The sequence below is a fragment of the Vicugna pacos genome, chromosome 17 (genome assembly GCF_048564905.1).
Source record: "Vicugna pacos chromosome 17, VicPac4, whole genome shotgun sequence".
Classification (NCBI taxonomy): Eukaryota; Metazoa; Chordata; class Mammalia; order Artiodactyla; family Camelidae; genus Vicugna; species Vicugna pacos.
Genome location: NC_133003.1, coordinates 7358376 through 7430464, shown reverse-complemented (window position 1 = coordinate 7430464; position 72089 = coordinate 7358376). Strand labels below are relative to the sequence as shown.

The 72089-nt window shown below is 42.7% G+C and overlaps 3 long non-coding RNA genes across 4 annotated transcripts; 1 reads left to right on the top strand and 2 right to left on the bottom strand.

Moving 5' to 3' along the window:
* Positions 1–16751: 16751 nt before the first annotated feature.
* On the bottom strand, positions 16752–26563 carry LOC140686547 (uncharacterized). 2 transcript variants are annotated; one of them, XR_012060372.1, is made up of 4 exons: positions 26451–26563; positions 24415–24711; positions 17790–17934; positions 16752–17250 (listed from the first exon to the last, which is right to left on the bottom strand). It is a non-coding gene; the product is annotated as an uncharacterized lncRNA (long non-coding RNA). The 2 variants fall into 2 exon arrangements; XR_012060373.1 differs by lacking the exon at positions 26451–26563 and adding an exon at positions 25423–25498.
* Positions 26564–31826: 5263 nt separating this feature from the next.
* Positions 31827–36357, top strand: LOC140686546 (uncharacterized). Its single transcript, XR_012060371.1, has 2 exons — positions 31827–32062; positions 33682–36357. It is a non-coding gene; the product is annotated as an uncharacterized lncRNA (long non-coding RNA).
* Positions 36358–41411: 5054 nt separating this feature from the next.
* LOC140686545 (uncharacterized) lies at positions 41412–42779 on the bottom strand. Its single transcript, XR_012060370.1, has 3 exons — positions 42518–42779; positions 42015–42156; positions 41412–41662 (listed from the first exon to the last, which is right to left on the bottom strand). It is a non-coding gene; the product is annotated as an uncharacterized lncRNA (long non-coding RNA).
* Between the last annotated feature and the right edge of the window lie 29310 nt (positions 42780–72089).

The following is a 72089-nucleotide window of genomic DNA, read 5'->3' as shown; positions in this document are numbered from 1 at the left end:
GCTGCAAATGGCATTATTTGATTCTTTTTTACGGCTGAGTAGTATTCCATTGTATAAATATACCACAGCTTCTTTATCCAGTCATCTGTCAATGGACATTTCGGTTGCTTCTGTGTCTTGGCTATTGTAAATAGTGCTGCTATGAACATTGGGGTGCATGTGAATTTCTGATAAACAATGAATACTTTTTCCATAAAAGTCTATTCCAAACACTGCCTAAGACACACTCACACTAACATATTATTCTTTTTTACGTGAAGTTCAAACAACTGAGTATCTTGTGTGTTTATTTTTCCGACATCTGGCAACTCTCATTCTTGTTCAAGTGAGTTATTGAAGGAGTGCTTTTGGGAAAAAGGGAATGAGAGAAGCAAAATGAGACAGGAGAGAAGCTGAGTGAGAATGTGGTCTCAGTTGGAAACAGGCTTCAACCAGATCCCATGAGGCGCTCTGGACAGTTCCACAAGCTGAGTGCTACCTTAAGATCAGCCTTTGGACTCCATGTCAGTCAGTCATGAGAGGTGGGTGAGGTGAGTCCCATTGCTGGTTCAGCTCAGAGAAATATTCCAGATAAGGAGGCAGCCTTGAACCCTTAAGGGTCAACACTCACAGTAGATGAGGGACAGAGGTACCAGCCCAGTAAAGGGGACCTGGGTGGGGCAAACAGCATCCATCTCAGATCTCTGACAGGTTAGCGTCTGCTTTGAGAGTTCCACCTACTAGTGTGCAATATCACCTCTACCCCTGTGCTCGAGCCAAAACTTCCAATTTAACGTTCTGTTACATCTATTTCACACACTGGGTAGTAAACTTCCTAATAAATAGGATTTTATGGCTGGAAAGATTAGAAAGTGCACTGGTCTGGGTAGAAGGTGCCCCAGGTGCAGATTTTTGCCTATGCCTATTGCACTAGCAATAATCTTAGACAAATATTTTAACTCTTCAAGTTCAGTTTACTCATCTATAAATTGGAATTTTCCAAAACCTCTCCCACACGGTTATTGTGTTTTATTTGGGGCTCCCGTTCACAGCATCAAAATCTGGTTTTCCCTCCTCCCCTGTCTGTGGGTGGACGAGGCAAGTTTCAGATGGCTGGGGGAGAGGGCAGGTGCCGGATCTCAAGTCCACCTGGGGACCAGCCCCTCAGTGTGATGCAACTGATCTCACCTGGTGCCAGGGGTGACAGAGCTGGTTTTCTTGCCATTGCTCGTATTAGTCAAGTCAAATGGGACAGGATCTCTGACCACGCTTTTGAAGAAAGTTGCACTTTCCTTCCAGTGAACTCTTGGAGAAGATCTTAAAATAGTTTTTAATCTGGAGAACTACCCCCATATTCCATGTATGTTAAGGATTCTGCAACAGTAACTACATTGTTAGCTCTCAGAGAGCTCCTACCTGAGATTCTAATCCAGCTTTCCCCCCACCTCCCTCCCCACCTCTACCCTCAGACTTTGAGTGAGTCATTTTACTTCTCCGAGCTTACTTTCCTCCTCTCTTAAATTATGGTGCTTAGACTAGATGGGTCCTCTCCACTGAAAATTCTCTGATGCTTGATATGGAATATCTGCAGAGGACCACGGCTTTATTTAATATTGTTTTCCACAATATTTCTTTTTTAACCTTTTTCTGATTACAAAAGTAATACATGTTTATTGGATGTAATCTGGATAAGACAGAAAGGCAGAAAGAAGCAGGTAAAACTTTGCCCTGCATCCACTATCTCAAGAGAGCAACTTCTGCCTTGTGGTGGGTTTTTCTCCATCTTCTTTCCCAGCCTTTGTGTGTATGTGTATGTTTATGAGTGTGTTTTCCAGAATTTAGTTCCTACTGTGTATACAGCATGAGACCCTCCTCTTCATATCACATGGGATTTGAAAACACTCCCAAATTGTTATCTGATGTTGAATTGTTTTATTTTATTTTATTTTATTTTATTTTATTTTATTTTATTTTACTGAGTTACAGTCAGTTTACAATGTTGTGTCAATTTCCAGTGTAGAGCACAATTTTTCAGTTATACACCAACATACGTATATTCATTGTTGAACTGTTTTAATATCTCCCCTTTCTTCCTGGCACGTGAACTTCTGCCGTGGTTTTATAAAGAACCAGATTAAGTCTTGGGAAATGCCATGCGTGCTGTGACAGCTTTGGTGTCAAAATAGGAACCCAGCTGAATAGGTAGGTGCTTCAGAAATCTTGGTGGCCCAGAGATAAGCATAGCTTCCTGTTTCTTTTCAAGCATCAAGATGGTGGTTTCCTGTAGGCTGTTGATGCATGATGGTTAGAATTTCTTTGACAGTGCATTGAGAAAGTATTTTAATTTGATCAAAGTATCACATGTTAGACAGATAGGGAGACAAAGGAGTCTGAGTTGGTAGGTGTTATCTTGCCTGGAAGAGGAAGAAAAAGGAAAAAAGTTTAAAACAAATCATGAACTTAAATTTTCATGCATCAGATAAGACTTAAATGGATGGAATGGGAAATACTTGTATTTGAACGTCCAAGTTCTCTAACAAAGCATCAGAAATTTATCCTGAAGAACTGAATTCTGAGCAAATCAGTATTCACCGTGTGATTGTAGGTTTTCAAACAGACAGCTATATGTATTGCCTAGCTATAAATTTTTTTCTACCCTGGACATGATTCCCTTGATATTGGTTTTCTTCAGAAAATGTCCCTGTTACAGACAAGGAAAAAAAGACAAAGAAGTCAAGCGAGTCATGATGGTTTTTGGCAAAGCAGGCACCTTTATATCTGTTGTTCCTCATGCTCTATTACACCATATCCAGGGGGCTATATTCTCTGTCCTAATTTCTATAACACGGCTCCATGATTTGGATTTCCCCACCTCATCCCATTTCTATAACTGAACACAGCCGGATTTGCTTTTTGAATACACTTAGTTTTGAGTCAAAGTACACAAGCGAGGAGTTGGCCGCTTCAGAACTAGGCAAGGGAGCGGCACCAATCGAGATGTAGGCCATTCATAGTATAAGATCGAACCCTTGGTTATCTGGGAAGCATCAACCTGAAATACTAACTCTAAAAACCAAGTCATATAGTAAATAATTGCTGAATTCTATGAAGCCTAACAACTTGATATGTTAAGCCCCAGGAACATATCCAAGTCTGTGACTTTTTATTGAATATACCAGTACCATGTTCTGTGCTACACAATGTGGATACTATGGACAAACACAGTTCTTCCCCTGCCCAATTCACTAATTCATTTATTTGTCAGCCAGGTATTTATATCATCTCTGCATCACCTCAGGCACCGTGAGAGGAACAAAAACAGACATGGTTCTCCTCACAGAACTTGAAGTCCAGTGGGGGAAAAAAAAACAGGTCAAAATGATCAGGTGTAATGTGGATTCAATTCTTACTTTTCTTGTTTCTGATTTCAGGCACCAAGATTCTCCATCACCTTGTCTAAGAACCCAGGAGACTCTTGATAAAGTGGATGTCTGGCTTCTGTGTTACGAAAACGTAATCTTAGTTATTGCCATGAACTTCGGTATTTACGGTAAAAGTGTTTCAAACTGTGGGGAGAGACAAAATTCTCAAAACCTATTAGAGGTGGGAAATCTAAATAGCGTATGTTTTAAAAAAAAATCCATGAAGCATACACTCATAGGACCAAAGAGCTGGCAAAAGAGGCAGAGTTAATGAGCACAAGCATTTCTCTGCCACCAGCATTGTCTCCTGCAAGTCAGCAAAAAATACTCCCATTTCCATGACTTTGATCATGTCTGTAGGTTCCTAGCCCTGGCAGAATCCCAAAAAGAATGTTAGGAAATTTAAAAATTAAACAGAAGTCCTAATAAATCAGCAAATTCTCCCAGGCAGAGAGAAAGTAAGTCAGGTGGGCTGCACTCGCCAGTTCTCCTGTTCTCTGCTCCACAGGCGGCCATGAGGAGCACAGTGTGCACACAGTAGGGTCTTTCTTGCCTCTCTCCCCTCGATACCCACCCAACAATTGCGATTTTTTTCCTAGAGAAACCAAAGAGCAGTTTTTAAACTCAGGAGGCATTGAATTTTAGATACACGTGTACAACTACAGCTGTCTTTTCTTATCTCTGCAAGTTTCTGAGGTTTGAATTTTTTTTTTTTGATCTATATTACAGCTTTCAGGACTTCATAATTGCCCTGTTCCAAGCCTATCCAGTAAATACTCAGCAAACGTGCTCAGGGGATCGTGAGATCAGATCAGTTCAGGCACGAACGTGACCCCGGGACAGGACACAAAGGCTCGCTTGCCCACCCAGCCTTGTCCCCTCATATTCCTCTAATGTGAATCAGGGATGAGCTGGATGGTAGTTCAGTACTTTGTTGCAATTAAGATTCTAATATATGCCATGGCCTGGAGCCCCTGCAAAGCTTCTGAGTTTTCATCAGTGTTCATTTTTAAGTGGTTTAATTCTGCCTCTGATTACCAGGTGCTAAAATATGAGCCTTCACACTTGTGAGTCACCCGATTTAACCAAGCTGTGGCTTTGCCCTCAGAGAGTTTCCTAGGTGTGAACCTAACTGTGCCCCGGACCCACAAAAACATTTTAGTCAAGATTTCCAGGGTAAATTCTAGCCCACCCTTGTCAAAACCACAAAGACCCCCACCTTCACCTCCCCATAGAGAGTGACTCCTACAACCCTGGGCTTAACAAAAAGACCCTTTCAGCAAACAGTGGGGGAGTTAAAAGGCATGATTTGCCCTTCAAGAAGCTCTCTACTTTCTTTCTTTCTTTTTTTTTTCTGTTCCTAGCAGCTCCAGCCTATTTAAGGCATCCCAAACAGGTTGAACCAAAATGAAGGAAAGAAAGTTGAGATCAAAGTTGTTCCCATGCCAACCAGATTGCTCTAAAAAAGGACATGAGCTATAAATCATTCATTCTATTGGCAAGAATTTATCGAGCACCTTCTATGTGAATGATAAATGATTTAAAAAATGATAAATGATATTTACGGATGATTAAAAAAAAAAAAACCTTATGGGGAAACCCAAAATCGATACTAAGGTCTTATCTGTGACTCTGAGACAGCAGGTGCAGGCTGGCCCAGTTAGAAGAGACAGGATCCTGGGGTCAGGCGGTCTGAGCTTAGGTCCTTACTCTATTACCTAGTTGGCTATAGGACCCTCAGCCAGTAACCTCACCTCCTCAAGCCTCAGTCTTGTAAAATGGGACTAACCCATCACACAGGAGCATTGAAAGAATTCAGAATAAAATAGTGCATATAAAGTGGCTGGCACCGCTAGCGACCCGCTTTCCCTTCAGGAATTTACAATTCTAATTAGAAAAGACAAAATATGGACGTGAGAAACAACTGAAAACATGGTTGAAATCCACACGAGACAGCAGAGGAGGTACGGCTTTGTTACAGGGGGCTCGATCACCATATTTTATTTATCTAAGGTGCCATTTTTGGTAAAGGGAGCTTCAAAAATATGGAGAAAATATGGATATTAGAAAAAATGAAATTAATGTAACTGGTAAGCTGCAGGAAAGAATAGGAAGCTATCTACCAGCTTCCGGGCCGAGAAAGAAGTGTTTCCGGTTCATTCAATAAGATGTAGGTCCTGGGACTCACAAAACTCTTTTTATTTTTCCATCGCTTGCTTTGTTCACCTGCTTTTCTTTTTTCATCTTGGCACAATCCGTGTGTTCTTTGTAAGAGCTCTTAAAACCATCTCAGAACAAAATGAGAAACAGATTTCTAGATGGAAAGATGGTCTAACTCATTGAACCCATTCCAGCCTTGCTCTTGCAATAGGAACCCATCAGACTGGCTTCCTAAGCCCCCAGTGAGCTATGATCTGTGGTTTTCCAAATTCTCAGGCAAAAGAAAAAAATATATAAATGAATTGCCAAAATCAATTTCCACCTAATAAACTTGTTGCTGAAAGGAAGCATAAAGCTTACAGAAATCTTTTAGATCCAGCTCTTTTCCCATTCGTTCGTTTGGGTTATTAGCATAGTCACACCACCTGACCTTTCATTTCCCCCTCAGCAACCACACGTCGCCTGCACTGGGTACAGCCCCCGCTGTGGCTTAAGGCAGTGCATCCACGTGCTTCATTAAATAGCTTTCTAGCATCCCAGGACCTCCATCTTACTGAATGAGCCAGAAACGCTTCTTTATCAGGCCTGAGGCTATCAATGTCTTTGGGCATTTTGGATAAGGGTCTTTACTAGAAATAAGGAGGCGGGGCCTGAATGAGAGATTAGACTCCAGGAGAAGGACCGGGGCCTCGTCGGGTGCCCAGCCAGTAGGTTAATTGAGGGCCGAGGCTGAGGACAGCCGGTGAAAGAGAAAAAGCTTGTAAGCCGTGGTTTGGGGGAGAGATGGATTTCAAGTAATCCTATCAGGGAAACTTTGGGCAGAGCAGGACAAGACTAACTGTAAAGAAATTTGTGAAGCGGATTTTCATGAATTTTTGCCTTCTGATGAGTCCTCTCAAATCCTGTGTCAGGCTTGTTATCTGTCTTACAGGACTTACCAAGCTCTGCCTTCGGGGAAAATCTGCTAAACTTATTCACACTGAGGAGCTGAAGACTGAGGGGGGCTTTAAACCTGCCCTCAGATATTTGCAACTTCAGATGATCTCACCAGAGTTTGGTCTTCCCAAATGAATGGAATTTTGAATGTGGATTCCCCCTTGAGATGGCTGAGGGGGGCAGTAATGAGGTGGAGAGGTGATGGATAGATGGATGGTTGTTTGGAAGCTGGGTCTCTGAGTATGGTTGTAAAGCTATACACTGTCCTTCTCTAGAGGTTACCATCCGCGTAGTCTAGGATATGAATCCCACCGCCCAGAGCTGTGCGCAACACAACCATGGCCGCCACAGCATAGACAATGATTACGAAGTCTTATACCGCTCCAGTTACCAGACACAAGCGTAGCCAGCAGCCTAGCTGGGGCCCAGGGGAGGCACATTTCTGGACAGCCCAGGAAGAGAAGGCCAGCCTGAACTAAAGATAAAAGAAGACTGGATACTGACTAATCTATATATAATAGATAAACAAGTTTATATTGTCTAGCACAGGGAACTATATTCAATATCTTGTAGTCACCTATAATGAAAAAGAATATGAAAATGAATATATGGATGTTCATGTATGACTGAAGCATTTTGCTGTGCACCAGAAATTGACACAACATTGTAGACTGACTATTATCAATTAAAAAAAAAGCAGACTGAAACTTTGAAAGACAACAGACATCTCTAGAAGAAAGAAGGGACCTGGGCCAGAAATAATTGAGGTAGGCGGTGGCAGTAGCACACTCGCTAAGTCCTCAGCACAGCCGCTGTTCCAGCTTGGGTATTTACAAATCAGACGGGCAGGTGTGATGCTCAATTTTATGTGCCAACTTGGTTAGACTATGCTACCCAGTTATTTAATGAAATGCTACCTCGGGTGTCGCTGTGAAGGTATTTTTGTAGACGTGGTTAACATCTATAATCAGTTGACTTCAAGTGGAGAAGTCAACCATCAATAATGTAGGTGGGCTTCATCCAATCAGTTGAAGGCCTTCAGAGCAAAAACTGAGGTTTCCTGGAGAAGAAGAAATTTGGACTTGAGACTATGGTTTCAGGTCCTGCTTAAGGGTTTCCAGCCTGCCAACCAGTCCTACAGATTTCAAGCCTCGCCAGGTACCACAATCAGGTGAGCCTGTTCCTTAAAATCTCTCTGTCTCTGTCTCTCTCTGTCTCTGTCTCTCTCTATTCCCCTCCCTCGCTCTCGCGCCAGATTTTGCTTCTTTTTAAAATTTAGAATCTTGTTAGCAATTCATTAGCATCATTAATGGAACAAAACCACCATTTACACAGTAATTCAAATCAGCGATTTAAGACAATACGCCCAGGAGCCTGGAGCCTCCCAAGGAGCCGCTGCTGAGCACCCAGCCCCAGGGCCACGCTGGTCCCCAGCGCAGGGTCTGCCAGTCTTCTCCCTGGCCTTCCAGTTCAGTGCGTCCTGGACTTCTTCAGCCTCATGGTGGAGGAGGTAAAGCAGGAGCAGAGGCTCGGGGCCAGGGTGGTAGAGGCCTGGAGGGAGGCGGAGGCGCAGAGAGAGACGCTGAGTCCACGTCCCAGCGGCTGTGATCCACGAGGGGCCTGGGCCGAGAGGAGGTCGGTGCTGAGAGATTTTCCAGGGGTCTTGCAGAGCATTTTGAGCTACTGGCCTCGGGAGAGCAGAAGTTATCACAGGAGGAGGAGGAGCTGGCCTTCAGTGAGCACGGGCTGGTACATTTCCATCCCTGGTAGATTTCCACTTAGACCCAAAGAACAGCCTTCCTCAGCAGTCCGCACGTCTGTGTTGCTAGCCTGGACGCTGTGGATGCCGCAGAGTGAGTGATGCCACTGTGGAGAAGGCGTCACTATGAGATGGTTTATGGACGATGAGGAGGTGGAGTGGGCCCTGCTCTGGAAGGAGTAACAGGACTGAGACAGGCAGCTGATGCCGAGTTATCAGAAACTTAACTTGTAGGTGGAGCGAATCTACACCAAGGTCTGCTGAATCACAACCAAGACATGGTACCTTGTGCAAACTCACTTCCTTTTCATCTGTTCACCCATTGTGTTAAGCATACATGTTAAGAAAAATAATGTCTTTCAGGTTTGCCGAAATCTGGAGTTCGATTGGGTTTATTTCAGCACATTACTAACCACTTTCTTTTCTGATTCCGATTACTGAAGCAGCTGAGAATCGCTGGTTTCCTTTGATGCTTGCAAGAGAGAAGCTACTTGAGATGCTTGGGAGCCCATGAAGGTTGACTCAAGAATCGGAATCAAAGATTGCGTCCTATGACAAATTCTGCAGCCTTAGGGCAGGTGTCTTTTTTCTCACCCTGGCTTCCTACTCACTGTCAGATATGGATAAAATGCTAAAATGACAACGGTTAGGGTTTATATCCTGCAGAATCTCAATCACTATCACCAGTCCCAAATATTTCCTGACGTGAGGAGAAGGCCGCGGGAAAGGGATATATAGGGAAAAGCATGAGATTAATCATCTTGCATCTGCATCCTGGTAGGGTCTTTGCTTTGGGGTCATTTGGGTAATTTAGGCTTTTCATGAAAAGCAGAACTGATTATTGAGATTGGAAATAAAGGCAGGAGAGTGCTGAACTTTGCTTTCTTTCCTCCTCCCACCCCCCAGCTTTACTGAGATCTAATTGACCTACCACTAAGGTGTACAATGTGTTGATGAGATGCACGTATATATTGCAAAACGATTACCACCATGGCATTAGCTAATGCCTCCATCAGAAGAGTTATAATTGTTTTCCAGAGGCTGCATGGTATTCGGTGGGTCTCCAGAGGAATGAGTGTTTTCACAGTGGGGGACCTGCAGTTGTTGAAAATGAGGGTCACCTCCATGTGTTCATCTGGGGAGATTTCCAGGGCCTATCTTCCAGGGCCTATCTTAACTGAGACAACAAAGTGAAGATTCGTTCTTACGACATGATTGATTTTACTGGGGAAAAAGATAGGTTTAAGAGTATGTACGAAACTCTTAGTTTCATTGATCTTTTCTAGTGTTTTTCAGTCTCTGTTTCATTTATTTCTGCTCTAATCTTCGTGATTTCTTTCCCTCTACTAGCTTTGGGTTTTGTTCTCCTTTTTCTAGTTCCTTTAGGTGTAAGGTTAGGTTGTTTAGTAGATATTTTTCTTACTTCCTGAGATAAGCTTATATCACTATACACTTCCCTCTTAGAACAGACTTTACTGCATCCTATAGATTTGGGATTTTCATTTGTCTCCAGCTATTTTTAATTTCCTCTTTGATTTTTCATTGTTTTTTATACTCTATTTCACTTATCTCCAACCTTATGTTTAATTTAATTTCCTTCTTTCTGCCAACTTCAGATTTAGTTTGTTCTTTTTTCCTACTTCATACAGTATAAAGTTAGGTTATCAACTTGAAATCTTGGTTCTTATTTAAGGGAGGCATTCATAGCTATGAATTTCCCTCTGAGCATTGCTTAGACTACATCTCATAAGTTTGGTATGTTGTGTTTTTATTTTCATTTATCTCAGAATATTTTTGAATTTCCCGGTGATTTCTTCCTTGAGCTGTTGGTTCCTTAAGCAGGTGATGTTTAATTTCCACATATATGTGAATTTTTCAGTTTTCTTTCTGTTATTGATTTCTGGCATCATTTCTTCATGATCAGAGAAAGGACTTTGATGACTTCAATCTTTTTTAATTTATTGAGATTTGCTTTGTGGCTCTCCTGAATGTAAGGGATCCTATTCAGAGATCGTTACACATGCACTTGAGAAGAATGTATATTCTGCTGTTGGGTGGAGAATTCTGTATATGTTTATTAGATTTAATTGTTAATAGCATTGTTCAAGTCCTCTATTTTCATAATAACCTTTTGTTTACCTGTTCTATCCTTTATTGAAAATAAGGTATTACCATGTACAACTATTATTATAAACTGTCTTTTTCTCCTTTCATTTCTGTTCATTTTTGCTTCATATATTTCAGGGCCCTCTTATTGGATATATAGAATGACCCTTGAACAACATGGATTTGAACTGCATGGGTCCACTTATATGTGGAATTTTTTTTTTCAGTAGTAAATTCTGCAGTATTGTATAGTCTGCAGTTGGTTGATTCTCTGGATGTGGAACTGCAGGAATGGTGGAACCGTGGATACTAAGGAACCACAGATACAATGGGTCAACCATAAGTTACACACAGGTTTTCAACTGTGCAGAGGGTCAGTAACCCTAACTGCCACATAATTCAGTAGTCTGCTGCGTATGTTTTACATTGTTACATCATCTTGGTGGATTGACACTTTTATCAATATATAATGTCCATCTTTTTCTCTTGTAACAACTTTCCTTTAAAGTCTATTTTGTCATATCGTATAGCTACCCTTTTGGTTGCTATTTCCATGTGATACCTTTTTTTTATCTTTTACTTTCAAACATTGTGTGTCTTTGACTCTAAAGTGGAGCTCTTTTAGACAACAAATAGATGTATCCTGCTTTTTTTTTTTTAATCCATTCTACCAATCTCTGCTGTTAAACTAGAGGGTTTAATCCATTTACATTTAAAGTAATTTTCTGACAAGGAAGGGCTTCTACTATTTTTCTCTTTGTCTTCAATAAGTCTTACATCTTTTTTTCCACTCAATTCCTCAATTGCTGTCTTCTGTAACTGATTTTTTTTTGGTAGTGTACCATTTTGATTCCTTTATCATTAACTTTTCCATATATTTTAAAATTATACTCTTAGTGGTTATCTTGGGGATTACAATGAACAGAATCTAGATTCACTTTATACAACTTTGCCTCAATGGTGTACAAAATTCTTCTCCTATACATCTCCATCCATCCCCTTAATGCTGTTGTTGTCACGTATGATGTCTTACAAAATACACCTGCACAATTCCTCAGGATCAAGATCTTCTTTGCTCCTTCTGAGACCTGGTTCCCACATGGGGAATGTGGGCTGCTGTTTTGAAGACCACTGCCCCAATGGGGAGAATGGTGGGGCTGGGCAAAAGGAAATGCCACCAAAATGTCCCACCATGTTTCAGTAGCCTTTTCTTGGATAAGCATTTGAATGATTGCTATAAACCTTTGGTTATCTCCCAGAGTTCAGTAAGGTTAATTCTGATAGTTTTTTTTTTTTTAACCAGATTTTTGTGTTTCTGGTGAGGGACAAATAGCAAGAGCTTCCTACTCCACAGTTTTCACTGATTTCCCGTAGCCTTTTGAGTCATGTGACTGTGTTACTTACCGAGAAGAGTAATTTATTTTTAAATTTGTTAGATGAATGTTTTTATAGTTAGGGATTTATCATCTGATCTCCTAGCATGCTGGAACTGTGTTCCCAACAAATAAATTTTGCCACGGGACTACCTCATTTTCTTTAGACAAGAAGAATACTCCAGTGAAAACCCAGCTGCATTTGTTAGTCAAGGGCTTAAACTCATCAAATCTTTGAAATCCATCTCCTGTAGACATCCTCTTTCCTGTCCCTCTCCATCTTTGTTCTTTTTTATTCTCAAACCTAAGCTGATATTTCATCCTCTCTCCTCCCACCCACCATGATAAAACAGTACTTACTGGTTCAAGCCTGTTAACCCTTTAAGCAGATGAGCAAATTTATGTTCCATAATTTGTCTTAAAATTCTGATATTATGAGATGAAGTAGTGCACAAAACTGTCTATTTATTCATAAATGTGAATGAAGGATGCTAATTTTTTTTTTCTTTCCAAGAAGCTGTTTCTGAGGCTTGGAGAAGATAAGGGGAACTAAAGGAGGAGTTGAGATGCCTTGGGAGAGGGAAGAGGAGAGCGAACTATGTTGCTGCTGGTTAAGCATCATGTGTCATCACTTTGTCTAAGGCAGTGCTGTGTAACGTGTAGTCTCCCCATGCACAGACTCAAGAGCTGGGTCAGGGATCACGTTTACCAGCTCTCCAGATGATTCTGATATATGCCCAAGTTTGAGAACTGTTGGTCAAAGTTATACTTGCTGGATTTTTCTTGCTTGTATAATAAAAATAATATTCCCTTGCATTTCTATAACACTTTACAACTTAGGAAGTTTCGTTTTCACAGCCAACAATATTGTTACCCCAAAAGCTGTGGGATCATTTTCCCATTTTGACAAATAATAAAACTGAGTTCCAGAGAGCTTATCTGCCTTTTCCACAGTGGATATTCAAACACAATTCTCTTGACTTCAAATCCATGGGTCTTCTCAATTTGCCCAAATGCAAACATTAAAAATAAATAAAAACAAAAAGGATGCACCTTTCCTGATGTAGTTGCTGAGCTGTGTCATTCTTTTGTTTCTTCAGTGATTCAGCCACCATTCAATCCCTTTACATATCCATAAACATGAGTTTCCCACTATAATAAATGCCGTGTGCATATCCAGGGCCATCTAAAGTCATCCTTAAAAATGATGAAAATTTCTCTTTGTTGCTTTGGCTAGAGTGATGCACTTTCGATCACATATAATTCTTTTGGGGGGTGAGTTGGACTATCATTGTATTTTATTTTTATTTTTATTGAAGTATAGTCAATGTACAGTGTTGTGGTAGCTTCTGGTGTACAGCATAGTGGTTCAGTTATACATATATGTATATATATTTTTAATTGAACTATAGTCAGTTACAATGTGTCAATTTCTGGTGTACAGCATCATGTTTCAGTCACACATATACATACATATATTCATTTTCATATTCTTTTTCATATATTCTTTTTTTAATTTTGAGGGGAGGATTGTATTACATTATGCCTGTGATAATACTGTATTTTTCATATATTCTTGATCATGTATAATTCTATTGCATGCATTTTCTTTAACTTAGTCACTAGTCTCTTTATGGGCAGTTAAGCCTATGAGTTCTCTAACACTGCTGCCTGCTAAACTCCTCAAGATCTTCCAAAGATCTCCAAGCCCAAGCCTCCCTACAGACCAGTTACATCTGAACCTCCAGGGGTAGCCTCTGAATGTCTGTGTGAGGAAGTGACTTCAGGGCCACGAAAAACCAGGTTTGAAAACTGGCTTTCTCAATTCCTGGCAGAGGGCCCCCGAGCTTGTGACTGCGTCTCTCTGAGCCTCAGTTTCCGGTCTCTAAACCAAGGGTAGTAACACTTTGCAAGGCTGCTGTGAGCATCAGAAGCAAAATGTGTAAACCACCCAATGCCTGGCACGTTGACCTTCAACAAATGGAGTTATGATGATGATGCATCTTCTGTCCCACTGGTCTTAAGCTCCTTTATCGGGTTTCAAAGCATCTTTGCCTTCACTATCATGGAATCTTCCCCACCAGGGAGATAGGCTAGAAGTTATCTCTGGGTCACAGAGGAGCAAACTGAAGTGCCAGACAGTTAATGGGATGGATTCAAGAGACAATTAAGCATTCTCTCATAAAACATGCTTATAAAGGGAAAACTTCTAAGCAGCAATCTAATTGGGGAAAACAAAACGAGACAAAAACACACAGGGCTGAATGTCATCATCTGCTTTGGTGGATCTGAAATATGCATGTATGGCCGGGGTCAGGACGGTGATAGTAAAGGCAGTGAGAAATAAATGTATTCTGGGTATGTTTGAAAAATAAAGAAAATGGGGCTTGTCCAAAGTCTGGCTTTAGGTTATGCAAAGATCTTCCATAAAATCTATTCAACCTTTGATGCGTTTTAAAGAATATGTACTGGGTAGTGTGATTTGTGCCCTCACACACTGGCCCCTATGGAAAGCCCTGGGGGCATCTTGCTAAATTCGAGAGATGCTTCCAGCCCTGATGGTGTTCCCATTCTAGTGACACCAGGACAGCTGGTGCCTAACTCTCCAGGTTGTTTGTAACACAAACCTGACACTCAGCAGGGTTCAGTACATGGTAAGTATTATTATTATGCAGGATACTTAGCAAGACAGTAATACATATTTTTAAAATTTTATTTTTTATTGAAGTGTAGTTGATTTACAATGTTAGTTTCAGGAGTACAGCAAAGCAATTCAGTTATACATATACATACTGAAATATTCAGTAAGTACTTATTCAGTCTGAAAATAAATACATACACATATATTTTCAGATTCTTTTCCATTATACCTTATTACAAGAAATTGAATATAGTTCCCTGTGCTTTGTTGTTTATCTATTTTATATTCAGTAGAGTGTATCTGTTAATCCTAAACTCCTAATTTATCCCTCCCCATCTTTTCCCTTTGGTAAGCACACTTTGTTTTTCTATGTCTGTGAGTCTATTTCTAAAACAGTAATATATTGAAGTACAGAGAACACAGGTTGGTGCTAATAACTATAGAGTGCAGTAATCAAGATGGAGGAGAAGGAAGAATTAAATTGATTCATATTCCTGTGATTTCTCCAATCATCCAGCATTCCTGGGTTTTGACTTTCATTTCAATGTGGTAGATGGTCCAGTAGACTAGTACCAAGACGATCAGGAAGCCAAAACCGTAGGAAGTGGGCTCAGCTCTGGGAAAGGCATCGGGTGCCTTTTGGGGTTAGAATAGAACAGCCTTCTGGTGACATGCCCTGCTAGGACTAGATCTCAGCCGGGGCATTTGGAAATGGCTGGAGACATTCCCAGTGGTCATGAATGGGGAGAGCGAGGGAGAAGTTGCTGCTGGCAACTGATTGTGGGGAAAGTGAGAGGAAGTCAGGGATGCTGCTTAACAGCCAGCAATACCCAGGACAGCCTCCCCGCCCAGCACCAAAGAATTATCTGGTCCAAATGTAGACAGTGCCCAAGACTGAGAAAGCACGACTTGAATAAAGAAACGTAAAATTAATCATCCAAAACTGTAGCAATGCAGTCATGAACAAGACTGGTGGTTTGAGAGGAAGAGTGTTCACACCAATAACTTAGATGGACTCTGGAAGGACGTCGTGACGTCACCGGTAAGAGGGGACATTCAGAAGAACAAGTGTGTCCTGCCTGAGTTTCATTTCCTCCTCTTTGGAGGCAAGGATCAGTTCTTGCTGCTGCCTTCAGCAGAGGGTGTGGGAGGGCCTTTCCTTCCGTTTAGAGGTCCTGTTTGCCTAGCCTGGGGTTTGGCATCCTAGAAGCAGGGAAAGTTTGTTTGAAGATGCTTTATTCTGGGGAAATGAATGGGCCAGACAATGCAAAAAGAAAAGAGACAAATTGTTCTTTTGGTTCCAAATAAATGCTTGTTTTCTGACACTGCCTGAATTTAAATGGTCCTCAGTTTGACTGTGAAATTAACACCTCTTTGAGGTTAATGGTGGGGGTCGAGTGGGTGCCATTCACACCACTTCCAGAGCTTTTGTCTGTCTGGAATGCGGAGGGCGGGGCGCAGCTCTGGCACGAGGTGTACTTAGCCAGCACTTGTCTCTGCATCTCTTCGCTTTCATCCAAATATCCCAGCTCAGAGTCTGCGCAAGTCACGGGGCTGCCCCAGTTCCCACACTCTCACCCAGGAAGCAGTTAAGGCAAGTCCACTGGCCATTGACCTTGCACCGGTCACTTGATATTTCTGCACCTCCATTTCTTCCTCTTTAGAAAGCAGAAAGGTGAAGGAGAGCCCTGACGTCCTCTCAGCATGACTCTGCCTGGACCAACAGCTCATTTTCATGGGGAGTCTCCTGATTACAGAGAGCTCTGGCTTTGCTTGAAAGATGTGTAACTAACTCGTAATTACAGAACCATCAGCCGCAAAACGTCTTCTATAGTCGTCACTTGGGGGACCATCAGACAACCATTTAAACTCTTTTTTTTTTTTTGTGGGAATGGGTAACTAGGTTTGTTTTATTTATTTATTTATTTATTTATTTATTTATTTATTTATTTATTTATGGAGGGACTGGGGATGAAACACAAGGGCCTGGTGCATGGTTAAGCACACACTCCACCACTGAGCTATACCCTGCCCCTACAATCTTCTAAACTCTTTAAGGCCATCTACTTACACTTTTAAGTTTCCTTCCATCTCTACAATGCTGTCATTTTATGGATCCTAGAGTTGGTGACTCAAAGTCGGAATTCTGACACCAGTGCGTCTGAGTTACATCATGAATGGCTTGTAAACAAATGGCCTTTTGTACATTGTTTTGTACAAATCATTTTTTCCTTGGGGAGTGAAAACTCTTTTTGATCGTTCTGGCATTTTGTTAGGCTTCCTTCCATGAAAACTGACCCCCCTGTTTTTAAGTGCCATCAGCAGTAGTAGGTACATACATTGGTCTTTCTATATATCCCATGAACCAAACAGCATTCGATTTTGACATTTTAATAGTTTTGGTTGGTTTACTACAATAGAAGCTTTAGAATATTTACATTTGAGTATCCTTAGTCATTAAGGAGCCTGTCTTCAGGCCACCAGATCCGCTGCATGTACACTGTGACTTGAACATTTGAAAGCTGATGGCTTGCTTTGACTAAGTATTTTTTTTCCCCAGCAGTGAAGATTTAAGGAAGGAATATTGAAGCTACAAAGAGAATGTTGTTCTAAAGGAGATTTCAGTCTCCCCCAAACTAAATTAAGAAGAAGGGGAAAAAAAGAAACTAAAGGAAGCATTAGATCCTTTTCTTAAATGTATTATCGAGGAAGGCTATCAAATCCACTCGGCAGGTCTTTACTGGGAGTAGACATTCTCCACCAAAAGTGAAGGAGTGAGTGCAGAAGTCTTTTAAAAACAGAAGAAAAACTGGATTATCCACTGCAAGACACCAGTCATCTCTGGATATTTGTGCTTAGAGTCCTTTTAAAAGTCTGGAGAATAAGGGTAAAGAAAAGGCATAAGAAAAAATTCAAAATTGTCCCCAGATAACGTGTTTTATTAAACATATTTACTCAGCACATCTTGCTCCTAAGTTCCTTACCAACCCACCCATCTCCCAATGTTTATTCTCAACGTAAAATTGTGACCCAGGCAAACAAAATCCCAGCGCATTTCGTTCAGTTGTTTTGGTTACAAAAAAGGAAATATATGTTCATTGTATAAAAGTTAGAAAGACAGGTGACAAAAAGAAGATAAGAGAATGTCCATAATCCCATATCCCAGAGGCAGCCCCTATTATGCCTTGGCTGCACCCTCCCAGATATTTCTCCGAGAACATATTCTTTAAAAGCAGTCACACTCTTCACATTAGCTTTTACCCCATTTTCTTCATTTTAACACCATATTATGTGCACTTTCTGAGGCAATTTTTTTTTCATAGAAACCCACCCTGGTTTATTTATAAATCAGAAGGTTACTTCCATTGTAGAAACTTAACAGGGTTTCTTACGTCCCACTGTTATAAACTTACCTGTAGGTCAAACTTTGTTTTTGTGTTCTTCTGTAATTACTTTCTTATAGTAAATTTCTAGATGTGGCACTGAGGGACCGAATGAAATTGCCCACTGCTGTGTCTTTGAAATTCACACTCCAGCTCCAGATGACTGATCTATGACCTTTAAAAACAGAAGAAAACCTGGATTATCCACTGCAACACACCAGTCATCTCTGGATATTTGGTGGTCCCTCAAGCACAGAAACTCTTTGGAAACCCAGTGATGATTTAAGAAGTGTGGGTGGTTCGGTGGACCAATGGCCCACAAACCATCACAGAAGAAGTTTCAAAGGTGACATTTATGAAGAGTGACTTTCTCACTGCAGTATTATGATTTCTGGTAATGAAGCAGATGAAAGGCAGAACAGAAAGGGCTTACCTTTGAGAAGAGAAAAACCAAAGTGCACATAATAACAAATCCAGATTTCACTCAGAAGGCTAGAAACACCCCTAAATGCAGGCTTGATAAAATTAAAGATACACCAAAAATTGAAAATGTACATATTACACAATCTGGAATTGCCACTCCTAAATGTGGATTATTAAATTCTAAATATTAGAGATTTCTCTTATGATGATATGAAACCGGAAAAGTGAATTGGAAACAACCTAGATGTCTATCGATAAGAGAATGGATAAATTAATTACAGGGTATTCATACAACAGAAAATGACATAGGAGATAGAATAAATATCTCTATAAAAATCAGTATGGATCAATTTTAAAATATAATTGTAAGTAAAAAAAGAAAAGATCAATGCCTGCAAAATAATAACACAGTGAACAATACATGTTAAGAAAATTTATGTAATTATAGCCTGAAAGACACACACTAAATTTATAATAACTCTTTGCCTCTTGAGAGTGAAGGAAGATGAGATTGGCAGGGGTGAGGTTGAGGAGTAGGAGAGAAAAAAGTCTTTCATTTTATCAGTAATTTCACATTATTTTAATAGTAAAAAACATGCTGTTATACAAAAATCTAAGATGACCTTGATTATAAAACCCACTACTGTTTTGTATATCACTCAGGAGAAAAGTTGCCACAACATACCATTAATTTTATTTTAATTTTTAATTGAAGTACAGTCAGTTACAATGTGTCAGTTTCTGGTGTCCAGCACAATGTCCCAGTCATGCATATACATACATATATTTGTTTTCATATTCTTTTTCATTATAGGTTATTACAAGATATTGAATATAGTTCCCTGTGCTCTACAGAAGAAATTTGCTTTTTTTTCTATTTTATATTATGCCAGTAATTTTAAAATGCACCCAATTTTAAAGATGCTAAGATGTGGGAGAAATAGTGTGTTTAAAATTATATAAGACAAAAATGACAAAGATTAAGATCAGCTAATTCATGAAGTTATTGGGGTACAAGGTTATTGGTTATGTAAATCTGTGTACTTTAAAAAACTTTTCCAAATGAAAAGAAATACATCAAGTATTATTGGGGGTGGGGTATAGCTTTGTGGTAGAGTGTGTGCTTAGCATGCACGAGGGCCTGGGTTCAATCCCCAGTGTCCCCATTAAGTACATAAACCTAATTACCCCCAAAAAATAAAAATAACAACACATTTAAAAAAATACAGGGAATGGAATCCCTTCATAATAAATAGCATTTTAAATGGATGCTGCTCACACAGCAAATATACTGTCTAAAGCTTAGCTACCTTTTCACACATGTTCCCTAAATGAATTAGAATGTGGTAAAAGTGGGAGATGGATCTTTGAAGCTTTGTAACTGGAGAAGGATCTGGCTCGTGACTTAATATACCTAACATTTACTCAAGAAAGACTTCCTCTTTGAATTGAAGTTCTCCCAGTTTAAAAGAAGAGCTCAAAACAAAACAAAAAAATAGAATGAATTCTCTGTCCGTTCCATAACCCATGGGCTAGGAATTTGATGTTGCAGAATTAGGTATCCTGCTTGACACATCTGTTGAGAAAGCTATGAATGTTCATAATAAGGTTATTCCCTGGGAGGAGCAAACAGGAAACTCTATTCACCCTACCAACAGCCGGCAAACTGAAACCAGCCCAGCTCCTCAATTCAATATGAAATCATCATAGCAGGTCGAAGCCAGGTAACTAACAAGCTTGTAAGCCCTTATTTCTCCCCGTGGATTAAAGAAAGGCTTTCCCTAGAAAGTGTTCAGGAGAGGAGAGGAAAGATCTAGAGTTAGCACTGCCAGAGGAAACACAGACCCAGTTAAATCCGAATTTCAGATAAATGAATAATTTCAGTATGAATCTGCTCCGTTCGATTTCAGATAACTAACAAGTAACTGTTTGCTCTGCGCGTGGGCAAATATCACACTGGACAAATTAGTGCTAAAATTGTTTTCATTGTTTACCGGAAATTCAAATTTACCTGTGTTTTAGTTTCCAAATATGGCAAACGCATCAGTGGAACTAACCTGACCCAAAGAAAAGGAGAAAAAATAACTGGAAGCCAAGTTGGGAAACAAAAAATAGAAAACTGGATAGAAGTGCCTTCCAGGGGAAAGACCAGGCACGCGGGAGCTGCCCTGAAGGGCGTGCACTGCATTTGGAAACCAGGTGTGTTTTTCTATTTGCTATTTGCATAGCAGGTTTCAGTCTAAATGTGTTCATTTCAGGAGGGCTGGGCGATGACCGTGGTCCCAGCAGCCTGGTCATCACTGTCTTGCCTGGGCTCCCGGGAGACACAGCCTCATTTCAGACCTGAGCTCTGCCGCCTCCGCCCCTTTCACTGATAAGTAAATAAGAGAGTCTTGGAGTGTTTTGTACCTTCGGGTTTGAATACCACATGCAGTGTGAACTGGGGCCCCCCGTGCAGCTGGACGGGAGCTGGCAACCGTCCCCCCCACCCTGCGAGTCGGCCGGCTGTAGGGCTAAAGCCCGATCTGGGGGACCTGGGGGCCGGAACCCTTCTCTGCAGCAAACTCACCACCTTCTCAATCTTCTAGAACACAGGCGGACCCCAAGTGCTGAGAAACACTTAAAAACTATACCCTTTCCTGTTCCTCTCTAAGACATCAAAATAGAAGGAAGCAGGCTGGGGCTGGGGTGGGGGGGTTGCAGAGCGCGAGGTGTCACGCGGGCGCTCCCTGGTCTGAGGAAGCAGGGAGTCTGGCACCTTCCCTGGGTCTGGGCAGAAGCCCTGCTGCCTGCCCGGCTGGAGAGGCTCGATCGTCTCTCCTCGTTGGTTTTTACTTACAACGGTTGTCGAGGTGAGAATTTAGTTACTGGATTTTTTTCACCTGATGTTTTGATCAGCAGGGCTCTAAAGTTACTTTCACTTTTGCAAACACTCTAGCCCTGCTGGGAAAACCTGCAAACCCTCAACGCAGGGCCTTCGGGTAAAGAGGCCTTGGGAGAAGGTGTCCCCACCGCCAGCGCAGGTGTCAGAGTTGTCGCAGGTGGGGATGATCTCCAAGGGGCAGCTCTGACGGTTGGCTGGTCTCCTCTAACTTCCGGTCACAGTGGTGCATGGGGGAGGCAGTGTTAGCCCCATTTTACAGAGGAGGAGACTGAGGCTGGAAAAAAGAGACTGGGTCGTCTGGCCATCGACATTTAAAAGCAACTAAAATCTCAGGAAATGTCACGAGATAGAGAAAATGCTATTTTCTGAAATTGCTTTGAGGGAAAGACCTGGAGGTGGATGAGAAGGCGACTTTGATCAGCTGCTTAGGGAAGGAAAGGTTCGGGGAGCTGGGAACCACCACCACCCACCCCAGGGGCTTGCAGTGGGTGGGGCTCAAGTCTGAGAGAAACGGGAGGTTTGAGCACAGGGCTCGGCTGAGTGGGGCTTGTAAGTTTGGAAGCAGAAGGGAATTGTTCCGGACAGGGGAGCAAGAATATTTTCCTGCCCTGTGCTACCAAACTGCTGCCTGGGCTCTGCTCCAAAGATCGTCTATCAACAGGGGAGGGAGAATGAAAATCACTTCTCTTCCCATTAACGTAATTCTCTTTTTTGAAGAATCTCTCCCTTTTGGGGTGGTGGTTATTATTGGGTTTATTTATTTTTGTTTGTTTGTTTGATGGAGGTGCTGGGGATTGAACCCAGGACCTCGTGCATGCTAAGCATGTGCTCTACCCTCTCTCCTTTTTTGACAGTGATACAGTTTTGGAAGCTGGAGATCAGTATTGTATTGACAGTCTTAATAAATCCAAGCAAGCTAAATTCTTCAATATGAGCACCATATTTGGTGACCCAAGGACCATCAGACACCAGAGGAACACCACAGCCTGAAAGTCAGTCCAAGCAAGGAGATGACAATGGCATAAAACTATGAACATTCTCTAAGAGAAAAGATACCACGTATATGAAATAAAAACAGGATTTATTGTTTAGAAAAAAGCATGCAGATAGTAAGAGCGAGTTTTGGAAAATAAAAATCTGAAAGCGGAAATAAGCATCCCAGTAGAAGGGCTGGAAGATAATTTAGGGGAAATTTCTGAGAAAGTCGAGCAAAAAGACTAGAAGACGGAAAAATAAAATAAATAAAAGAGAAAAGATTTGCAAATTAGAGCTCAGAGAGTGTCCAGCAAGCTAAACATCCAAATGAAAGGAATTCTGGAAAGATGGAAAATCATCAGTGAAATAGCTAAAGAAAAAGTTCCAGAACTGAAGGTCTCCCCACGTTTCACCATAAGAAATTAGAATAGATCCTTACCCCAGCTGTACAATCATAGAATACTGGAGTCAAAGAGAAAATAGCAAAAGCGTCCAGAAAAGAAAAAAAAAAGTTTACTTTCAGAGGACCAAGACTCGGAATGGCTTCAGATTGCTTAGTGAAACAGAGGAAATAAAAGACAATTTAGAGAAATTAGAAAAAAAGACAATTTGGAGAAATGTTGAGGGAGAAAGGATTCCACTTTAGAATTCTATGCCCATTACAGTTAGGTTTCAGTTGTAGATTACAGTGTAGATTAGAGACATTTTTGAGATATACGATTTCTTACAACTCTTTCATCTCCTGTGTACTTCTTTCAAGGAAGAGATTATAAGGGCACCCAGCTCACAGGGAGGACAGGCAGAACACTGGGCACGCAGCTAAGCCAGGTCAGAATCCACAAGCGTTGGCTCAGACTCCGGATTCCTCCGATTTTATTTTACTTTTATCACATCAACGATTCAGCAGGATTTATTCTGAAACTTCTCAGCGACCTCAACCATTTTGTTTTCTCACCACTTCCTACTCCTCAGAAACAACCCCCCTCATCTCTCGTTTGCTGTCCCCTTGGCATTTGCCTTCAGATGATTAAATAACGTACTTACAGTCCTAGGATTTTCCATGTTAGTCATTTCCTATTTATTCTCTGCTCTGGAAGCTAAAGCTGCATTCCCTTTTCATCCTTGTCACCCCAAGCAGCACATACCCCACGCTTTTCGGGTGGGTCTGTGTATTCTGAAAGTTGTTTCTTGTCTTTATTTCCACAGCTTTGGCTTTTGTTTCCTGTCACTCGGGATAGTCTTTGTTGTGATGTGGGCACATGTATGTGTCTGGGGCACCCGATGATTGAATCAATGGGTTTGAAGTAAAGAGAGGATCAGGAAGCAGTAACAAATAAAAAGTCCTATAATCAAGACAAGCGCACAAACGTGTGAATAAGATTTTTAACAGAAACATAACAGACACCAGGCAGGATAGAGGGCAAAACTGAGAAAGTGGTAATAAGTCGATTTATCCAGGCAGCACACGTGAGAGATAAAAGTTTAAGATCAGAAAAAACACTCCGCCTTCCTCCTTGACATACAACTTGGCAATGAGCCTAGATCACCTTTCACAGTGACCACAGAGGGCTCCAGGACCCAAACAGGAAGAACCAGCCTCAGAAATCTTAAAAGCCCTGATTTGAGCTTCTACTCTTTGCTCTGTCCAGTGCCCGTCTCTCCTGGGGACGGACCCGCATCTTCTGGAGAACCAGGCTGACTGCACAGATCTTGCAGGAACTGTTCGTCTTAAATGTTTTATCCCCTGTCACGTCTCTCGAGCCAGAGGTAGGCACATGATCCAAGGCCAAAAGAATTCAAGCCCTTCCTGTGATGTTTTTAACGTCTTACAGAGAAAAGAAGGTCTTTCCTCACGGTGCCAGGTGCCACCCAAAAATCAGAACTGAAATATGTAAGAAAAGGAAAATGGATATTGGGGGCCAGTTAGTAGCTTCTGCCACAATTGCCAACTAAGACAGTATAGCTGGATGTTATAATTAGACCCTTCCCTGACTCCCTTTTTTTCTTTTTTGTAATTGAAGTATAGTCAGTTACAGTGTGTCAATTTCTGGTGTCCAACATCATGTTTCAATCACGCATATGCATACATATATTCATTTTTATATTCTTCTTCATTAAAGGTTATGACACAATATTGAATATAGTTCCCTGTGCTGTACAGACGAAACTTGTTTTTTAAACCTATTTATATATATAATACTTAGTATTTGCAAATATTGAACTCCCAAATTTACCGTAAGGTTGTTTACTATGCCTGAGAGTCTGTTTTCTGTTTTGTAAATGAGATCATTAGTGTCCTATTTTTTTCTTTTTTTTTTAGATTCTACATATGAGTGCTATCATATGGTATTTTTCTTTCTCTTTCTGGCTTACCTCACTTAGACGACGATCTCAGGGTCGGAGACTTTGATGGCGTCCCTGGGCCATCAGAGGTGCCCCAAGACCATCCTCATCCCTAACATTCACCTTCCTCTCTTCACTTCTCGCTGTCATCGATGCTTAGCCATCCTATGTCTTCCAGCCACCCCTGCCACTCCCGCTGCTCCGTCTCCGAGCGTGTGGTTGGGTCCTGACCACCGTGTCCAGTGGAGCGAGTGGCTTTTCTCCTCCATCACTTTCTGTTGGTCTGCAGCGTGTAGGGATGCCCTCCGACCACAGTGTCTGAAGGCCCTAGAGGGTGGGGTGGGAAAACAGAGTAAGGAGAGAGGGGGAAGGAGGCGTAAGAGATAATATTCCTGAAACTGAACCTCACTGTGAGAACTGTCCTTCTGACGCACATGTAAGTGCACACATGCTCCGGGGTACCTAGGAGCCACGTGCTCTTCCTGGCAGCAACCCCAATTCATAACCTCAATTTTGCCAGTTGCATGCTCCCTGGAGGTACTGTGTCCGGGGTCAGCCCACCCCCTCCTGAGCCAGCCAATCAGAAGCTCCCTCCTGAATCTGACACCTCGGGAGCAGACCGCAGACATCCCAGTTGCGGAGAGAGGGCATCGCAGTGGCACCTGTCCCCAGCCCCACAGCTCCTCCTCCCCGTGCCTTCCCAGGCCCAGCTCTCCAGCATCCTTGTTGCCTCTGGGAACTCCCAAGAGCCTGACAACTTCCTCTTTTGTTGTCCTTTTTTGGGTGTGGATTGGCTGATTGAGAGTCTTTCATTTGTTTGTTCTTGGTTGCTGTGTTTTTCAAAAGTTTTATTCTATTTTATTTTGCTTTTGCCTGAATTAGCCAGAGGATGTTTCTCCAGTTTGTAGGCAAAGAATCCTATCTTAAATCAATTCTCCCTTTAATGTACATGAGAAGCCCAAATTTCCTTTTATAAGCCAACACTCTGGTCTTACAAGGCTAAAAAACAAAATCTATCCCTGCATGTCAACCACTCACTTCTCATCCTACGTGTATTTCCAAGTTCTCTGATATTAGTTGATGATGAAGAGTATTCATGACCAGACTCTTTCCCTGATGTTGAAAGACAGGTTCGGGGGAAGCAGACACTAAGTCAGCCTTGCTCTCATATACAGCACACTGGGTACCAAAAATGAGGTTCAAGCCGGTATTTCTTTCCACCTCCCACGTCTTCTTGAAGTGCATTTCCATGACCATAAAGATTCTGTGCTCGTTGATCTCAGGACCCTGAGCAGCCCCAACCGTCTGGTGTGGTGTCCTGGGTTCTAGTCCTGCTGAGGTCACTATCTCGTGACCTTGAGCAAATCGCTTCACATTTCAGACCTCGGGTTTCTTTATCTATAAAATGAGAGCCCTGGAGAACATGATGGCCATGTGTAACATTTAAGAGTCACAGGAAATAGATATCATAAAATCTTGGATTGCAATTGTGCAGAACCTGGGATTCCAGAGGGTGAGAGACTGGGAGACCAGTTAGTCCTCTCCAACATCGCTTCTGTCTGTCTGCTTCTCTCTGTCTCTGCCACCCCTTGACTCTCTTCTGCTCTCAGAACTACTGCAGTATCTCCCCTGAATGTCAGCTCTGGCCTCATCCAAACCCTTCTCTGCATAACAGAGCTCTTTCTGAAGGTGACTCTGAAGCTGTCAATCAGTTTCTTTCAGGATAAAGAACCAAACCGTTCATCTGACCTGACCCCTTCCCACTTCTGCTAGCTAGCTTTCAATTCCTCCAAAGACCGAAGATTGTCCTCTCCCCAGGATCTTTGCACAAGCTCTTTCTGCTAATACTCAGCACCCTCCCCACCCCTGCTGCTCTTCCTCCCACGGAAAGTAGCATAGCAGGATGTGTCCAAGCATCTCACCTCCTTTCCTGCTCTGTGAACTCTGGGTAGGACCAGTATCACCACCAAGTCAATGTCACCTACCTTGGTCAAGTTCTCCCTTACCCTTACGAAACATGCTTTTGGGGAAAGCAATAAAAATAAATAAATAAAAATGAAACTCACCATCAATAACTCCTGGGTATTATATATCTCCTGGCATTTTATTTAATAATGAATAGCACCAAGATTTAGCTTGAGTCTGAGGAATATAACTATGTTAGCAGAATTTCAGAGGATCAAAGGTCAGCCCCTCACTGTGGCATCTGTTTTTGCCTAGTCCCTTCCCCCCCCACCCCCCGCCTTTTCCAAGAGGGTCTCCTTCTCTGCTGGACCCATCATAAGAGAGTTCTACCTGGTCCTCCCATCCCATCCTGATGTGGAATTCCTCCCAGAAGCACTGGGGCCACTTTCCTGTACGGCTTGAGTGCTGTCTCCCCAGTAGTTTCTGCCAGCTCAGTCTAAATAATGACATGCCTTCCTTCCTTTCTCTGGGTGGCTCTGATTAGAATCACCAAACCACATGCTATTTGAGCTTGAGGCTTCTGCAAGCCTGTCCCACGGGGCAGCAGACAATTTCCCTGACCACCATGTGTGATCAGAGGCATCTGAAGACAGACCAATCCTGGGTTCCGTGGGAGGTGAGGTAACAAATATGATGATTATTCGTGAAGTTCCATGGAATCTGTTGTCTTCTAGCTGCGGGATGTGGACACCATAGAGATGGAAAAACTCAGGCTGGGGAGCCAGGCGGACCTGGGTCAATTCCTCGCTCTGTCCTTGTGAACTTGGGCAAGTGACATCTCTGCGTGCCTCAGGCTCCTCATTCCTAAAATGAGAGCCATCTAAGACAGAGCGGAAACTCGAGACCTCTACCCGTTTTCAAGCCAAACGGGTAGAGGTCTCGAGTTTCCTGGCTCTGAGGACATGGAACCCCACGATCAAGAAGGAAACCATTGCCCTCAGTCTGCCAACTCCCTACAGCAACCCACCACCTGCTATGAGAGAGACAAATTTTGGTTTAGGCTGCACCGTTAATTTCCTGGGCATTGCTACACAGCTTGCTTTACTCTATGCTTTGGTTGGTGCCTCCATCTGACTTTTTCTGTCCTAAATGTGTATAATACTGATAAGTAAGACTTTAAATTTTTTAAATTTAATTTATTTACTTATTTATTTATTATTGAAGTGTAGTCAATTACAATGTGTCCATTTCCGGTGTCCAGTATCATGTCCCAGTCATGCATGTATATACATATATTTGTTTTCATAGTCTTTTTCATTAAAGGTTGTTACAAAATACTGAATATAGTTCCCTGTGCTATACAGGAGAAATTTGGCTTTTTTAAATCTATTTTTATACATAGTGGCTAAGATTTGTAAATCTCAAACTCTCAAATTTATCCCTTCCCACCCCGTTTCCCACCATAATCATAAGATTTTTGCTATGCCTGCGAGTCTGTCTCTGTTTTGTAGATGAGTTCATTAGTGTCCTCTTTTTTCTTTTTTCTTTTTTTTTTTAGGTTCCACGTAAGACTTTAAAAAAAATTAATTCCCCCCATTATTTCATCTAATTGTTATTAGGATAATTTTTCAAGATAAGTTCATCTGTCATCCTTTTATTTTTCCTTTCAGTCCGAGCTTAAAAGCCCTATAATCATCTCAGTCTCATTTATGCATTTAGAGCAGTGGTTCTGTAATGGGGCGATTTGACCTCCAGGGGACATTCGGCAATATCTGTAGACATTTTTTTACCCTCACCACTGGGCATCTGATGGGTGGAGACCAGAATGCTAGGTGTCCCTCCACACACAGGACAGCCCCCAGGACATGGCCGTCCAGCCTTCGCATCGGCAGCGCCAGGTGAGAAGCCCTTGCTTGGAGTGAGTCCATTTAGCCCATCGGAGTCAGAGAAGCTGCACTTGAGTCTGCTGGTTGAGTGACTTCAATTCTGCGAGAAGCCCCTCCCATGAACCCTCTTCTGTTCCCTGCCTCTCTCCAGCCCTGACAAACAGCTGCTTCAAAATAGTACCAGGCAGAGTCGATCTTCAACACACGGAGTCAAGAGATGCAGAGCTAAGGTTGCCAAATTTGAGGCTAGCACTCTGCTGTTAAAATAGACAGAAAGCCTGAAGGTGCCAGCTTGTGAACTGGAGGCAACGTGTCGAGCCAAGGTTGCGACTCCCACCCCGCTGCTTCTGGCTTTTGTGGGCTTAGGTCAGACTCTCTCTGCTCTCCTGGGGGGGTTGCTCTGTGGTTTCCTCCTGACTTCTACAGAACTCGAAGACACAAACATTGGCAATATTCAACGCGAGCCTCAAGACACAGAAGCATGAGCTATTTAAGGTTTGGAATCTAAATCTGTAAACCGTATCTCTGATAACATCACTAAGATGTGGCACTTCATCTTCCAGTGTCTTCGCACTTAAAACACACTATTGTTCTCGTCACTCGCCTGCTCAGTAAAGCCACTGCTTATTAATTTTGTGACATGCGGAAGATAAGACGGCAGAGCCCAAAAGCAGGGTATCTAGAGGCAGAGCAAAGCGGATTTCAGCCCCACCTCTACTGTTTCCATTTTGAACAAGTGCATGACCTCTAGTTTCTCCTTCTCCATCTATAAAATGGGGACAATGATCTCTACCTCATGGATGGGCACTGTAGATAAAATGCCAGTCAGTTCTGGACACAGCGATCCTTCATACACATGAGCCCCTTATCAAAAGGCAAGGTCCATCTCTCCAGTTATGAAGTCAGACTACATGCATGTGAAAAGGTAAACTGACTATATATAAAAATAGATGAAAAACAAATTTCTTCTGTAAAGCACAGGGAACTATATTCACTAGTTTGTAATAACCTTTAATGAAATATATGCATGTACATGCATGACTGGGACATTGTGCTGTACACAGACATTGACACATTGTAATTGACTATACGTCAATTAAAAAAAAAAAAGAAAGAAAAGGTAAACTAAAAAATTCTGTGGTAGTCTGCCTTGAGATTCCAGAGGATTATAGAGATCATCCATGATTGTTTAACCCAGTGCCAATAAATACTAGATATATTAATATTAGTTTGAATACCAAAATAAAGACCAGGCTATCAAAGGCTGAAAAGCCGAGGGCATCTTCATGACAACCGAGTTGTCACGATCAGCTAGACGGCAGCACATTCACAAGACTGCAGTCAAAGGTGCAGCTGGAAAAGCAGTCGGTCTGTACCCTTAGCTGTCAGCACAAGAATGAAATGAACCACCCAGTACTCCCCGTGCTTCACATCAGCAAGCGTCTGTCTGCCGCATCGTGGCTGGTCTCACCTGGGCTTGGCTGGGGAGCTCTGATTCCACTCTGATTCCACATGTTCTTCTCACGACAGATCTAGAGCCTAAGAGTCACACCAAACCGTGAGAAATACAGTTACGACCTTTGCTCCTGCAACACCTATTCACAGCCCATTGCCAAAGCAAGTCACGTGGGTGGGGAAGTACGCCCCCCCCCCAGCAGCCAGAGGATGCAGCAAAGTTACAGGGCACATGTCTGGATGGAGAGTCCGAATACGGTGGGACGGAGAATTGAGACCAATAATCAAATCTATCACAAGGTCACATGAGGGCAGATCTTAAAAAGGGAAGTAATGAGCTGTTAAAAAAAAAAAATGGTCACCATAGGAGGTCTTTGGAAGGAGGGAAGTATTCACAGCTGTGGCTGCCAACCACGTAGCGAGCAGATTGGGGAAAGGAGGACAGATCGCAGAGGCAGGTAGAGGACAGGTCTGTGGCCCAGGAGGAAGGGCCTGGTGAGTTTCGGGGAAGGCCCTGGGGGAGGAAGTGAAGGATGATGGCAGGGACTGGAACACGGCTTTTAGACGGTGTCATTACTGATTGGCCGTTGGGTTGGGTGGTAGCTTTTGCTTTGAGTATGAAAAGGAGTCATCAGAGAGAAATTTGGAATTTGAAGGTTTGAGCCTTCCAGTCTAGGAGAATGGTAAAGCTACTCCTTATAATAAGAGCATATGTATTTTACTGAGCATGCATTTTTACCAGATACTGTGCTAAAAATTTTATTGACATTATTTTCTTTAATCTTCACAATAGCCCAATGAGATAGGTACAGTTCTTAGCTCCATTCAAAGAAATTTTTTTTCAGTCTTTAAAAATTTTCAGGGGGACAAGATAATTAGGAATTTATTTACTTGTAATGGAGGTGCTGGGGATTGAACCCAGGACCTCGTGCACTAAGCATGTGCTCTATCACTGAGCTACACCCTCCCCACTTACCCCCACTTTAAAGATGAGCTAACTGAAGTAACCTGCCTAAGATTACATACTGAGAAAGTGATGGAATCAGGGCTAAGAGTCCAGTAGTCACCTCCGGAATCTACACTGTTAGCGCTCATTCATTTCCTCATTTCTTACCCCACTGCATTGCTGAAAGTTTCGTATTTTATATCATACTTAATTACACACCAAACTATTTGTCAGTGAGCAATAAGACAGTCTGAGTGGCAAGTGGAATTCTTTGACATGCTGTGGATTTTAGGATTAAAACATGAAGGGTGATGGGTCATGACTGACCTCCGAGTCACATCTCCAATTATTTTATGAAACAGACTTTTATTTAATCATTCTGGTTTAGTAGTCCGATTTCTTCCTCTCTGCAGACTAACCACTTTCCGAATACAAATTAAAAGAAGAGTTTGCCAGTAGAAATAAATTCCACCTAACTTTTTATTTTCCTTATTTTTTTTAATTGAAGTACAGTTATAATGTGTCAATTTCTGGCATCCAGCATCGTGTCCCAGTCATGCATGTACATACATATATTTGTTTTCAGATTCTTTTTCATTAAAGGTTATTACAGGATATTGAATATAGTTCCCTGTGCTATACAGAAGAAATTTGGGTTTTTTTTAAATCTATTTTTATATATAGTGGCTAACATTTGCAAATCTCAAACTCCCAAATTTATCCCTTCCCACTCTCTTTCTCCTGGTAACCATAAGCTTGTTTTCTATGTCTGCCAGCCTGCCTCTGTTTTGTAGATGAGTTCATTAGTGCTCTCTTTTTTCTTTTCTTTTTTTTAAGATTCCACCTAACTTTAAAATGTGCTTCCAGGCAGTGTCAACAATGAAAAGCCTTTCCTTGATTGGACAGACGCTCTGTACCCTAAGGCTCTCCTCCCTGACACCAGCCCACCTTGGTTATCACCTCCAGGCTCCTGCTGTCCTCACCGGTTTCTCACTGCACAGTGGGGGTTTACGCCTCCAGGTTGAAAGGCTTTCTGAGTCTATGGCCAAGGCGTCAGCACCACGGTGCTGTCAGCTCCTCCATTTCTTCCCAAATTTTCAGCTAATCTTTGAATCGCGTTGGCTTTCTGCAGGGAGCAGTGAACATAGAAAGGTGGGAAAACTTTTAAAAATAGCCTCTTTATTTACTCTACATAATGCTTCTCTTCAATCTGTAGTTTGATGTTTAATTTTTCCCTTTTAGAAAAGCCTCTCTCAGTGACTGAGATCCAAGGAGAGCATTCTGGTTTTTGATACTGAAGGAGGAGGAACATAGGGTCCTGGGCTTGTGAGCTTCAGAAATGGTGCTGGATATGGCTTCTACCAGCTGGGTTGAAAAAAATTTAAACGGCAGATCTTCCTGACTGCTACTGGAAGGAGGAAGAGAATGCCATTTTTCTTCTTCTAAGAACCTGTAAACTTCTCACTCCGTGTTCTCTGATGACCGGGTAAGCCCAGTGCTGTCTTGACAAGCCCAGTAGAGAGCAGAGCCACTACCAACACCAGCCACGTGGGTTAACACCGCCAGTGACACCTCTGACATCCCACCTCAACGATTTTCAAAGCAAGTTTTTGTTTTTGTTTCTCTGAGACGCTGCCAATTTAAAAGGTGCCAATTTTGACAAGCCTTTTGCTCTTTCTAAAGGAAGGCTGGGATTGGAAGAGGGGCAAAGATGCAGATTTATCTGCGGTTTGTAGAGATGATCTCATTGCAGTTTCACGAAACTCATTGAACTCTTCAGTTATAGGTGGAAGCATCTTTGGTTCAAGGTTCATCATAAATATCTTAGAAAGAGAACTCAGGACAGAAAAGGTGCAGCATGTGAAGGAAGAACAAGGATGAGTTCGATTTTAAAATGTGACCGGGAATGTGTAAGTGTGGCCGTAACTGTACGGACAAGGATCACTTACGTGGTGATGCAGAGTTTCGGGAAGCAGTCTCCCCCAGTGATGAGTGTGCAGGGAGTCAGAAGATTCAGATGCCATTTAATTTCCTTGTCCTTCAGTTTCCTTCTTTGTCAATTACAGGCAGTGTCACTTCCCTGCTTATTGCTTTAGGTCATTTAAAATTTGAAAATCGTGTTAGAGCATTACTACAAAGTGTCATTGTTCATATTATAAAAATCACAGAAATTGGCTTAGTCTAGTGTTATACTTTACCTAAACTTATTACAGTTAATCCCACCTATTCTATTACAAAAGATGGTTCTATTGAGCCTGATTTGGTAGAAAGAGTAGTGATTTTGGAGTTAGAAGACCGGGGTTTAAGTATTACTCCCCTCAATTTTTAGCTGTGTCACCCTTGCAAATACTTTCTTTTCCTCTGAGGTTCAGCTTGCTCCTATCAAGCTGGAAATAACGCATGTTCTGTCCAGCTCACCTGAAGGTTGTGTGTGAGAGTGTGTATGCAGAAGCCTTTGGAAAGTCTAGAGTTCCACAGGAGGGTAAGAAAGACTTGAATGAAAAAGAATATGAAAGCAAAAATCTTATGATTATGGTGGGAAACGGGGTGGGAAGGAATAAATTTGAGAGTTTGAGATTTACAAATGTTAGCCACTATATATAAAAATAGATTTAAAAAAGCCAAATTTCTTCTGTATAGCACAGGGAACTATATTCAGTATTTTGTAACAACCTTTAATGAAAAAGAATATGAAAACAAATATATGTATGTATGTGTATGACTGGGACATGATGCTGTGCACCAGAAATTGACACACTGTAACTGACTGCGCTTCAATTGGGAAAAAAAAAAAAGAAAGATAACCAGAAGGACCAAAATCTCTAAACACTCGTGTGTAAACTTCCCCCTTACATTTTCACTAGCAGAGAGGGGATAGTAAATATATCTTATCTCATAAGATGTTATTTTCAGAAGATATGGTAACAAATGTTTGCTGGTTCTTTCTCTGCATTCCTCTCTAATAGCTCCTGCTGACACACATCAGGAGTCCCCATAAAACCCCTTCCCTGTGTTACTGCCAACCCAAGGGTATTCCCACACGAGCCCTGTTTCTACATGACGTCTACAGTTTGCTTTTCCCCCGACCCCTCTCCTTCTGTTTAGCATCATCAGAGCCTCCAGGTGCCACTGCCTCTTCTGTTGGGTGCCACAGCTCCCACTGGCCACAGTCCCGGGCAGCACTGCCCCGTCCAGCTAGCTTCTGTCTGCAAAGGATGAGATCTCCACTCCTGGTCCCCAAGCACTGGAAGGTGTGGGATGCTCTGTGTGAACTGGACATAGGAGAGGTGAGATTCAGTCTCCCACTCTCAACTGTAAACAAAGAGTACAGCTTGGAGAAATCTCAGTCCTAGGAAGTTTTGTCAACAGGGATGAGAGCAGGTTCACACTAAGAGGCAGCTGAATTAAAAGCGCTACCCAGACTCTGCGTGATCTAACCTCAGAAAAACCAAAGTGAACACAACATTGGTTCCTGGAGGGATCCCTCCTCTGAACAGAAAAACCTGACCATCAAAGAGGTCCAGATAGCCTGAGGGAAACTAGCTTCAAACTTCAAGTTCTTTTACAGCTGTAAGACTTGATTCCATCTCCTCAGGTTTTTTTGAAGCCAAGTCTTGTATTTTGTGCTCTCTATTTTACATGCTTTGGAAAGACAGAACTCAATCTCCACCTGTTCTAATAAACAAAACATGACAGATGACCAAAAGTGTGAAAGTCAAAACCATGTGAAAAACTGCCTACAAGATGAGAAGCCCATTTGGAGGGAAACTACGTGGGTTGCTAGTGGGAGTTTCTCACTAGTCCGTTTTTTACATAAGCTTTTGCGAAGGGGAAAAGATTAGGAGGAGATGACGGGTGGAGATCTGGACAAGATTTCTCTAAAACTTGTGGAAAGTCACATTGCTATTAACCTCTGGAAATATCACTTGCAAATATCTAAAATCCCCTCCAAAATAACCTACACTTCAGTTTTGTTGGAAAACATGATCTGCAAAAGCAAATCAATCACGCGTGAGGAAGACGGCAGACCCTACGGCCTGGAGGGTGATGGGGAAGGGAAGGACCAACAAGGCGGTCGGGAGGAGAAAGCAGAAATGTTGGTGAGATTTCACTAGAGCAGTGATAGCAAGTGCAATGGGAACTTCCAAGTGCATCACTAAGGCTCTGACATCCTCATTTCTTGGTGGCAGTCTTCACAGATCCTTTCTTGTACGAAATGCTGAAAGTTGTTGTCATCATGAATTGAATTTTTTATTATTATCTTTGGTGATTGATGTTGCAAAATAGAAATAGAATCAGTTAAGGGTTAGCATGGTGAGCAAATCCCTGCAAGGTACTTCTGACTAGTTTCATTTGTTCTGATTTTTGGCAGATTTGTCAGTGAGTGCATGGGAATAATGAACCCACACATTGCAGAATTAGACATGAAACTCACGGGACTTCTTCAACCCACTCCTGTAAGTTTTGCTTTGTTGGTTTTCCAAAATGGACCCATAATTGAGCCTTTTGGCCCAATGTACTATGCTGCAAAAGGTGACATTTTTCGAAAAGAACATGACATCCCAAAGGAAAATCTTTGCCAAGAATGTTTCTTTAATCAAGAACAAAAGTCAACAACTTCCAAGATATAATGGCAGAGGAAAGCCAGATCATACACCAAAACTCGAATGAACTGAAAAAAGTAGAAGGAAAAACAAAGTATGCATATATCTAATTTGTCTAAGTGCCATTGGTGTACATGATGATATATACATATGTAAATATACATATAAAACTTAAACAAAGTACTTCACATCAGGCTTTGGAAACAGGAAGCCATGCTTTTCAGTGATTTACACAGCTCCCCAAAATCTAAGAAAACCCACTGAGAACCAAAACAACAGAATTCGAAACATCAAGAAAAAAATGGACCTGCCCAAAGACAATATCCCAGTCACGGAGGAAAGTTTTCAAACGATCAAAGACATTTCAGGAGAAAAAACTGACAAAGAGGTTAAAAACTATGAAGGAGAGGAAAGATAATAGATATGAAAGATTGATCACAGTGATTAAACATGCATGTTAATTTGTTATATGAATACAAAAATAAAACAGATGGAATTGAAAAAAATATTTATAAAAGAATTTATTCCCCAAACAATGGAAGATCTAAATCTATGTATCAATAAGGAACAAGAAAGTTTAGGAAGTGTAATACTCAAAACATCCAAGAAACCAAAAGCAAGGGGAACTGGGAGAGCAAGAGAGACTTGTGGACAGTTGAAGTCACTTATATTGAAAAGTGCTCCTGCTTGCGGGTGTCAACACGTGATTAACATGAGAGGAAACCCACTGCCTTCAGAATCTTCCAGAACAATGTCAGTGTTCAGAATTCAAGCAAGAAACAGAACTTCTCAAGTGTGCAAAAACGATCTGATGACAAAATTCAGCTAGAAAAGGGGTGAATCAAATAAACAAAATTAGACAGGAAAAAACTTGCTGTGAAGAATTTGTCACAATTTTGAACCAAATAAAATAAGGATAAACCTCACGATGGGAATAAATATTACAGAACAGAATGAATACGCAGCCACCAAGCAAAATGAGGAAGAGTTTTCATAAGCTGAAATGGAAAAGCATGCATGATATGTGAAGTTGAAAAAGATATGTGAAAATAATTTTATAGGTGGACTAATTTGTAGGAGAGAGAGAGAGAATCTGACACAGAGTAGGTAATAAATGTTTAATGAGTGATTAAATCTTAAATATGTCTAAAAATCTTAAGAAGAATACAGAAAGATACTCTTGAGGCTCCTCTGCTCAATTTCTGCTAGATAATTTCTGAGCAATTAAAAGCTTTCTGTTCTTTAGGAATTGTACTTCAAAGACTAAAGCCATCGTTCATTGAGTTGGCAGAGCATGCCACCAGGAGCTCCTGGCTTACTTAATCTCAAGGGATGCAGGTGATGAGGGATGCAGGATGCAGGACGCGGCAGTGATGGCTTTCTCCATCCTGTGGGTGATGGGGGCGGCAGGGCGCGGGCAGGGGGAGGAGAGTGGGAATGGTTTTTCTACCTGGATCTGCCTTGACGATGAAACAGACTCTGCCTTAGACTTGAGTTTCCTGAAAGCAGACCCCAAGATGAAGATTCTGTGAGAGATTTTATTAATGAAAGCTCTGGGGGCAAACGTGTGCAGGCATGGGGAGGCAGGCTGGAGTGGGAGGAAGGCTGATGGATCCCGAAGTCCTGAGGAAAGTGGCTCTGGGCTGATCCGGCTGGGGACCTGTGTTGCATAAGTTACCCCTCAAAATTGTCCCTGTCCCTTCTCCAAGGCGACTGGGGTGAGCTTCATATACTGGAACCTGTCAGTTACTGGTTAAGGTGGGAGTGAGGGGCACCTCTGGTCTCCCCTGGTGAAGACAGAGCTGAAGGTAGCGGTGACAGAAGCCCTCTCTCCAAAGGGCTCTGAGACAGGGACCCAAAGAGGGCCTGGGAGGAGCACTGACGTGTCTGCCGCAAACTTCACCTTAAACAACATCAGAATTTAAAGGGTCACCCTGACGGTCACCAGAACAGAGAAGAGAATTCATTCAGAAGCTCATTTTTAATAAGCATCTAGTATAAAATAAAAACAGCATTTTAAATCAGTAGGGAATCCAATAGCCAAGAAATAGTGGGTCAAATTGGGGGGAAACACTTACATTCCCTGAGTCACGCCATTTGCAAAATATACATCAGATGCATTAGGGATTTTGAAGTTTAAGGTAAATCAGAAAACAAATAGAAAATTTCACAGGACAATGTTTGTGTAATCTTTGAGTAGGAAAGTTCTTTCTTAACTGTGATTCTAAGAACAAACATTTTAAAATGAAGTTAAAGTGACCGCACAGCTAAAAGATTAAAAGTGAATTGACAAATAATTAAATCGCTCACTTAGCAAGGGTATTAATATTGGAATCAATGAGAGACAACATGAAAGTGTTCAAAGTCTCCCTCCTGAAAGGTACAACCATAGCAGCCCGGCCGCCCACCCCTTCGCGCCCCCCCGACGTGTCCAGAATCCCAGGGAAACCGACCGGGAGAAGACCTTGGACATGCCTGTGTCACAGGGGAAGGCACCGACGCTAGAAATGCTGACTGTCCTTGGTCCTGGTCGAGCACGAGCCAGACATCACTTTTTTAGTTTCTGTTTTTAACCCATGAGCTTTTGTAGGAGTCAAGAGAGTCCTGAGAACCATTCTTTGGTCTCAGCCACCAGGTCCCAGGGAACGACAATCAAGAGTTTTGTAAATTTCGTGAAGAAATTAGTCATGCTCAGAATCAAAGTACGCCTGACAACTCGCTGTGACTTGAGTGACAGCTTAGGTATCTGCACTTCCACTGATGGTATCTCACTGATGACAGGGGACTAGCCTTATGGGCTCCAATCACTCCTAACACACACTTGGAATCCCAGGGACCAAGGTGCCATTAGGTCTCAATTTCCAATGTGTGTATGCTGAGGGGAAGTCTCCCCACACATCCAAACAACTCTCTGACACCGGCAGGGTGTCCTAACCCTCATCACAGGTGTCACACTGTCTATGTCAGACTCAGTCCCACAGTCCTCCCCACGCACCCTTCAGATGCCAGTCAGGTTGTCACCTGTGCTTCTGACCAACAGGCTATACACAGGTGGGAGGTTCCAACGACTCCCTCCTTGGATTCAATGAATTGGCTAGAGCGGCTCCCAGAACTCACAGAAACACTTTGCTTACTAGGTCATTGAGAAGGATCGAACTCAGGGACAGCCAGATGGAAGAGACGCCTAGGGCGAGGTCTGGGGGGAGGAGTGGAGCCCCCGTGCCGCCTCCACATACCTCCCGGGTCCACCAACCGGACGCGCTCTGACACGCAGTTCTTTTGGTTTGGTTTTGTTTTGTTTATATTGAAGAACAGTCAGTTACAATGTGTCAATCTCTGGTGCACAGCACAGTGTCCCAGTCATGCATATACACACATACATTCATTATCATAGTCTTAACACTCAGTTATTTTGGGGTCTTATGAAGGGCTCAGCACATAGACATGATGCATTAAATTGTTGCCTGTTGGTGATTGAGATCAATCTCCAGCCCCTCTTTCCTCCACAGAGGCTTCTGGAGGGAGGGAGGTGCCCGAAGTTCCAACTCTGATCACAAGGTTGGCTCCGGCCCCCATCCTCAGGTGAGGTCCAAAAGTTACTTCATTAGCATAACAGAGGACCTTTGTCACTCTTATCACTTAGGAAATTCCAAGGATTTTAGGAGCTCTGTGTCAGCAAAGGGGACGAAAGACAAATGTCTATTTCTTCTTCTGAATCACAACCTCCCAGAGGGTATCTCCCAGGAGTCAGAGCGACACCACGCTCTCCGGTGGTTTTCTTTTCCAGCTGCTCCCAGGCACCTGCACCCCATCTGTTGATGCTTTATGATGGATGGGTTTGGCCAAATCGATGGAGCATCAATCCTTTCCCTTCCCGTCCTACCGTCTGCCCTCCCTACAGTGATGCAGTCACATCTTTGATAAAACAGCAGGTGAGAAGCCAGCCTGCCCTGGGTGGGGGTAAGCTGTAAATCACAGTGGTGGTTTGGCAAGAAACCACATCAGTGAGAACGTCTGGTCTGTGTTTGTCCCAGCCAGCAGGGCTGAGGGAAGGTGGCCACACCGGCGCCCCGACCCCACTGGGGCAGCCCAGACAGCATCGTCTACTGAGGACTCACGACGTGTTCCATCCCTCTCTCCCCTGCTGTGGTGTCACCAGCTTCATTTCTCTTTGCCCTCTTCTACATACATTTACTGACCATCCACAGGGGGCTCTGGGACCCTGAAAGTGACCAGGACACCATCTGGGACTTGAAGGGGCTTCCACTCTGGACCATTCTACAAGGTCAAACGTTGTCAGGCACAAACCCTCGGCCTGAAAAATCACTAGCACCTTTCACCTTCATTGGTGTGATGGTACAGCTCCAATGGTCTGTCAGGGCTTACGGTGACTGCCCAAATCCCTGTGGGATGTGACCTCTTTCGAGACTGTTTAACACAAGTGCCACTTACACAGCATTCAACAGACAGTATCAAACAATGCAAAGATTCAAACGCTTCTCTGGGTGCAGACTGTAACCTTTGCTGGTCCTCTAATCCTCAGGATTCTGGCTCTGCCCACTTTGTTGCTTTTAATTCTCTGTCTCTTTGTCTTAGAGACTGGACCAATTACTTCTCCCCAATGAGATCTATGGAATTTGTCTTATCCCCTCAGAGAAAGTCAAATGTCTGACCCTTCCTGCCAGGTTTGTCCTAATAGGCTTTTGTCCACAGCCTGTAAATATCCTTCTCCTCTGCCTGGTGAGAGGTCTCCATCCCTTCCCTTGAAGATACAGGAAGCTCTCCTCACTGGCCCCAGGTGAAGTCTGACTTCCTCTGTGAAGGTACCACAGAGGCAAACACCGAGGGTGGGCACTCTTCTTCATGGCTTGTCTTGCATCTTTGCCTCTGTTCCTCCTCGTACTGATATGGAAAAATGTGGAACGAGAGGATGGCGCGTCCCAGGTCTCAGCTGAGTCCCCGGGGTGCACTCTGCCAAGTGTGGTCCTTGGCTTCTCATGGGAAAGAATTCAAGAGTGAGCCACAGTTGAGTAAAAGTAGATTTATTCAGAGAGATGCACACCCCATAGACAGAGTGCAGGCCATCTCACTCAGAAGGGAGGGCAGCCACAGGTGTGGGGGTTGTTGGTTTTTATGGGCTCAGTAACTTCAGATGCCAACAAGTGGGAGGGTTATTTCAACCACTTTGGGGAAGGGGCTGGGGTTCCCTGGCATTGGGCCACCACTCACCTTTTGATGGTGGTCAGCCTGGGAACTGTCATGGCACCTGCGGGTGTGTCATTTACCATGTTAATATATTACAATGATCATATAATGAAGCTGAAGGTCTACTGGGAGTTGAATCTCCTGCCATCTTGGTGTTATTTGCCGCGTCATTCCTTGAATGGCCATGTTCTGCCCCCTTCCCTCCCATCTCAGTACATTTCCACCATTATCATTGTTGTGGGTGGTCTTGGCCCCAATTCTTCCTCCAGATTCCTCCTCAGAGTTGAACAAAGTACAAGTACTGTTTGGACACCCTCAACACGGACTAAAACAACAGTAGTGGCTGACGGGGCTGGACGTTTGCAGGAGACCAAGCGCTACTAAGCGTCTGACTTGCGTTATTTCACTCAGTCTTCATAGGAACCGCATATGCACAGCTTTCCTAAGCACATGGGGGTGATTGTCTCAGTTTGGGCTCCCCCTAAAGCAGCCCTGATATGAGGATTTGCATACTGGTAGTTTACTTAGGATTTAGGAGGTGGTCCCAGGATATAGAGTAAGAGAGTGATGACCTGAGAAAAGGAAGGCAAGAAAGCTGTAAGGATGCGTTGTGCACGGTAACCACGGCCAGCAACTGGGCTCAGTCCCCTGGGGGCTTCAGGGAGACTACAGACTGAGCCGCAGAATTATTCCACCAAGATGCAAGGAATCTGGAAGGAATCTACGAATTCCCGCCCCTCATTGATGGAGGATGTTCCCGCAGGGTCTGACTCTTTGGAGAACTTCCAATGCAGGGGGACCAAGCCCTGGTCTATGGCAGAGCCAACAGAAGTACCCTCTGTGGGCGGGAACTGTCTGTAGCTGACTTTGGAGCAAGCTGAGGTCATGTGTGTGGGCCAGTGATGGTGTCTGCCATGACAATAAGGAAGAGAAATGAGGAAGAGGACAGAGAAGCAAGAGATAAGGTCAGATCTCATCCTCAGTTTAGAGGAATATCTATGCACCCCTAAAAGAATTTAAATTTCATCCACTTAGTAACTGTTAATTGAGAGGCTACAGTTTCCCACACTGGGCATATAGAAATGAGAGGTACAGTCATTGGCCTCAGGAGGTTTACCTTCTGGAACAGTACCATCCACAAAAAGCCAGAGGAAGGACGTGAGTGAGAGCTGGGATGGGCAGGAGGGCTTCCTGGAAAAGGTGGGCTTTAGGCCAGCCTTGAAGATGCCTGGACCGTGAAGGGAGCTTCTGGTCCTGAATGTTCCTCATACGAGTGCCTGGGACGACAATCACCATGTCACCCGAGGGGTCCTCTAGCCCCTCGGGTGTCTGTACGTCCTGGGTTCTCCCGGTGAGGTTTCCCTGGGATGTTCTCCGTGTGGGGGTGGCTGGGTCAGGCCCTGAAGATGATTCATGCTGCCCCATCCTGGTCCTCCCAAGCCCTTCCTGCTTGATAGCCCCTTGATCTGGTTTGTGAATAGAGGGCTGGACTTTGGACTTTGAATCCACTTTGCTTAGTTTTTGTGTTCAAAAGTGGCATTTCAGATACGCAGAAAAACCTCCAACTAGTCCCCAAATGACAGTCCCTGCCAGGCTGCTGCCTGTTGTCATTTATAGATGCTCAGGTACCTCATGCGGAGATTAAATATGGAGTGATTCGGTACACACGACGCATCCGTGTCTGCCACTTCTTTTTTGGGGCATCTTGTTGAAGTCTCTGGTGTGTCTGTTTTGCTTTTCCTCTGGAGTCATCAGCATGTTCCTGTCGATCCTGTAAGTGTGAGACCCAGGCTTGTCAAATCGACTTCTGAAAGTGACACCCACTGATCCTGCCCCGTCACTCTTGGGGATTGTGATTGCCTGTCACACAGACTCTGGCACCAAACAAATCTCCTAAGACACCCACTCCATCTGCAAAGCTCTGGCCATGGAAGGAGGGAGACTGGGTGGTGCTGGGGACGGGGGATGGCTTGGCATCGCAGAGCAGGGCAGGTCTCTCTGGGAGAGACGGTTTATACCCGTGTGCACTGCCGGCCATTCTGCTGAACCCTTTCTGAATAAACCTGAGTCCTTCCTGGCCAGGATCTTACAAGCCTTTACATGAACTTGCCCCTCCACCTCTCTGATCTCACCTTGGACCACTGTCCCCACGCCTCCTTCTGCTCCAGCCACACCACCATTGACATAGGCACACTCCTGCCTCAGGAACTTAGCCCTTTCTGATCCCTCTGCCAGGAACACTTGTCCCCAGACATCTGCACACCTCACTCACTCTTTGCTTCATCTAAGCCCCTTCTCAAATATCATCTCATCAAGAGGTCTCCCTTGATCCCCCCTAAATATCCAGCACCCCTCCTTCCACCCCAACAGGCTGTAGCCCCCGTGCTCTGTTCCACGTCCCGCCCTGACATTATCACACGTGGCTTGTTTTTTGTGTGTTTCTCTCCACTAGAATGTGGGCACCAGGGAATCTACAAGTTCCACTCACTGTTCTGTCACCAGATTCCAGAACAGGGCTTGTCACATAGTAGACCATCAGTAAATCTCTGTTAATGATTAGAAATAGATAGGCTCAGAGGTAGAGAGCGTGCTTAGCATACACGAGGCCCTGGGTTTAATCCCCAGTCCCTCTAGTAAAAATAAATAAAAAAACCTAATTTCCTCCCCCGCCCAAAAAAAGAATATAGAAATAGGGATTTAGTGAGTGAACATGTGTTAAAGGTATCACAGCTTGAATATTAAATATTTACAAATTCCACCCGTCTAAATGCTACTCCCATTGCTTTACTGCTATAGGATCTTAAGGCAATCTTGACAAAGGCAATTGTCCATTGACTCTTTCAGGGGAAATGATCAAGCTTAGTAATAATTAGAGAGCTGCCAATTAAAACCGTAATAAGATTAATAATAAGCTATTTTGGTCACCAGAGTTGGGAAAGGGTAAACTCAGCACTGTCTTGAGAAGTCCAGTAGAGAGCAGAGCCACTACCAACGCCAGCCACGTGGGTTAGCACCGCCAGTGACACCTCTGACATCCCGTCTCAATGATTTTCAAAGCAGGTTTTTGTTTTTGTTTCTCTAAGACACTGCCAATTTAAGAGGTGCCAATTTTGACAAGCTTCTTGCTCTTTTTAAAGGAAGGCTGGGATTGGGAGGCAGGCAAAGATGAAGATTGTCACTAATTATTAGAGAAATGCAAATGAAAACTGCAATGAGGTATCACCTCACGCCCATCAGAATAGCCATCACCAAAAAGTCTATGAATAATAAATGCTGGTGGAGAAAAGGGATCCCGTGTACACTCTTGATGGGGCTGTAAATTGGTGCAGCCACTGTGGAAAACAGTATGGAAATTCCCTAAAAAACTAAAAATAGAACTACTATGTGATTCAGGAATCTCACTCCTGGGTGTATATCTGGGAAAAAAATGAGAATTCTTGTTTGGAAAGATGCACATACCCCAATGTTCATAGCAGCACTATTTACAATAGCCCAGACATGGAAGCAACCTAAGTGTCCAACAACAGATTGGCTTAAGACGATGTGGTATATTTCTACAATGGAATACTACTGAGTCGTGAAAAAGAATGAAATAAGGCCCTTTGCAGCAACATGGGCGGACATACAGAATAGTATGCTCAATGAAATAAATCAGACAGGGAAAGACAAATACTGTATGATATCACTTATACATGGAATCTAAAAAAATAATACAAATGAATATACACAAAACAGAGACAGACTCAGACATAGAAAACAAACTATGGTTACCAAAGGGGAGAGGGAGTAAGTGGGACAAATTAGGAGTACAGGATTAGCAGATACAAAGTACTATATGTAAAATAGATAAGCAATAAAGATTTACTGTGTAGCACAGAGAATATCCAGTATCTTATAATAATCTATAATGGAATATAAATTGCAAAAAAACCAAAACAAAACAAAAAAATGAATCACTGTGTTGTACATCTGAAGCTAACACAGTATTTTGTTTTGTTTTGGGGGGGAGGTAATTAGGTTTATTTGTTTTTAATGGAGGTCCTGGGGATTGAACCCAGGACCTTGTGCATGTTAAGCACTGCACTCTACCACTGAGCTCTAATCACCCCCCAAACACAAGAAATTTTTAAAACATGAATACACGAGCACGTGTTCCATCAGCCATCAGAGCCATGATGTCATCTGTGTTATGTAGATAACCCTCTACACACTTTCGAGAGAAGGAGGATGAAAACGTAATTAATACCTGGTAATATGACAAAAACAGTTTTACCTTCATGGTCACCATGAAAGGATCTTCGAGAATCCTGTGGATCCCCTCCGCATAGTTTGAGATAAAGCCAAAACATGCACCTCCGATGGAAGCCAGTGAGGTGAGAACCGAGGTTCCTGGTTTTTAATATCCTCTCAAGGCTCCTCCCGTCCCGGGTTCCTTCTGTCTTGGGTTTCCATCACCCGCTGGCGCCTTGGGGGCTCTATTTCTGACCAGTAGACCACTTTAAGGTTTTAAGAAGGTAGACCCACTTCTTAACACCTTCAGCTTAGATAAGACATCCATCCCTTCTGTCCACACTTCATGGCGGGAGGCAGTTACCTGGATGTAGGGGCCCCAGGATGGTAGTGTGCCTGAGTGGCTGGGCCTCTGGACGGGAGACTACACAAATTAGGTAGACCATCAGCCACCTTGGCCAAAAATATTATCTAAATATGTTCATACAACACTGCTCATAGGAAGGTAGGGTGGGCACTACAAAACCCTTTGTTCTCAGGGTTATAACAGAAATGAGAAAACTGTGCCCCAGAAAGTGCAAATGCCCTTAAGAAAGTGTTGATCTCATCTCCAACTTAATCCTACCTCAAGGATTTGGTTTAAAACAACCAGTGTTGGTTGATGAAAGAGCATGTTAATTTCCTCAACAATTATTCTTTAAGAATATTGATCAAGTAAATTATATTTTAAATGCATCAGGAAGACCCTATACTTAAAGAAATCTTCCCAATGCAAAATAATCTATTTGAAAAACAAACAAAACCAGAAATATTGTCCCCATCGAACCTGTGTCTGTGTATATTGTTTTCTTTTCATTTTCCGCTTATTTCTAAAGCTGAAATTTACCCCCACTATCATTGTTTTGAATTTAAATGTTTGTTCCCCAGGTCTACCAACAAAGCCATAGAAGAGTTGAATCTGTCATCCCCTTGCCAGAAGTCTTCCCACTGAGTCTGGATCTGAAGATGAATTCAAAACAGCGATTCAGAAAGTGCAGAAATAAAAAAACATCATTTCACTGGTAGCAAAGGAAGTTGTTCTGAAGAAATCCTTGCAGGACCAACTTATTTTTAACAGTCAAAAAACAATGGCTTAATTCAAAATACATACAAAGAAAAATAAATCAGCTAAATGAAAATGAGTGGAAAGGAATTTTCACTATCCATTGCTCTTGTACTTAGTAAACTGAAGATGTTCCTGTTCATAAAAACAATTTAAAAAAGAAAATAAGCCACTTGAAAACCGCGAATCACTACAGACACAGAAGACACTGTTATTGGGGGACACAGTGACATTAAAAAAGACAGAAGTTAGAAATTGCCTAGAACGATCAAACAAAACATATCTGATAGATTACTGTAAATTAAAATTCTATTTTTCCTGTTTCCAAATGGTAAGTAACCACATAAATACATCCCAGACCCTGTAATCCAGGCTATTTGCTTTGGTCGCTCACATTTTTGTTACCTTCAGAGTTTAGCAAGGAAAATTTTCTTTATTTTGCAATAATCGCTCTCCCCTGATCTCCTACTTTCTCTCCTTGAAGAAGTATGACTTACCTCTCTGCAAAAGCAAAACCCTGCAAGAGTTTATGTTTAACCAAAATAAAGTGAATTTCCCTAATACGTGATCCCTCCCTTTCTTTTGACTTATCCGTAGCTGCCAAGTGCAGTGTTTTCCTGAACGTGTAAACACTGAGACTGGGAGGCTTCATCCAAATTATGAGCTACATAATTTTATTTTTCCTGAAATAAAACATGATTTTATTTTGACTAAAAATTCATATAATGGCTCATGTAAGTATTAACCGACTGCTAAGAAAAATGCAAAACTGTGTTGACATGGTGATTTCTCTAAGTTAGAAGTATAATATTTAGTCTTACCAATTCTTAAGCTGTGCATCCTTCTGATACTACTGCCTAAAAGTGTAGGTTGTGTTTTGCTTTTCATGGTGCATCTTGTCTGAAAGCGTTAGTTGCTTACAAGGGACTTAAAAAAAAAAATTCTTTCTTTGGTTCTGAGATGAAGCTCTTTGCTTGAAATATAACTTGCCCAAACCATATAAATAGAAACAGTGCCAAGTCTTTCCATGTGATTTGCCGAAGGGGTGTTAAGAAACTTCTCTGGTTTTTTTCTATATGTGTGGTTTGAAAAGAAGTGCTAAATTGCTAAAGGAAATTAAAACGGAGCGGGGAGAAATGGAATTCTACACTTGGCAGTCTTTGAGCAATTTCTGAGCCCTACGTACCCGGTTAAGCTGAAAACCCAATGTCGATAACGGAGAGACTTGTTAGGGAAATGGGAAGTGAAGAAAAAGAAACAACCATGAAATGAAAACCACTGAATTTTCAGCTGTCTTCAGCTGAAACAGAAGCACTTACCATCTACTGAAGGGAGGACCTGTTTGCAGAAATATTAAAGGGGAAATTAGGAGTTATCATTCAGAGGAGTGGCTTTGAATTTTCTTGTATTGGAAAATAATCATAATGGAGAAATATCCAGAAAGAATAAAAAACCAAAACAAAAACAAAAAACCAAAAAACCAAAACCCACCGCCAAAAACCAACACCTGGTCCACAAGAAGCCCCGGTCCCAAACAGCAAACACTATTACCATCTTGGTGTATTTCCTTCCAGTTACAAAACACTTCTAATGAGATCGCTTCTTTCAAAAACAAAAACTGTTTTCTAAAGCTGTTTGCCGGTTCTGAGACGTGGGCGGAGCGTTTGGTCTTGAAGGGCAATTGGTATTCATTTGTTTTGTTTTTCAAAATCCAGGAAGAATTATCCCTTTGATATGCAATGAGAGCAACATGTAAAAAGAAGTAGATCTTAGACAGCCCTACTGAAGCCTGACAGACCTTTGTCAGCATTTAAATGCCCCCCAGGCAGTCCACCTTCTAAAATGGAGATTGCCCGGCTCCATTATGGAATCTAGCTTCCTCCTTATTAAGCCTCACCAAAGGTTTTACCTGAGATCATGTATTCATTCCACTTCCCCTTCCTAATTGGTTTTCTGATCCAGCCATACCTTCGTAGCCTCCAATTCTCAAGAGAAAAGACACCACAAGCCCAGGCTGAATTCATCACCGGAATCCCAGTGATACAATCTGCAGACGCGTGCCAAGTGTCCTCCCCAAATCCAGGTGACTCCGGTGCCCTGGGCCTCGCACTGTGGGAGTCCTGGGTCCCTGAGTCGTCCGAGGACCAGGGCTTACCTCAGCGTTGAGAAGGGGACAGAGGCATATACAACAGAGAGTGTGATGAGCTAGAATCACAGCCCCATGGGAACGGGGGCAGTCTAGAAAATAAAATTACACTCCTAACATCATTTTTTAAAGAAATTCAGTGCATCATTTCATCAGACATCGCAATGTCATTCCATCATAACAGCTTTACAAGATTGTTGGCAATAAGAATTGATACTTTTTACAAACAAGAGATTGAGGTTTATATGGTATCACTCATATGTGGAATCTAAAAAAAAAGAAAAGGACGAAAGAGGACACTAATGAGCTCATGTACAAATCAGAAATAGACTCGCAGGCACAGTAAACAATCTTATGGTTACTGGGGGAAAGGGGGAGGGAAGGGATAAATTTGGGAGTTTGAGATTTGCAAATGTTAGCCACTATATATAAAAATAGATTAAAAAATTCTTCTCTGTAGCACAGGGTACTATGTTTAATATTTTGTAATAACCTTTAATGAAAAAGAACATGAAAATGAATATACGTCTGTGTATGTATGACTGGAACATTGTACTGTACACCAGAAATTGACACATTGTAACTGACTGTACTTCAATTAAATTAAAAAAAAAAAGAAATTGAGGTTTGATGAGGCCTAACAACAGTATATTGAATTCGCCAGTGGATATTGCTAAGAGTTTATAGGGCTGGGTGAGCAGAGAGATGTTAAAACGTTGGAAGGTTTTGTGAAACTAGGCTTTGGATTTGGGGGTGCAGTTTCCGTATGTTAATAGGAAAAAAAGAATCTCAAAGTAGCCCAATCCCATGTTTCCTGTGAGGCTGAAAAAGACTAGAAGAAAAAATGTAGTTCTAAAGGGACAGCTTTTATTAGAGTCCCTACGTATGTGAAGTGCTGTCATTTTTGAAAGAGGGGTTAAATTTATAAGACTTCCAACCCAAAGGAAAGAAACTGTATTCCAATGAAAGAAATTGTAGTTCATTTTTTATTTTTATGTATTTATTTTATTTGGGGGTATTTATATACTTGTTTTATTTTATATACTTATTTTATTTTATTTTTATATACTTATTTTATTTATTTATTTATTCTTTTAAGGGAGGTACTGGGGATTGAACCCAGGACCTCGTGCATGCTAAGCACACACTCTAACCACTGAGCTATCCTCTTCCCCCATGTAGTTTATCCTTAAGCATGCCACCATGGAGACTGGTCATCTCTTAGAGGCTTTCCAGAAAGCGTTCCCCCATCAAAAGGTAGTTTAGAGGAGGTAACCCTTTCTTTGTAACGTTCACTGAGCCCGTGGTACATTTTGTGGTGAAATGTCAGAATGTCTACAGAGGTATGACCATGAAACGGAGCAGAACCCTGTGGGCCCCCTCCAGCCCCTGCCTCCTGTTTATGGAAAAGCTGACGTCTCTCAAGCTTCCCTGAGTCACAGAAGAGCAGGCTCAGGCAGATGAGGACAAGTCTGCAGGCGCTGCGGGATGGCGACAACTCTGACCACCTATCTCAAAAAATAACTGAGATTATTCCTTCATTTCCCTTTCAAACGTTGGTGATTGAATAGAATCTTTAAGAATGGTTTTTTCAGGGGGAAGGAGGGGATGCTGGGTCCACCAGGTTGCAGCCATTCTGAATGCCCCCAGGATGATACCCCTGCCCCTCCCTCAAATAGAAACCGAACTGCTCTTACTTAAGTCAGAGGAGGCAGCTTCAGGGAAGAAACAAGAACTGGTTAGAACCAATTGAATCCAAGATAGTGGAGGATCTGACTTCCACTGGACCTTGAGCCTCATTATATGCTCATTGCAATACATTGGCATGCCAAGTGACCCACCCACCAGTGCTATGACAGTTGACTGTTGCCATGACAACAACTGGACAAGCCCGTACAAGGACGGATTGGCTCCATCACACCCAGAAGGAGGACGTGATGGTGGAAGCCACCCATAAAAGTCCACAGTGGCCTGACCGGGGCGAAGCTGTCCCTACCGCCCATCTTGACTGACGACTCCCCACTTAAGCACCTCTTCCTCACTCCAGTGATTCTCTTTCCCTCTCCCAGCTCCAGTACTTTCCTTCCATCTCCCCTTCTGAGCAATAAGGCTTCTGTTGACTTCATCTCTCTGTCTCTCCCGTGCAACTTCTTTCATATCCAGTGGCAAGAACCCACACTTTGGTGGGTTTCCTAATTTAAAGTGTCTTCACAACACACAAAATTGTATCTAAGGAATTCAAGAGATTTGTCATATCCTAGAGATGGAGATGTTTTTTCCAGAAGTTACCTGATCCAGGGGCCCTGCTCCAAGACAGTGAACCCCCAGCTGTCATTCAGTGGTCCTTCTCTGTTTAACTCCTCAACACAGAATTTTGTTTAGTGTCTGGTCTCCTTGGATCTCCCTCCATTCATACAACTAGCAAAATGGAATGCTGACCTCATTCCAGGCTGTGTGCCATCCCAGGGGGGAGAGTGGTGAGTAAGAACAACTGGGCCCAATGAGGTTATAATCAAGTCAGAGAGGGGTAAAGGCACTAATCAAATAATCACACAGATGAATCGATCAGGAAGGGTTCAATTTTTATTAGGAAAAAACATGGGATACTACGAACATTTATTTGACAAACCAGACCATACCTGGAATCATCCTGGTAGACTTCTCAGAGGAAGTGACATACTGGTTGAAAGGCCAGGGGAGTATCCTGGCAGAACTGGAGGTGTGCAGGGAAGAAATATCAGCCTGCGGAAAGATCTGGAACACAAAGGGACATGACACGCGGTTAGGACTGAGAGCAGGGCGCATGCTGGAGCGGAAAGACTGTGAGAGGCAAGTTTTCAGAGATGGGTGAGTCAGGAAACTCTTCACTTGCGCCAGAGCAGGAGCTACTAATATGATGGTGGATGGGCCGGGGGGTGGACATGGTAGTGACCAGAGGGGCTGGACTGGCGAATTACTTAGATTATAAAATCGACAGTCTTTGGTAATGACTGACACTAGGGAGTGAAGAAGACAGGATATTAAGAATGACTCCCTATTTTCTGGTTATGCGATTAGAGAATGGTGTTGGTGTTGCCTGGGCTGGAAAACTGGAGACGAGATTTGGGGAAAGAGTGTGAATTTGATTTGGAAGAGTTGTCTGAGGTAGTTTTGAGACATCTAAATGGAGGCATGAGTTCACTTCTGGATACTTGTATGATCAGAATCTTTCCGCAAGATGTGAATTAAATGTTGCTATCTTAAATGCTTCAAAATAGCTCTAATGATTCCAAAAAGAGAACCTCAATGCCATCTCTTCCCCTTAAAAAAAAAACAAAAAACAAATAGCATTGTAATAAGAGTTTGAGAGGCACTGGGAGATCAGGCTTCGTTCGGCAATGACATTCATTCATTTACCTAAGTATATTTATTCAAATCTCATATAGTAAACAAATAGATACTGTAATGTAATAAATATTCCACAATCGACCTGCAAAAGCTAGCTGAAACATTGGGTGATTTGTGTGTCTGTGTGTGTGTGTGTCTGTGTGTGTGTGTAATTCCACTCACTAAAACATGCACTCACAAAGCATCCTGAAATAAAGTCTATTTAGCATCAATATTTGAATAAATCTTTGTGAGAGTCGTAAGCTCTTGCTTAGAAATCAATGTATTGCACTTAACAGCAAGACTCAATCCCAGAACGTAAGCGACGTCTGCTTTAATCATCTTTTAACCTAGAAGTGAAGAGATGGTTTAGTTGATGCAGGGTTGCTCCCAGCCACCTTGACCATGATGCGACATCCAAACAGCCCCACTCAGCAAAGCGTGCACACGCCATTCGTCTAAGAGAGCCTGAGTGGCTTTCATGGGTAGTGGGTTGACATATCACCCTTGACACATGGCACGTAGGGAAGGTGCTTGACCTGGCCTTGCGGCCCTTCGGGCGGTGCAGGGATGCGGATGTCCACTGCCACGCCCGCCAAGCTGCACAGGGGACCCTCTGGACCCAGTGGTGGAATGACTTGTGGCTTTGGATGCCAGGGGCTGGCTCCTAAAGTGGAATAAATCCGCACAGTGTACCAAAGTTTGTAAACCTGTTACTGTACATCTTGCGCGTTGGCACATACGGATGGACCTCGCTGTGGTTTTTAATGGGACACTTGCGGAGGGGTTGAGGGGTGAGGAAAACATGCAGAAAAGGTTAAATGGGCCTGGACCCCATGAAGGAAACCATGTTTTGAGACTTAGAAGTGTGTCTACATTTGACCAGGGCCGCTCATCGAAACACCTTGCATCTTAACATTGAAAAGTGAAGCAGTGGGGGGATTGGGAGAGTTGGGGGTGGGGGAGGGGATAGCCTAGGGGTAGAGCACTTGCTTAGCATGCACGAGGTCCTGGGTTCAATCCCCAGCACCTCCATTTAAATAAATACCTACATAAATACACAAATAAATACATAAATAAAAGCTAATTACCACCCCCAAAAAAACAAAAACAAAAAAAGGGAAGCAGTAGATAGTTGAACAATTATCTTTGCAGGGTGGCTCCAAATATTTTTAGACTTTTGGGTTTATTACATTTTTAACTCAATGTCCTATATTTTAATTTTTTAACTCAATGTCCTATATTTTAATTCAATCAATTACGTATACACGTTTTCAGCCTTTCACCCCAGGATACATGCGATACGAGGGTCACAAGCCTCCGGAGGTATTCATACTTGGAGGAAAAAATACTCTTATTACACCAACAAGCGTTTTTAAGTCTAACCCTTCACAGCCTCTCCCCTGCACACCCTCTGGGCAGTGCAGGGCCAGAGCCAGGCAGGATTTTGAGGGAGAGAGACAGACAGACGTGGGATGGCACCTGCCCCAGGCTGGGGGAACTTGCAAGAGAAACAGCTCAAGAGAACTTTTAAAAATTTGGCTCTGAGGTCTGCAGGGTAGGCGTCTCATGTTGTCATCTCATATAGAGAATCCCAGACACATGCTTTATTGAAGACTGGAGACTGAGACTCACGCTTCATTTGATGAAGCAGGTGAGAGAGGGGGAAAAAAGATATTTTTCTGTTCTCAAAGGTCCTTCAGGATGCACCTCTCTTCTGCAGGGTTATGAGCTTTTTCTCCCACTCGAGAAGGCAAGTAAAAGAGAACGTGACTGAGACAGACAGGAATCCAGGGAAAACCCTGACTCTGCTCTCATTTATAAAAATACCGTCTTATTTGCAAACATCAGTACTTTGACTGCTTTGAGAAATAGGGAAAGCAGTGGAGCACCTTGGTTTAGAACTGGTTTTGCAGCCAGATGGACTGAGCTTGAATCCTCACACCAGCCCTTCCTGGTCAGGGGACCCTGGGCAGTCACTTAACCTCTCAAACTCTATGTTTCCTCATCTCTAAAATGTCTGCGGTGCGCTTTCAATAAAGTCACGTGTATAATTGGTCTTTAGCGCTATGCGTGTGGTGCAGTAACAGTTAATAAATGTTTGTTATATTTATTTTTAGCAATAAATTACTTGGGGAACATCTCAAACTGATGATAACAAGCCAGGAAGTCCTAGTATGTGACTGCAGGCAGCCCAGGTTTCCTTTGATTTTTTTTTTTTAAATCAGGACTGAACTGTATTATTTTACTCAGGATTTAATTTTAATGTTATTATTTTATCAAGTGGAATTTATTACGCACTTGTATTGCTTTATCCTGTGGTCCTCACTTTCCCGTGTAAACTGAGCAAATCGTGTTCTCAGCCTTAGGAGAACACAGTATTTTCTTTTAAGTGAAAAATATAATTTTTGATGGATGCTTGTGCCTCAAAATTTGTATTCACTTCTTCCAGAACAACAGTAAATGTCATTAAAACAGATATGAGTAATGCAGTAGAAAATATTACTTTTAGCATTTTTTGTTTTGTTTTCATATTTTTTCATTAAAGGTTATTACAAGATATTGAACATAGTTCCCACTGCTATACAGAAGAAATTTTTTTTAATTTATTTTTATATATAGTGGCTATCATTTAGAAATCTCAAACTCCCAAATTTATCCTTTCCCACACCTTTTCCCTGGTAACCAAAAGATTGTTCACTATGTCTGTAAGTCTGTTTCTGTTTTGTAGATGAGTTCATAGTGTCCTTTTTTCTTCTTCTTTTGATTCCACATATGAGTGATATCATATGGTATTTTTCTTTCTCTTTCTGGCTTACTTCACTTAGAATAACAATCTCTAGGTCCATCCATGTTGCTTCAAATGGCATTATTTTATTCTTTTTTATGGCTGAGTAGTATTCCATTGTGTAAATATATCACATCTTTATCAGTCATCTGTTGATGGACATTTAGGTTGCTTCCATGTCTTGATTATTGTATATAGTGCTGCTGTGAACATTAAACAATCTTATGGTTACCGGGGGAAAGGGGGTGGGAAGGGATAAATTTGGGAGTTTGAGATTTGCAAATGTTAACCAGTATATATAAAAATAGATTAAAAAAAACAAATTTCTTCTATGTAGCACAGAAAACTGTATTCAATATCTTATAATAACCTATAATGGGAAAGAACATGAAAATATATGCATGACTGGGACATGATGCTGTACACCGGAAATTGACACATTATAACTGACTATATTCTATTAAAAAAATGAGTCATATGTCTTTTCTGTTGAAAATATAACTTCCTAGTAAAACCATCACTGAAACCAATCTCTAGTATAAAATTTAAAGCAAGTTCAATCAAAATGAAAATTCCTATGTACTGTTGTATGCCTTTTCATGTCTTCAATGATCATTCACCTCTTAATTGAACCCCAGTTTTCTGCCCATCTGATACAAAGAAATACAGTCACCTTGAATTCTTTATCTAACTAAAGGCTTACATAATGCACCCAGGATGGAAGCCCTGACTCTCTTAACCACTAATTTGTCAGGGAACTGCTCCCCAGTGTCCTTGGACCTGCTACCCATCTGTCAAGTTACCATAATAGAAACTGTGGAATCAAGGACTATTAACTAAAGGCATTGTGCTTCCCAGAAAAAAAAAATATGTACAAACATTATAAATGTTGGAGAGAGAGAGAGAAAAAATATAGATCCCAAGAGCTATCTCCCAAGAGTTCTAGCTCTGGAAAAACCAACGAAACGATACTCTATGTAGCATAGGTAGCTTTTATGAAAATAAAATAGATAGCTTTTCTCCCAAGAATGAACCCTTCCCACGCCCTGAGCCAGTATACCAGAGAGCAGACAGTTTTTTACTAACGTCTCTGAAAATGCTGAGACAAAGAAGGGGTTACTAAAGAGAAAAAAAAATTAAAGCACAAACAAACACCAAGCCGTCAGCATACCCCCAGAGGGTGTTTAATTGCCACATGAATAGTTCAGACTTTTCATGACAAATGTCAAATGCTTGTTGCTTATAGAGGAAGATCAGGCCTTGGATCAGGGTGAGAAGGTCGAGGCCAGGGAGCGGGAGCTGGGGCCGCCGGCCAGAGCCGGGTGTCTGGTCCACACAACCCTGAGTAAGTCCGGGAATCCTACGGACTTGCATCCCATCTATGGGGGTACCGGCTGGCTTCCTGGGGCACCTCATGCTTGATGATTTTAATCTGCTGTTGCCACCACCGCCCCTGGTTTCTGAGTCATCACGAACTGTTTTAAACAGTAGGCAAAACAGATTTCCTTTATGTGACCTGTTCAGAGGCGGAGAACACCCACCCCACAGCACCCATCCTTTCAGACGTCCACACTCAGTCCCAGTCGCCTCCTCCAGGAAGCTCTCCTTCCATAACCAGTTCTCACCCTGGTGCCTCTATGTTGTTTCAGCAACTCTGCCTGCTTGTCGTGGCTTATTTTCTATACTCTCTCTCTTTTTTTTTTTTTTTTTAATTTCCTATGCTCTTCATTGAATGCTCTGGTGCCTGGCTTTATCATTTGGTCTAATAGAAAGACTGTGGGAACATATTAAGATGTGTTAAATTGTAGTCTTTCTGTATGTTCTGATATTTCATCATTTCATTGTTGAACACTCATAGTTTTCAGTAAGCAAAAAAAAAGAAAGAAAAGGAAGAAAGGAAGAAAGGAAGGAAGGAAGGGAGAAAGAAGGAAAGAAAGAAAGAAGGAAGGAAAGAAAGAAAGAAAGAAAGAAAAGAAAGAAAGAAAGAAAGAAAGAAAGAAAGAAAGAAAGAAAGAAAGAAAGAAAGAAAGAGAGAAAGAGAGAAAGAAAGAAAGAAAGAAAGAAAGAAAGAAAGAAAGAAGGAAGGGAGAAAGGAGGAAGGGAGGAAGGAGGGAGGAAGGAGGGAGGAAGGAAGGAAAAGAAAGAGGGAAGGGACACTGGAGTGAGAAGACGTGGGTTTAACTTTTCACTTTGGGGTCGTCTGGAACAGACAGTGACGATGATGGTGGGGGTGACAAAGATGATGCTAGTTACCTCGTACAGACCTCCCACTACGCTCCATACTTGTGCTGCACACCTTACTGCATGAGCTCACTGAATCTGCACAATAATCCTTGTGAGTTACTATTAGCATTTCCATTTGAGGATGGAGAGATGGAGGCGCGAAGGGTTTAACCACTTGCCCAAATTCATGCAAACGGTCCTGGAGTTTTTCACCATTATGGAATTTTTCCTCCCTACCGTTTTTTGAACTGGAAGCAGGGAGGGGGTATAAAATTGTCAAGAAACATACAAACGCAGGGGGCAGAAGGCTCACTGAGAATGTCTGGAATTTCTCTCCAACTCCGAGTCCAGGACTGTTTCTTGGAGTTCAGGCACGGGGAGGCTGATGGGAGCATTTAGGTGTCAACCTAATCTTTGTCACATTTCAGACAAAGGAAGCTTAAAGCCCTGTAGACATGGCATGGAGACTCCAGACCAGCCTAGGGGAGAGGGTTCCTAAAAATTACATTTTTCCTGAGCACCAGAAGGAACATTTTTGTCTTTAAATATGCAGAGCCACTACAGCAAGTATCACAAATGCATTCTGGTAATGCAACCAACAACACTTAATTAACAGCTCCACAAGCAAATTAGGTGAGAAAAGTACTTGTCTTTTTATATTTATTTTATTTCTAAAAGCATTCCAAGAAGATAACGATTTAACTACCAGAGCATGTGCCCCCCAAGTTACTGCTTTCTTTCGATGACTTGGTTCTGGGCTTGGCTTCTCATCTCAGTTTCCCCATCTTACACACCTCCGCATTCAGTCTGCTCACTGGGCGGCAGTGGAGAGATGGGGGAGTCTGGTTTAGGGCTTTGGGGTCCTTCAAAGGCCCCGGGGTCCCTGAAAGTAAATGTATGTCAGGGAAACCTGAGGAAATTCTTAAAAATACATATTCACAGATCCTACGCTCAGAACCACATTGGAACTTCTGAGAATTTCTACTGACTTCTTGTAAGCCCCCGAAGAGAATAAAGGTTCTCAGCCAAGCCTGGGAACCATCGAACCCAGCTTCCAGAAACCTCAGGAGGCAGGCACCAAGAGAATGATGGCCCCGGAGGACGCAGGTCAGAGAGGGAGCAAGTGTGCAGCGGCTCCTTGGAGGGCCGTTGTGTTTAGTCTTCAGGAAAGGACATCAGCTGTCAGTCGGGGTAAGTCCCCTCTCTCCCCTCAGCTCCATCGCTCAGCCCTCCATTGATGGAGGACACTCAGTTTCAGCTCCCTGACTAACACCCCCCCATCCAGTTCAGCTCTATAAGTCTAGTTCCTAAATATACTTTGTGTGAAACCTCCCGTTGGAATGATCTGCAAAACGCAGCTCTCCCATGAGATGTGATGCTCTTCTGCCCGTTGGGACAAAGGGAGGTGAAAAAGCAGAGAAGTTCTCCATGCTCGTTGACCGTGCTAAACTAAGAACTGTTTTGGTTGTGGAATAGCTGTTTTTGCTCCAGCTTTCTTATTTTTGCTGCTACTCAGGTAGTGGAGCTGTGAGAAACTGGTGTGATTGACAGGTATGGCCGCATCTCGACACATTTTTTCGAATTTGCATCTACGGTATTTGCTCGTAAACATTAGAGCTGTGATGGGTCCGTCTCTGGTAGCGCAGTGCAGCCTGGAGCAAGGAAAGGTGTATGGGTATCGGTGTCTTTCCCACGGCTGTGACATCACCAGTCTCCCCCATTCAAGAAATACCTTGATTGGTAGTGACCAGCAAGGTTTCTAGAGGGATAAACATAAATTTGGTCTAACTTATAGGAACAAAATGACTTGCAACTTTTATCACTGTATTAGGGTTTGCAACATAGCTCCCACCTGATTGGGTGTGTGGGAGACTTGCTATAGAGTCCTGGATCTTAACTGGGGGTGATCTGACACCCCTTCCAGGAAATACCCGGAGACATTTTTATTGAAATAATCATGGGTGCTGCTTATAGGTGTCTACTTGAGCCGAGCCCAGGGATGCTGTTAAAAATCTTCCAATACCCAGGACATGGCCACAGTCCAAGATTCATCTCACCTAAAATGGTAATAGCGCTGAGCTTGAGAAAGCTGGTTTAGAAGAATCTGCCAGGTCCAGCTCCCGTCCACCTCACTAAACCCCTCAGTCCCCCACTGCAGGGTCTCTGCCACATCCCATCAGGAGACAAGGATCACCGATACTGGTTTTCTGTGTGGCTTGTCAGGCAGCCTCTAGGGCAGGGGACATCTGCTTGCAGAAGGTCTCTTTCTCCCTTACCTGACGGATGGGTAGTTGGGAAAGTGCGTATTTCTGGCTGATCTGAAGGATGACAGTGGCCCAGCTAGCTTGGGGGTGGATGACACCCAGTCCTGCATTCCATCATAAGTAGCTTGAGTGCGTAACAAAATCAAAAAGATGGATAGATATTATCTGTGCTGCCCCTCTGTGTTTAGGGGGGTGAAATAATTGGAAATAGATGGAGAAAGTTGTTAAACAGATAGCTTAGTGACAAAAGGAAGTTAAAACCAAATTGTAGGCACTTACTGTACAGTTTTATTGTAGGCATTTTTTCTGCTGCATCTGCTGGAATTAATTAACACCTACCTTAAATTATGGTAACTTTGGCAAATAAATTTTTCACACTCTTGACTCCAATAAGGTTTTTCAATATATTTTTTGACCATAGAAAAGAATAGTTGAAAATTATGAGCAGGGGTAACATATATATATTATATATATATTTTATATATATATATATTATATATATATATATATATAATGTAATATATTATAACCTGGAAAAAAAGTGGGTCTAATTATGGAAGCCATGTTTTTGGTCTCCTGAGACCTCATTTTCCTCAAATGGCCCGTGTTTCTTTTTGTGACTCTGAAAAAGGACACTCATGTCTCTGAATGAGTCGTTAGCCACTGAGCACCTGCTGTGAGTCAGCAGCAAAAATGGACACAAAAGAATCAATTTGGGATTCCCATCAAGGAACAAAACTGAATTTTCTTCAGGTGAAGAAATAGCCTCTTTTTTTCACTTTGAGAAATCAAATTTTTACAGGCTGTGAACGCCCCTCCTTCTGGATTCTAGAGAAATGGATTCGTAGTCTGTAGAAGTGCCGACCACAGCCACCAGCACCCCGCCTCCCCGCCCCAGCCACCAGCCCCTCCCCAGGCGTCCTGAGGAGGAGGCAGCCTGGAGCATTAGCCCCTGGCACTGGTTTCCACCCATGTGCTCGTGACCCAGGCGGTCCCTACGGGGTTGCTATGGTAACCAGCTGCAGAGGATGCCAGTCACCATAGACAACAGTATAAATGGTTCCCTTAGAAATGTTCAGAAAGGACATGGCACATCAATGCTGCCGGCCAAAGCTGTGGCGTGGGGATTCCTGCCAATTCTGGAAGCTGCTGCAAATGTGATTCAGCTGATAGTTCTCCACTGAAATGCCTCCCCCTGGAGCACTGTGTTCCACATCTCATCCACTTCCCAGTTTGGGGGGAACCTCCAGAGCTTCCAATACTCCTCCTTCAAAACTTCTTGCCTTTCCTCTCATAAAACTCACCTACCTACCTCTGCATCCAGTGTCTTTCTGATATAGGAGAATGGGGCAGGGAGGATGATTGTGTTCCAGGTCTCAGGTGCGTCCCTGGGAAGCCCTGCCAAGTGAGGGTCCTTGGCTTCCTGCAGGAAAGAATTCAAGAGCAAGTCACAGTTGAGTAAAAGCAGATTTATTCAGGGAGATGCACACTCCATAGACAGAGCGTGGGCCAGCTCTAAAGACAAGGGAGTGGGAGACTGTAAGCTGCGGTGTTGCTAGTTTTTATGGGCTTTGTAACTTCAGATGCAAATAAGTAGGAGGATTATTCCAACTACTTTGGGGAAGGGGCCGCGATTCCCAGGAATTGGGCCACCACCCAATTTTTGACCTTCTATGGTCAGCCTGGGAACTGTCATGACGCCTGTAGGCGTGCCATTTACTACGTTAATATATTACAATGAGCATGTAATGAAAGTCACGGTCCACTGGGAGTCAGATCTCCTGCCATCTTGGGCCTCAAGTTGAGTTCTCCACCATCTTGGCGCTAATTGCAGTGTCATTCCTATAATGGCTGTGCCCTGCCCCCCTTCCCTCCTGTCTCATTTCTAATCAATTTTAGTGGATCATCAGAAACCTGAATGTAGCCTTTCCTCGGCGGAAGGAGTGCGGGAGCAGGCGGGGTAGGAAAATCAGATGTTAAAATTAGACTTTCGTTTTGTTTTCTAATTTATCCTGGTCTACCTGGGGCTAAAATCAGTCCCAGAGCGTTTTCAAGGAGGGTTCTAATGTGACTTGGCAAGTGAGAACAGGAGGGTCCATGAAGGAGAGGTGTACGTCACAAAGGGGAACCAAATTGTAACCCCTTTAGGGTTAGACTATATGCTGGATGACCAGTTCTGCGTCTCCAGTCTCCTTCCTTCACTGTCTCTGACAGTGTTTGTGTTCACCCTCTTGCTCTAATTGTGCCTCTTTGTCCCTGGCACCACCTTGTCCAGGGGCCCCTGTCTCTGGAGGTGTCCAGCCCTGTGGGGTCAGTCTATTTGTATCAGAATTGGTTGGCAGAGGATGACATTTCCAAGCACTAAGAAAAACCATTATAATCAGGAAGAGAAGGGAGAGCCCAAATGTCAGCAGAATTTGGATTTCCCACGTAAAGAAGCACTCTGACCTGCCCCCCGCAGCCAGGACACTTCCCCTCTGAATAGCAGTTTTTATAATCAACGTCTTTGCCTAGACGTCTTGTTGTGCTGTGTCATAGCCTCTCACCGCCTTGCAGGCTGTTCATTGTCCCCCTTAGCCCTCCTGGTTGCACTGGGCACACGGCCTCGCGCACATTAGGTGCCCTTCACTCTTCTGTGGGGTGGAAACCAAAGCATAAAAAAAAACTAACACTAACTACTATATATAAAATAAACAAGTTTATACTGTAGAGCACAGGGAACTATATTCAATATCTTACAGTAACCTATAATGAAAAAGAAGATGAAAACGAGCATATGTGTATGTTCGCGTATGACTGAAGCATGATGATATACACTGGAAACTGACACAACATTGGAAACTGACTATACTTCAATAAAAGTATGCATGTACACACACAAAAAAGAAAAAAACTAATAAAAAGTATGGGGACCAAAGCCCCTGGTTAGCATTCTTCATTGACCTCATATAGCAGCAACTATACTGAAAGCTGTCTCACTTTGAAGTGAGACAGTGTTGTGTGTGCATGTGTAAGAGTGTGTGTGTGTGTGTGTGTGCACGTGCACATGTGCACAGTGTGTGTGTTTCAGAAAAGGAAGTAGAAGCCACTGCAGTTGGCTGGTGGCTCGGCCACCCTCCCGCCGGGCTGCTGGGAGCCTGAGAGTCACTAATGAGGGTGAGTTTTATGGCTTCCATTAGTCCCCTTAGCTGGATCCGGAGAGCGTCTGAGCCCAGGCAGCCCGCAATCCTGGAGCGTTTCCCTTTCATGTGCCCCACTGCTTATCTGCTCTGACAACAATATGGTGAGACTTCCCTCCCTCTGGCTCAGGGCCATGGTGGCCATCAGAGCGCACACTGTGCTCTCAAAGTGGGCAGGATAGCAGGAAAAGGTCAGAATGAATGCTGACTTCGCTGGAAAGAAATATACCTCCGCTCAATCGCTCACCTACAGGAACGGAGAACATCTCTCCCGGGCATCTGCCAAGCCCGCAAGTGTTTCTCAGGGCGAGATGCTGAGCTACCAACCACGACTAGAGTTGGTCACACTGACCTTCCTTTACAGTGACGAGCAACCCTAATGAAAAGGGGTTGTAAGGGGTCCGCCTCAGCCCTGAGTGGTGATAAAGGAGAAAGGGAAAGGGCAGATCATGTGTGATATTTGGATCTGTTTGTCTTGAGTGAGAAGGAAACAGGGATGGATGGACACCAGCGGCCCAAGTGATGTCCACTGTCCAGAGGTCTTACAGGGAAGGCGCACGAGTCCAGACCTTATTTGAGAAGATGCAGCTCACCCATGCCTCAGAATTTGTATCTTTCATTGTCAGAGGTTTCCTCCTTTTAAATGGGGAGAAAAGAACTTGAATTTTAAATTTTAAAAATCCAAAAAAATGAAATGGGGGAGAAAAAAAGGACACCAATTTTCAACGCTACTGATGAATGAGACACGGCCTGATGGTCAGTTGATGGGACGTGTCCATTCCCTTTGGATGTGGGGTAAACCACCCTAAAACCTGGTAGCTTAAGACATTCTTGTTTAACCCACAATTCTGTGCGTCAGCAATTGGGCTGAATCTGCCGGGGCTGGAAGAGCTCACCTCTGCTCCACGTGGTCTCTCAGCTTCCAATAGGCTGGCCCCAGGTCGCTGCCCCGCTGGCTGGCGGGATTCCATACCCAAGGCCGAGCTGCTCGGAGCTTCTGGAGACCCGGGTCCCAGCTGGCACAGCCCCGTCTCTGCCTCATTCTACTGATCAGGGCAGGTCTCACGATTAAAGCCATCTTAAGGGGTCGAGAAGATGTGCCACCTCTTGAAAGGAGAAATTGGAAAATCACAGCTCAAAGGGGTGTGACTTCAGAGAGGTGCGGAGAATCGCGAACTTTTTCAAACTGTCTACCCAGTGAGGCTGTTTGGCCCTTGGCCCTGGCCTCCGTCACGGCTTTGCAGAAACCCACGGAGGCCGCAAGGGGCTGATTTGGAAGAAGAACAGTCAGGGAAGCTGCATTCTTGCCCCAACCCTGCCAGCACCAGCCTGTGCGACACTGTAACTTTGTTCCTCTCCTCCCTGTGCGATGAAGGAGGTGGGCTCGGTACACTGTAAAGCCCTTTCCAAGATGAACGTCCTGTGGCTCCGGATAGCAGCACACCCTGCGGCAGCGCAACATGTAAGTGCAGGATGTGACTTTGTATGTAAAAATACAGTGTTAACGTTTCCCATTATCATCGGCTCTGGTTCACCCACGGCTAGCTTGTTCCTCTTCTATGCTACTGTCTAAGGTATCTTTCGGGGGAATTTGGATCCATTTGGAGGCAAAAGCTATAACAAATTGTCTGTTTTTCATTGTAATTACCTGTTGCACAAATCGTATTATAAAAACAGTGTCACAAATAAGTAAACATTCAAAAACCCTACCACTCAAATAATACAGACATAATTACACAAGTTCCACAAATATTTATGTGTAATACACATGGTATTTAAATTCATAGTCCATCTTTAAAGTATATGTCTTTATTTTAAGGAACACGCATACTGAAAAGTGCACACGTAAGTATACAGCTAAAAGAATTGGGGGGGGGGAGGAATTAGGTTTATTTATTTAGTTAGTTAGTTGATGGATGTCCTGAGGATTGAACCCAGGACCTCATGCACGCTAGGTACAAACCTTACCACTGAGCTGTACCCTGCCCGCTTCGATGAATTTTTGAGATGTAAACACACCCAGGTAGCGAACATCCAGATGAAGCAAAACATTACCTAAAACCCAAAAGCCCTCCTCATTTCCCTCCCAATTACTATCCAGCTCCCAGCATTATGTCTGTGAGATTCACTCACATAGGTTTTTCTTAACAGTTGGATCTTGAAAGGAGTAAGAACAGTGATTATCCCTGGACTATTTGAAATGCCTTTTTGAAAGTGTTTCCCCGTCCCCAGGAAGGTCTGGGAGCTCGGTGGGCCCTCTCAGATCATTCAGCGCCATGACTCAACATGCCTGTGTTAGATCAATAAATGCAGCCTTTATGAGATGACCTATGCCTTTGTTAAGAATAAACTCTGATCGGAGGGGAGGGTACAGCTCAGTGGTAGAGCACATGCCTAGCATGCACAAGGTCCTGGGTTCAATCCCCAGTATCTCTGTTTAAAAAAACAAACAAACAAACAAAACCCTAAAATTACCTCCTGAATAATTACTCTGATCAAAACAGACCGACGTCAAGGATGTCTGCTTTCTTAGAGACATGGTGCTATAAGCTGAATCTTTAAGTCCAGCCCAAATTTATATGCTGAGATCCAATCCCAAATGTGGTGATATTTGAAGGCAGGGCCATTGGGAGGTGATTAGGTGGTTAGGGTGGGGGCCTCCAAGAATGGGATGAGTGCCCTTAGAAAGGAGACCCTCACCCCTTCTCTATGTAGGAACACAGCCAGAAGACGGCCGTCTATGAACCAGGAAACAGGCTCCCCAGACCCAGAGTCTGCCCGCGCCTTGATTGTGGACTTCCCAGCCTCCAAACATGTGAGAAATGAATGTTGTTTACACCACCCAGTCCATGGTGTTTTTGTTACAGCAGCCTGAACGGACCAAGACACTTGGTTCCACAACCTCTGCTGTATCCTACAGCCGGCTTAGTCCCTGGTATCCCCCATCTGAACTTCTGCTGGCTGCCCCCTAAACTCCTTAGTCCAATTAGATGCCAGCCTGTTGTTTCTCTGCGGGTCCCCTGGGCGGCCCCACCGAGCCTCGTACTGCCCTCGGCGATGCCGGATGAGAAGAGAGACAGGAAAGAATATTCCACATTCAAGGCATTTCCTGTCTGAAATGGAAACCAGGTTCATGGCTGGCATTGACGCACTGTGACCACTTTTAAGTAGGATATGAATCAGTCGGCGTAAAGGACTCTTCTATGGTTATTTTTACTTGTATTAGACCCTTGTCAGGAAACGTTATTTTAAGAGGTAATGAATCCAAGCTTAGTTGCTAACCTACTTAGGTCTCCAATATTCTTCAACCTGAAATATTTAAGGCAATTTGTACAGACAGGCCTAGATGCAAAGTGTGACTGGAAACCTTTTGTCCAGTGTGGGGAAAATTTTACATCAAAAGATGCTATCAACCAGGTTAAAAAGCGATGGTTTCTAAGATCCATCTTAGTTTTAGAATGCTGTGAGTGTTACTAAGTAATAATAATGGAGCTCATTTATTGACTGCTTTACCTCATGAGGGAGGCAGGTGCCATTATTTTTCCCTATTGTATACACGAGGAGACTGAGTTCTAGTGAGGATGAATAAACTGTCACGGTGCCAGGATTCTGACTCCGGCCAGAGGGCACACACGCCCTCGACCACTGCTTCCTGTAAAGGCACTCTATACCTAAGGGCACTCTAAACTGACTATACCTTTTTTTTCCCTTGGTGCAACATTTTATTTTTTATTTTTATTTTTTACTGGAGTACAGTCAATTACAATGTGTCAATTACAATGCATCAATTTCTGGTGTCCAGCGCAATGTCCCAGTCTTGTATATACATACATATCTGACTGTACTTCAATTAAAAAAATAGAATGGATGGTCCCAAGGCTTAAGTAGAGTGTCAGGAGCAACAGACAGAAAGAGAGGTGGTTCCTTGAGTACAAGCGGTCTGTAGCTCACAGGCCAGGACAACTTGGTCACCTGCTGTCCTGTAACCAGCTGACTACCCCTGGGGTTCCAGCAGGAAGAGGACTGGTCAGACCTGCCTCCTATAGCCAGATCTCCGGGACGAGGATGGACGTTGGGCAGCTCTCTCTGTGCCCTCTGGTGCCGTCAAGAAGCCACATCCCCCATCCTGACCAGTAAGTATCTAGATAAGTCTGTCATAAGGGAACACATGGCCTTATCAGAGAACAACCGAAAATGAGGAGACTCAGAAATGTCCTCTTCACAAACCTCCTGTATTCAAGTTCCTACAGGTGGTAAGTCTGACAACAGAAATGAACATTTATAAACACCAACGTTATTATTTCCTCAAGGGACTCACAGAAGAAATTTGTTCTGTCTCAGTACCAAGAACACTTGGGCTTCTTCCAAGCAGCCGTTTTTGCTTTTATGGGCTTTGTCCTGCAAATCATGGGACAAAGCTTGTTCCCTGCCACTAATCAGAGCAGATCTAAACGTCTGGCCATACATCTGTATAGAATACAGTCCTTACAGTCTGCATTTGGAATTCTAACTTTTTAAACCTTACTTGGACGTTACTCCAATATTTCAATTTATCTACTCTGATTTCCTTTACTTCAGTTAGGAAATCACCTTTTCTTTTGCTTGGTTCTTGTTGCTGTTTTTGTTATGTGTGTTTATCTTGTACATTCTGTATTTCACATGCCTTTTGGGAATGAGCCAATGGAAGAAAAGAAAAAGATACAGTAAAATAAAAGAAGTTTTATACCTCTGTATATCCAGGAATTTCTTTCACTGACAGTTTTAAAGCTTCAGACATTGATGAAAGAAATCAAAGATACAAATAAATGGAAATGTATTTCATATTCGTAGAATGGAAAATTGTTTGAGGGGGTTGCATTTTATTTTATTTTATTTTTATTGGCGTTCAGTCAGTTACAGTGTGTTAATCTCTGGTGTACAGCACAGTGTCCCAGTCATGCATATACAGACATATATTCATTTTCATATTTTTTCCATTAAAGGTTATTGCAAGATATTGAACATAGTTCCCTATGTTATACAAAATAAACTTTTTTAAAAATCTATTTTTATTTATAGTGGCTAACATTTGTAAATTTCAAACTCCCAAAATGTATCCCCTCCCACCCCCTTTCCCTGGTAACCATAAGACTGTTTACTAAGCCTGCGAGTCTGCTTCTGTTTTGTAAATGAGTTCATAGTGTCCTTTTTTTTTGTTCTTGGAAAAGTTAACATTTTAAAATGTCCATACTACCAAAACCAACCTACAGATTCAATGCAAAATTCCAATAGCATTTTTCACAGAAATAGAAAAAAAAATTCTAAAACTTCTATGGAACCAGAAGAACCTGAAGGGCAAACAATCTTGAGAAAAAAGAATAAAACCGGAGGTGTCATACTTCCTGATTTCAAAGCCTTAGTAATCCAGACAGCGTGGTATTGACATAAAGAAGGACATAGATTAATGGAACGTTATAGAGAACCCAGAAATAAACCCGTATATAGAGTCAGTTCATTTAAAAGAAAAAAGCCAAAAATAAACAATGGGAAAAAGAGAGTTTCTTTCATAAATAGTGTCGGGAAAATCAGATACCCACATGCAAAAGAAAGAAACTGGACCCCTGTCTTGCATCACTTACAAAGGTCAACTCAAAACTGATTAAAGACTTGATGTAGGACCTAAAACCATAACACTCCCAGAAGAAAACACAGGAAAAATCTCCTTAACGTTGGTCTAGGCAACAATTGTCTTGGATTTGACACCAAAGAAAAAGCAACGAAAGCAAAACTAAACAAGTGGGGCTACATCAAACTAAAAAGCTTCGGCACAGCCAAGGAACCCAACAACAAAATGCAAAGGCAACCTATGGGGTGGGAGAAAATATTTGCAAACCACACGATTGATAAGGGGTTAATATCCCAAATATACAAAGAACTCATACACCTCAATAGCAAAAACACCCAGTAACCCAATTAAAAAATGGGCAAAGGACCTGACTAGATACGTTTCCAAAGAAGATACACAAATGGCCAATGGGTACATGAAAAGATGCTCAACATCACTAATCATCAGGGAAATGCAAACCAAAACTCCAATGAGATATCACCTCATACCTGTTAGGATGGCTATTATCAAAAAGACGAGAGAGAAATGCTGGCAAGAATGTGGAGAAAAGGGATCTGTTATGCACTGTTGGTGGGAACATAAACTGGCCACTGTGGGAACCAATATGGAGGGTCCCCAAGAAATTAAAAATAGAACCACCATATGCTCCAGCAAGCCCACTTTTATGCATACATCTATAAAAAAAAAAGCCATTAGTTCAAAGGTATAGATCTACTCCCCATGTTCATGGCAGTTTTATTCATAATAACTAAGACAAGGAAACAACCTACGTGCCCATCAACAGATGAATGGATAAAGAAAATGTGGTATATATGGAATATTATTTAGCCTTAAAAAAGAAGGAAATCCTGTCATTTGTAACAACATAGATGAAACTGGAGGGCATTGTGCTAAGTGAAATAAGCCAGACAGAGCTAGGCAAACACTGCATGGCATCACTTATGTGTGTGTGTGTGTGTATATATATATATATATATTTTAACTGAAATATAATCAGTTATGAAGTGTTGATTTCTGGTGTCCAGCATCATGTCCCAGTCATACATATACATACATTCATTTTCATATGCTTTTTCATTCTGGCTTACTACAAGATATTGAATACAGTTCCCTGCACTGTATAGAAGAAATTTGTTTTTTATCTACTTTTATGTATAGTAGTTAATATCTGAAAAATCTCAAACTCCCAGTTTATCCCTTCCTATCCTCTTTGCCCCAGTAACCATAAGATTGTTTACTATGTCTGCAAATCTGTTTCTTCTTGTAATGAGTTCATTAGTGTCTTCTTTTTTCTTTTTTCAGATTCCATGTATGAGTGATATCATATGGTATTTTTCTTTCTCTCTCTGGCTCACTTCACTTAGAATGATGATCTCCAGGTCCACCCATGTTGCTGCAAACGGCATTGTTTTATTCTTTTTATGGCTGAATAGTATTCCATGGTATAAATATACCACAGTTTCTTTATCCAGTCATCTGTCGGTGGACATTTAGGTTGTTTCCATGTCTTGGCTATTGGATATAGTATCACTTATATGTGGAACCTAAAACAGATTGGACAAGTGGCTGCCAGGAGCTGGGGGCTGTGGGAAATGAGGAGAGGTTAATAAAAGAGTATAAACTTTCCATTTTAAGCTGAGCAGGATCTGAAGATCTAATGTGTAACATAGGACCATAGTTGCTGAAACTGTATGGTATAATTGAAAATTTGCTAAGAATGTAAAACTTAAATTTTCTCACAGAGAAGGTAAATATGTGAGGTGCTGGATGTGTTAATTAACGCCATCCATGTGTCAGTTCGCTCTCCATAGGATCCTCTCACTATATATATATTTATCAAATCATCATGCTGTACACTTTAAATATCTCATGATTTTACTTATCAGTTATACCTCAATAAAGCTGAAAATAAAATAAAACACAGACTGCAACAATAATAATGAAACAGTAATATTAAAGCTTCAAAATCTCTCATCTTTCACTTTTCAAACCAAACACACCACTTCTTCTGTTTCCCTTCTCCTATTAAATTGAATGTCATATTTTGGAGGGTGCTTCTGTGGTACATTAACATCATGGCCCCTGTAGGGTCTTGAGAAGTTATCATGAGTTTATAAGATATTCACAAAATCTCACGAGCTTGAAAATTCCATGAGGACAGGAGCTGGCTGTTAAATTCTCTATGTCTCATTCAATGGCTAGCGGGCACTCAAAATTATGTGTTCAGCAAACAGTCGTACCACTGGGCTACTGCATAACCATCAAAATGGGTACCAGGAAACAAGGAGCAATTTCCATGGCAGCAAAGTGTGAAGATGCCAGTCATGATAAAAAACAAAATGAGGAGGAAGCTTCTATGGGCAGAGCTTGCCACCTCTCCCCGCAGGAGGAAGGATGTGGAAGGAGCTGGCAGAGGAAGGGGAGCAGAGCTAGCCGCACCATCCTGGTAACCACAACCCTGACAGGTTACAAAAGTAGTTCATCGACTTCTCACACTGACTTGCCCGAAGTCACAGACTCAGTACGCTGCGGGCGGGGGTTTCAAACCCCTGTCTGTCTGACGCCAAACCCCCAGGTTTTCATCAGGGGGCTAAACAGCTTCTGCTCTGTGAAAGATCCTCACATACACAAGTGCATCCCTGACCTGCGGTCACGTGCAGGAGCGCCTCCCTCACAGGTGGAGAAACTCTCACCTTGCTCAAAAGCCAGGGCCAGGGCGTAGACTCAGGTCACTCTGACCCGACAGCACATTTTTCTTGCTCCCTTTACTGTTGTTTGTTAATTTTTTTTGCTCTTTCCACCACTTTTCTCTATAAAAGCTGAAAATTACAAAGAGAATATACGTCCATCATTTTGCAGACTCATGCCCGTGAAGAATGCAGGTTTTGTCACTAAAGAATTTGCACAGATAGCTACTTTGAGCAGTCTGTGATAAACCGAAGACTAATACGTAGCTAACTATACATTTGGATTAAATTGTAAAAATAAATAGTAAATACACCTTATGAACATTTGAAGCTGTCAAGTGAATTAAACACATGGCTTTTGAAAGGGGGTGGGAAGGGATAAAGTTGGGAGTTTGAGATTTGCAACTGTTAGCCACTATATACAAAAATAGATTTAAAAAAACAAATTTCTCCTGTAGAGCACAGGGAACTACATTTAATATCTTGTCATAACCTTTGATGAAAAAGAATATGAAAACGAATACATGTATGTATATGCATGACTGGGACATTGTGCTGTGCACCAGAGATTGACACATTGTAACTGACTGTACTTCAATTAAAAAAATTTTTTAAATAAATAAAAAATTAAAAAATAAAAACATAGCTTTTGGAAATAGATGACCCAAGTCTGAAATGCCATTTGAGTAGCCAACCCTGGACAGATTTCTTAAACTCTCTGTGCCTCTGTTTCTTCAACTGTAGAATAAAGATGGTAGCAGTACCAAACTCATAGAGACATCATTAGCATTAAATTAGTTAATATGTACACAACACTTTGAACACTGCCTGGGATATGTGGTAAAGAACTGAGTTTTATTTTATTTTATTTTATTTTATTTCATCTTATTTTAGGGGTAAAAATGCAGAGATACAGAAGAATAAGACATGAAAGATGATCAACTCCAGTAACAAAATGCTGTTTTTTTCCTTCCTTCTTTTCTTCCTTCTCTTACCTTCCTTCTTTTTAACACACACCTACAAAAATGTTAGACCCCCGAAAAGAGCAACAATTAAAATCTGGGGGAAAAAAATCTCCTGACTCTAACGTACAGTTCTATAATCCTAAGGGGGTGAAAGAAGTATTAAAACTGGGGGCAATATAAGATTTATTTAAGATCCAAAGTTGCATTGAGCCTGCAAATCTGGCCTGTTTATCATTTATCAACACTTCGTGCTAAGTACTCTCAGTATAGACTACATTGAATCAAGAGTTACTGATTCTAGCTGCTATTCCAGGGACCATGCAGATTGCTTTCGGAGACCTACATCACCTATTGGTCAAATCTTGGGAAATGTCTACATAGGTTGCTTTTTAAGGGAGAATTCCAATTGTCTCTTGCTGTCTTACAGGCCAGCCCAAAACTCAGGGGCTTATTATTTTCCTTCATAATTCCGCAGGTTGACTGTGCTCATCCAAGGCTGTTAGTGCCTGGGGTCTCTCTTACAGTTACAGTCAGATGCTGGGAGGCGCTGGAATCCTGTGATGGTTTAACTGGGGTGGGTGTCCGACATGGCCGGCCCACAGGGCTGGGGCTCAAGGCTCAGCCGGGACTGTCCACCAGAGGAGCTGGTCGTGGCCTCTCCACGTGGCCACCCTCTTCACAGCGTGGTGGCTCGTTTCCAGGGAGATTGCCAAGAGAGGCATCCCAAGACCCAGGAAGAAGGTCGTGATAACCCAGACTCAGAAGTTACAGAACGTCAGCTCCTTCTCACTCTGCTGGGGAAGTGGGTCACTAAGCTCAGGTCAAGGGGAGGGGGTGGGACCCCACTCCTGACATGAGCAGCAAGTACACGGAGGGAAGAAGAAATGAATGGTGGCCATCCTTGGAGACCACCACAGAAAGAGCTCTACCCAGGAACTAAACATCGGCTAAAAAGCAATCCTAAGTACCCATTGGCCTCTTTTCCCCCACCAGGGCCCCATTAAAAGAAATTTGACCTGTGCAAGCTTGGTTTCTCCTTTCCCAGTTCCCTCCCACAGATCTAATTACTCCCATGTAGCATAAGAATAAATGTCCCTGGACCACAGGTTGGGGCACTGGGTAATGTTCTAATGAATCTCATCTGATGCT